The 70,586-nt window shown below is 49.3% G+C and overlaps 2 protein-coding genes across 12 annotated transcripts; both read right to left on the reverse strand.

Moving 5' to 3' along the window:
* Nucleotides 1-6,745: 6,745 nt before the first annotated feature.
* On the reverse strand, nt 6,746-29,546 carry LEMD1 (LEM domain containing 1). Its single transcript, XM_045536048.1, has 6 exons — nt 29,483-29,546; nt 27,964-28,083; nt 27,244-27,366; nt 24,643-24,707; nt 8,257-8,333; nt 6,746-7,032 (listed from the first exon to the last, which is right to left on the reverse strand). Exons 2-6 carry the CDS (start codon nt 28,043-28,045, stop codon nt 6,831-6,833), a joined length of 549 nt encoding a protein of 182 aa, XP_045392004.1. The 5' UTR covers nt 28,046-28,083; nt 29,483-29,546; the 3' UTR covers nt 6,746-6,830.
* Nucleotides 29,547-40,340: 10,794 nt separating this feature from the next.
* On the reverse strand, nt 40,341-55,396 carry BLACAT1 (BLACAT1 overlapping LEMD1 locus). Of its 11 annotated transcripts, XR_006731137.1 has the most exons (5): nt 55,106-55,396; nt 54,628-54,714; nt 48,668-48,779; nt 47,817-47,904; nt 47,207-47,523 (listed from the first exon to the last, which is right to left on the reverse strand). XR_006731137.1 is itself a non-coding variant. In XM_045536526.1 (3 exons), exon 3 carries the CDS (start codon nt 46,456-46,458, stop codon nt 46,357-46,359), a length of 102 nt encoding a protein of 33 aa, XP_045392482.1. In that variant the 5' UTR covers nt 46,459-46,495; nt 48,668-48,779; nt 55,106-55,396; the 3' UTR covers nt 40,341-46,356. The 11 variants fall into 11 exon arrangements, 3 of the variants coding, with proteins under 3 accessions (XP_045392482.1, XP_045392484.1, XP_045392483.1); XR_006731136.1 differs by lacking the exon at nt 54,628-54,714 and having other exon boundaries at nt 48,668-48,774; XR_006731131.1 differs by lacking the exon at nt 54,628-54,714.
* Between the last annotated feature and the right edge of the window lie 15,190 nt (nt 55,397-70,586).

The following is a 70,586-nucleotide window of genomic DNA, read 5'->3' on the forward strand; positions in this document are numbered from 1 at the left end:
GGTACAGTTCATCTTGGCCACAACCTGTTATTAAGGACGGTGTGTGGGGTGGGAGGCTGGCAGAGGAAGAAGAAAAGAAAACGAGATGGTACAGATTGGTCATCTCTGCAGAGGTAGAAAACACACTCTACGCTGCAGATGCATTTTGTTTGCCCACAGTTTGTTTCTTTTTAAAATTTTGAATCACTTCCCAAATTTAATGAATTGAGAGATTTCACATAAATATCCAGAATTTTCACTTCCTCTTGAAAAATCTACCCACATTCCCACGCGGCGAGTCTTGGCTGGGCTGGGAGCTCCCACCTCTTCTGTGCACTACGCAAGTCGCTGGGCTCACTCATTTATTTACACAAACTGCCAGCTCCCACGGGGGCTTGAGTTTGAGACTCCGGATACCCTGAGTGAATGTTGCGGATAATTGCTTATTTCAAAATATATATAGATATAGTGATAAAATATACATAACATAAAACTTACCATTTTAGCCATTTTTAAGTGGTACATTTCGGTGGCACTAAGCATACCCACACTGCCGCACAACCATCACCGGCATCCATCTCCAGAACTTTTCTCATCTTTCTGAAACTCTGTACCCTTTAAACAATAACTCTCCATTGCCCACTGCCCCAGCCCCCGGTGACCGCCACTCTACTTCCTGTCTCTGTGAATGTGACTGCTCTAAGGACTCATGCAAGTGGAATCACGCAGTGTTTGGCCTTTTGTGACCGGCTTATTTCACTCACATGGCTTCGAGGTTCGTCGTTGCACAGTTTCTGGCTCAGAGAATTCTAGTGCTCATTTTACAGATGAGGAAGCCGAGAGCCCCACATTCCCACAAGTAGCCGGGGGCAGAGTGAGGATTGGAACCTGGACCTTGGGGTCCCTGCTCAGGACACTCCCCGCAACGTCGCCCTTCCAGACCAGGCTTCACCCCTCGAGTGTGTGAGGAGGGGTGTCTTCACAGCAGCAAAGCTGTCCTTGTTCACACACGTTGCAAACTGGCCCTTCTCCCTGTTTGCCTGTATGAGGGGTGCCCGACATTCACCTTGGGAAAGGGAAAACAGCCGCCCTCCAATCAGAACAGTAACGGACATTAATGACCCATTTTCCCCCTAAAGGTCCCCCCCCAAAAACCAGTTGCAACCCACCCCCGAAAAAAAGACGAACTCATCCTGTCCCCTCCAGATATTTTTAGCTAATCCTTGACCTCCAAAGAGGATTTTAACAATGGCTCCTAAGAACTGTAGTTGTCACACCGTTCGTGTTTCTGTTGCCAGGAAATCAGGAGAGATGTCCTCAGTACCTAGAATAGCCCCCTCCTGGCTCTCCAGAGATTGAATCATTAGGCAGGACTGTGTTTAGGTGACGCGCACACACAAGGACGTTCCTGGGAGCCAGGAGTTCTCAGTGAATGCCGTCGATAATGCTGCAGATCTCGTAACCCGGCTGAGTAGTCAGCTACAACACCTGTCCTTCACTTACCTGGTCTGCCAAAATGACCGAGAAGGAAGCGTGACTGGGCTGGGTACCGAGGTGGCGAGGAAGCACCGGATGACCCTCTTAACAGGTCCATTTCTTCTTGAGCAAGCTTGCTGAAGCTTAGCGTCACTTGACACAAGCTAATTGGTTTCTCTTTCATTTTCTTCCATCCGAGTTTCCGTGGGGAATCTTCCTCAGAATCAAAGGCCAAGTTGGTTAGGCACTTTCTTATTCTAGTCTTGAGATAAGTTCTTGCTTCAGGAAAGAGCAAAGTGTAATTTTACTTCAAAAGTCAGCCCCTTCTCATCACTCTAATCAACAAGACTTTTCTTGGCTGATTGAGGGGAGGTTGGTGGTGGAGGGAGGCAGAAGGGGGGGAAAAAAAAGCAAGAAAAGACAACCTCCCTAACATCAATAATTCTTTTTCTTGCGTGTAAGATTATCAGCTACTATAGATATGAATAATGTAGTCTAGCACTTCTTTATTTATGACTGCAGCAATGAAAATAACTTGGTACTTAACCAATTATTTTTAAGAGGTGGTAGCACAGAATTTCTTTGAATGTTGAAGAACAGAATTAGAGCCTTTAAGAATTCCTTCCATCTGCCAGCGTGAATACTGGCTGGGTAGAGATTCAAACAGCATGCCTGCAACAGAATAGGCCTCGCTGCCTCATGAGTAGAACACAAGCCGGTGACATCCAACATGCCCGTGTGACAAGCAATGAGCTGAATCCTGTCTCTTCAGCCAGGGCTCACCAGGCTGTTGGAGAGCACCCTGCTGGGCCGCAGGTCTGACCCTGAAGCAGATAGCGACATTTACAGGACTGAGCATTACTGGTACCCCGGGACTGACAGCCTTTTAGACATTACATAATAAAGTTGATCGGGACCGCCTTTCAACAGCAGTTTTCTCATTTTAGGGACTTCTCTAAAGGGAGGCAAAATCTGGGGTACTGGTTTTGTGGTTTCAAATGTCCGTTTCGGCTGAAAACTGCCCCAAATGGAAATGGGCTCTTTCTGGAGGGAGTGCAGACTTGACTTTGAGAGGAGACCCAGAGATGATTAAGACACAGTCCTCGACCCAAGGACCTCCAAGATTTGTAGGGGAGGCAGACAAGTCACTGAAATTGGAAAAATAAAACACCTCGCTGGCTGGGAGTTGGCTCCTGACAAGAAGAGAATAAATCTTTATACTGATTCTCTTCCTATTACCGAGACTAGTGGGGGAGAGAGAGCCCTGCCTTGGAATTTGATTTGGCCCAAGGTCAAGAAAATCTCAATGTCATGGCCTTCTGCTGGGTCCTTGGATACAGCTGGGGGTGGGACGGGGGTGGGTTGATGACTGCCGTTGGGAAGGGCACTGAAGAAAGCCCAGTTTCTTATGTACCAGGTCCCTAGGTATGCTTTAGAAGCAGCAGAAACACACACAGAAAAGCATATTTAAAATCAAACAAATATACTATCCCCATTGGGAGCCAGAGGACTCTTGGCACATTACGTTGGTTTGGAGTGAGGGACATGATTCTCTTCCTTAATACAGACCCAGGTGGCATTTTGTCTGAGACCAGTACTATGTCTGACCCACCGTGTGTCTTTGGGAGGGATGTGACCGTGTCCTGTAGAGGGTCTCAGCGTAGCAAGTCACCCTGGAGGACTAAAGGTGGGGCTTGGGAAAGGAGGACAGAACCTGAAGCCTGGAAGCAAGGCCAGCGACCTCCATGCAGCTGTCAAGGGGGCCCCTTTTACGGGGTGAGCATTTTCCTCTTTCCTAGGGTTCTGCGAATGATTCATTTAGCATCCGGTGTTAATGTTCTCTTCTCCCCACATTTTAATCTGCTCTAAATTTCCTCTTCCATCTAAAATGTCAGAAAAGCCCGTGACACACACAGCTTGTGTTACTGTATTGTGGAGAGTCTCGGGACAGGGCAGCAAGAGGAGAAGCGTCCTTCCCTGCAGCAGCCTCTGCCCGGGGGCAGCGTGGTGGCAGTGACCCTGGGTTGTCAGTCAGCCCCAAATTACCAGGGAAAGGCGAGCCTTAAAAAGAGGATCAGGAAGTACTTGGGTCACATGAAAAATACTCACAAAACAGGGCAAGTGCTTTCTTAGAGCTTCCTAAGCAGAGGTGTTAAGTGTTCTTCCCCCCTGCCCTGCTTGCACCTGGCAGTCGCAGCAGCTCTCCCTACTCTCCCTGGGAGTCCGGGTGAAGCTGTCTCAGCCACCAATCGATCTCCCAGTTTCCTCTCTCCTGTGCTTGCTCCCAAAGCTTCGAAGCTTCGCTGCACTTGCTGCCCACCTCAAAGTGTGCCGCCTCCCACGAGGGCTGGGCTTCCCGCTCCTGCTGCTGCCAGCGCTGGCGACCGCCCGGCCCCCCGAAGTCTCTTTGGCCTTTCAGCAAACAGCTCCCGGTTTGCCCTTCCCGGGAAGCCTTCCCGTCCAGCCCGCCGGCAGGAGGCCTGGGAACCGGCGTGGAGACCGTCTGGGAGGTGATACTGTTGCTTCTCAGCAGAGCTCCTTGTCTTGTGCGTTGGCCTCTGTTAAAGTTCAAACTTTTCCTTAGTCTGGAGCACATTTTCCTTCCTGTGGTCCCCAAGACCCTCCGTGATCTGCATCCTGCCTTCTTTTCCAGCCGCACCGCTCAGCACCCCCTTCCCTCTCTCAGGGTTCCCCAGAGTTGCCACGTGCTTTCTCATGTACCGGTCTTTGTAAACACCACCCCTCTGCCCGGCTGGCTTTCCCTTTAGGCTCACTCACTTTTCTCCCCCTGCTTTGGACTGAATCCTACTCACCCTTGTGGTTTCAGCTGTGACAACACTCTTTCTAGCAAGCTGCCTGTGTTCCTCCCCCCACCAGACTGTGTGTTCCCGCGAACAGGGACTGTATCTTATATTGATTTTATTTGTCATTTTATTTCAAGTGCACAAGAGGTGCTAAGTCAATCACTGACTGAATGAATAGTGACACACTGCCTGGGACCAAACTTATATGCCTCGAGTGTCTTCCTTCGTGTTTCCCCAAGGGGGAACGAGTCCCCATCGCACGTGGACTCCAGGGAGACTCACCTCTCTGGTCCTCCGGCCTGAGTCTCAGTGTCCGAGACGGGAGGAACCGGGTGTTTTCCCTCCTCTCACCCCAACACTCCTGACTCCAGATGCCTGGTGTTGGGGTGGGACCCACGTTGGCGGATGAGAATTCTCCACACAAAGATCAGAATAGTTTTAAAGAAAGAAAGTTTATTTTACTTCCCAAAGCTGAAGGGTGGGACACAAGAGAAAGAACGAAGTGTCAGCAGGGAGTGTGGGGGATTCGGGGGTTTTATTAGAGGCCAAAGAGAAAGGAAAACAGTGACTGTTGCCAACTGATAGCAAAAATGGCCTGGAAACTGCTTTTCCCTTTTCCCCCTTCTCTGGGAGGCTGGTTTCTCAAAGGTCCTTGGAATCTGGTCTGGTGAGGGCAGAGCGGGAGCTCAGAGCTCGCCCTTAGGGCCCTGCAAGGCTGTGAAAATGAACTCTCGGAGATCAAGAGGCTTAAAGACCCAGGAGTTTAATCAAACAAAACAAAGGGGGCGAATGTGCTGTGAGTTTTCTCTTCAAAGGGGAAATTACCTGCGGTGAGTTTATTCCTCTCACTTTCCCTTAGATAGTTATTTTTCTCGGTTTGTTAACCAGGTCATCCTGTCATGTGGGTTTCCCACCCCCGCACACACCCAGCAATTCTGACACCACATTCTCCAGTAGACACCAACAGGGTGTCCTACGGTTTCAGTTCACTTCTGACACTGTCTACCTGGACCACAGGATGAGGGCTCAGGCCCAGGAGACTGCCCCCCACTTCCAAGGCCATTCACAAGCCCCACATTGCGACCTGTGCTTCTGACCGGCCGGCTATAAATCAGGATTCCCAGGGCCACCTCCTTGGGTTAGATGAATTTGCCAGGGCAGCTCACAGAACGAAGGGAAACACGTGACCTACATAAAGGATTTAGTAAAATATCCAGATGAGCAGCCCGATGAAGAGATACCCGGGCAAGGCCTGCGGGAAGGAGCACAGGCTTCCACGCCCTCTCTGGGATGCCACCCTCCCGGCCCTCCACGTGCTCAGCTCTCTGGAAGCTCCTGCACCTGTCCTGTGGGTTTTGATGGAGGCTTCATTGCACAGGCATGACTAATCAAATCATCGCCATTGATGAGCCACTCAATCTTCACCTCTCTCCCCTCCCTGGAGGCTGGGGAGTGGGTTGAAAGTTCCAGCCCTCTAGTTCTGCTGTGATCTTTCTGGTGACCAGACCCCATCTGAAGCTATCTAGGGACCACCAGTCATCTCGAGTATTAGCATACAAAAGACACTCTCATTACGTGGGAGATTCCTAAGGTTTTAGCAGCTGTGTGCCAGGAACCAGGGGCAGAGACCAAGTATGTATTTGTTATTATATCACAATAGCACAGCATATGACAGGGGGGACCGTGGCAGTGCTTCTCGAACTTTAACACATGTAATAACGACCTGGGACCCTGTTAAAATGCAGATTCTGGCTCAGTGGGTGGGGTGGGGCCTGAGATGGTGTGGTCAGGGACTCAGGGACCTTCAGTGACATGAAGCTAGTCGTTTGTGCAATCTCTAAACTGATTTCAGGATTTTGATGTATAAGAACTAATGGGGGGCCAGGCGTGGTGGCTCACGCCTGTAATCCTAGCACTCTGGGAGGCCAAGGTGGGAGGATTGCTCAAGGTCAGGAGTTTGAGACCAGCCTGAGCAAGAGTAAGACCCCTGTCTCTACTAAAAATAGAAAGAAATTAGCTGGCGAACTAAAAATATATAGAAAAAAATTAGCTGGGCATGGTGGCGCATGCCTGTAGTCCCAGCTACTCGGGAGGCTGAGGCAGGAGGATTGCTTAAGCCCAGGAGTCTGAGGTTGCTGTGAGCTAGGCTGATGCCACAGCACTCTAGCCTGGGCAGAGCGAGACTCTGACTCAAACAAAAAAAGAAAGAAAGAAAGAAAAGAAAGAAAGAAAAGGAAGGAAGGAAGGAGGGAGGGAGGGGAAGGAAGGAAGGAAGGAAGGAAAGAAAGAAAGAAAGAAATCTGCTGGAATGGTGGCCGTATCTTTAATGATAGCTGACCTGGCTCGAGGGCGTTCCTCACTGTTAAACTCTTAACACAGGTGCCTGGTTCCCGCTCGCTCTTCCCTGATGAGCCCAGGCACAGGTATGCGCGCAGCACGGAGCAGGGGAAGGCTGCCCTGCTGTCCCCTAGGTCTGCCCCTTCACAGCAGTTCTGCGGTTCTTTCCTGAAGCAGGAGGGCTCGCTCAGAGCAGTACTCAAGCACACACTCACTGCTTTGCTCCGAAAGTACCTAACCAAACAGTGGCTTCTTTTCAACAGTTATGTAGATAAACACCACAATGATGAAGATGCCGAGCACAGCAAGCTTCAAGCCCACTGGGAACCCTTCTTCTCTGCTGCTCCCAAAGCTCTGGTTCATCGTGCAGTAGTAGTCTTTCTTTTCGTTGACAGCCCCATCTTGGATTCTGATGCTTGGTGCTCTTGCAGCACACCTGTGAACACATTAGCGGTGCTTAGGATGGTGCACAGGTACAACCTGAGCACCCCCTTAAAGTGAGTGGGTCTTGAGGCCCAAGGGAACAGCCATGGTGGGGCTTTAGAGGCAGCCCCTCCACTCACTTAAAACCTAGGTTAATTTCAACAGTGAGATCAACAGGGTACCAGGGCAGTGTGAGATCTCTAAAATCCCACCAAGCATTTATTCATCATTATCACCCATTGGGGTGACATATCTTGATGCTGGCATGAAGCCTGACTCGGGACCTTGTGGATCCCCAGGTCCCCTGGGAAATTGCACAAGAGAATGGGAAGCGTCACTACCCAGTCCTCTCCTCTCTCTCCCCACGGGTATAAACACTGCCTCTCAGGGTGGAGATGGTATGTGCTCTTGTAATCCGCTTATTTTGCATTTGAAAGGGCAAGAGGGTACTTTCTGACGTTTTTTCAGTGGGAGCCTTACAGTTTCCACTAGTCTAATCCTGCAAAACCTGCTAAAGTATATCCAGAAGTTAGGAAACTTTCCAGAAAGCTTTACTTTCTGATTAACAAAGTGGCCTGTCTTGAGCCTTTATATCAAATAGCTGCTCTTATTTTTCCTTTTTAAAAAAATGATACATAATAGATGTACATATTTTCAGGGTAAGTGTGATATTTTGATACTTTTGTATAATGTGTAAAGATCAAATCAGGGTAAATAGCACCTTAAATATTTATCTTTTCTTTATGCTAGGAACATTCGAATTATTCTCTTCTAGCTATTTTGAAATGTACAGTGGATTATTGTTAACTCTAGTTGCCCTACTGACCTATTGGACACTAGGTCTTATTTCTTCTACTTAACTGTACATTTGTATGCTTTTTTTTTCCTTTTTTGCCTCTTGCCCATCTTCCAAGACACAAATAGGACCAAATGTTCCCACATGATGACACATCAGGAAACTTGGACTCTGGTCTCAGTTCATTGTGACTTTTGGCACCACCCCCCTGATTCTCCCTGGCCTATTTCTTCATCTCTAAATATTAGCAATGAACTAGAGACTATATAAGGCCCTTTGCTTTGAAATTATTCAATATAATGAATCTTTCTCCTGTCTCAACAGATTCTTTTCGGGCTCAACCCTTCATAGAAATCTGAATAGTAATTTTTTTTTCAGAGTTACAGAATACAATAATATAAAATTCCTATAAAATGGTAAAAAAAAAAAAAAAAGCATCACCTTATTGCCCCGGAAGGCTTATACTCCAGGCAGTACATATCTACAGGTTTTGGTTTAGTGGTGGAAGACTCGACTCTCTGGGAAGCAGAAAGAAAATGTCAAGAGGAATTTGTTTCCAAGTCTTATACAAAGAACCTATTTCTTTTCCTAGAAAAAGTCACATAATCTGAGGACTGACAAAAGTTTTTGGTACATCAGGTAGTTTAGTAGTTTATAATATAAATGTCAAGTTTGGCTTTATTCAATAATTAGCAAAAATATCCAAGTTCCACGGAGTAATATTTTACTTCAGTGACTCATACAAGAACAATAGACACATAAGCAACTAGGGTCACATGACGAAAACAGCATTCTGTTCTTAAATATCAATGCTCTATTTTGCTCTCTTATTTGCACTTTTTATTGCTGGGAGCTGTTTTTTATATGAGCATGCATTGTTTTTATACAAAGAATAAAGTTATTTAAAAAACAAGTTGAGGGCAGGTGCGGTGGCTCATGTCTGTAATCCCAGCCCTTCTGGAGGCTGAGGTGGGAGGATCACTTGAGGCCAGGAGTTCAAGACCATTCTGGGCAACATAGCAAAACCCCATCTCTACAAAAAATTTAAAAACTTAGCCCAGCATGGTGGCACACACCAGCTACTTGGAAGGCTGAGGCAGGAGGATCACTTGAGCCCAGGTGTTTGAGGCTGCAGTGAGCTATGATTGTGCCACTGCACTCCAGCCTGGGTGACAGAGTGAGATCCTGTCTCTGAAAAAAACAAAAAAAAACAAAAAAAAAACCAACAACCAAAAAACAAGTTGACTATGTACAAGGACTAGAAAATAATTTAGGAAAATGAAATGGTGCTTTGTAAGAGGAACAGAAGTAGGGACAATTGTGTTTTCTTTTTTTATCTTTCAAGAAATTTCTTTCATGTTATTTTCTCAATAAAGTGAAAAGGTGTAGCTCTTTGTTTCTTCCCTGTGAGAGAGAGTTGTAAAGATTAAGAGACTTAATACATACAAGATGACTAAAACATCTCCCGACACATGGTAAGCATTCAATAAATATTAGTAATGATGATTATGATAATTATTATTAATTTCATGTTGCTGTTTTTCCTTATGTGTCTGGTTTTTCTTTTCTTTCTCTTTGAGACAGAGTCTCACTCTGTCACCCCGGATAGAATGCAGTGGTGTCATCATAGCTCACTGCAGCCTATAACTCTTGGGCTCAAGTGATCCTCCTGCCTCAGCCTCCAGAGTAGCTGGGACTACAGGTGTCCAACACCACATCTGGCTAACTTTTTTTTTTTTTGGTAGAGATGGGGTCTTGCTATGTTGCTCAGGCTGATCTAGAACTGGTCTCAAGTGATCTTCCTGCCTTGACCTCCCACCGATGTTCTCAGTAGTGGTTTAGTGATATCCAAGCAGTGCTTCTGCATGTGGTGAGAGTTGTGCATGGCACGAGAACCCCATGCCCAAGGTAGCACCCTTCCTGGCATAGCCACCATGGATTTACATACCATTACAACAATTCCTGGAACAGAAAAGTAAAGGCTCTTGAGGCAGAGGTACTTAAAAACATTCCCACAAAGCTGCCACATGGGCTAGTGGTGGCCTGCTCACAAACAGATATTTCAAACTATTTCCAAGCATATTGGAAAAATCATTTATAAGCAAATTCTTTTTTTTTTTAACATTTATGCTTATGGAAAATTTTAAACATATACAAAAGTAGACAATAGTATAATGAACCTCCACATACCTATCATGTGCAACTTCATTTTAATTCTCTTAAATTTAAAAATAGATATATTTAATAAGCATTTGGGGTAGAAGTCTGTTGCAAAATCAAATTATAGGATTTCACAACTCTTAGACAATCAAATACCTCCCTCCTGGCATAAGGAGGTTTAAGTCTTTTATTCATTTTCTTTTAGAAGTTGTTTTCTTTGTTATTATTCATGTGTAGAGTTCTCCTACAATACGTAGAAGGTGGACATTTTGATTTCTAAAAATGGAGTAATTATGTCCTATTCACTAGACTGTGTAGCCGTCAATAATAATAGTTACAGAGACTATATGACAGGGAAGAGGGTTATCGATTAACATTAAACAGGAAGCAGAGTATAAAACTGCATGTACACAGTGATGTCTGCTGTGTAAACATACACTAGATAATGCACATAAACAAAAACTAGAGGTAAATTGAAAAAAATAAAATGAGTTTTTGCCTCAAGTGGTGTGTTTGTAGTTGATTTATATTTCATTTTTTAAAAAATTCCCTTAATGCTGTTATAATATAAATTTTGCTATAAATAACATTTACAACGGAACTAAAAAATATTGGTCTTCATTAAAGCAATGGCTCAGTGAGGGCAAATGGCACCCAGGAGACATGTCTAATAATACTGTTGCTCCTTTTTCCCAATGCCCAGAGCTAGAATTCACAAAGATGGCTATTTTTGCAAAGCATTCAGAGCCCGAGCTGGAGAATGCATGGCCTCCTCTGCTTCTTCACTCTCTTCACTATACCTTTGGCATTAAAGGCAGAAAATTCCAACAATCCACACTTCCAAGAGCTGAAGCATATTACTGGCCACAGCTGTAGTTATTAATACAAATGTAGTAAGTCAGAAATATGCCAATACAACAAACCATGAGTGTCTCACTATGATACTAGCTAACGCTTATGTAGCATTTCTTGTGTGCCAGGCACCATTATAAGCATTTTGCATAAATAAACTCATTTCACTCTCAAAACCACCCTAGGAAGGAGGTGCTTTTATTATGCCCATTTTACAGCTGAGAAAACTGAGGCATAGAGTGTGTAAGCAGCTTGCCCATGGTCACACGGCTGGGGAGATGGTGGAGCCAGGAGCCAACCCAGGCAATGAAGCCTCCCAGTCCCTGCTCGTAATCACCACACTGTACTGCAGTACAATAGCGCTGCTTTACTGGAAAGAAATTAGAAGTACCATGTTCTGAATGTCTAGTATCTTGAGCATTCAACATACCTCGATTCACTTTATCTTTGTAAAAACTCTAGGAGGTAATCATTACAGTCACCATTTTATAGATGAGGGAATAGAGACTTATGGAGCTAAATTATTTGCTCTGGGCAACACAATAAAAAGAATGGCTATAATTTAAACCCAGATATTTTGGCTCCAATGCCTTTTTAAAAACTATTTCTATTGGGAACTCATCATTGAAAATATGTCAAAACATATTTCTAAAATCTGTTTTCATTAATTATCAAACCATGAATTTCCTGTGGAAGTAACATTTGGAGCCAATAGTTCTATTCTTAAATATTTCAGATGAACTGACCTTTCCATAAGATTTTCTAGGTGGACTATTTAGTGCTAATTGTAGCCTACTTTTGTATATCATATTAAATCTGAAAGTGGATTGTGTCTGAGATAGTATGTCATACTGTATTATAGCGTGGCTAGCTACAAAACACTGGGCCAATGTCCAGAGCCAGAAAGAACAATAACCATTTTGTTTTCTCTTTAAATCATTACACATCAAAACTTATATCTGGCTTTGAAAAATTATCAACCTGGACTAAAGCAATTACTAACTGTTCATAAAGATGTATAAGTTTGTTTGCATTTCCACAAGACATATATTTTACAGTGTAGGGCCAAAGCTAGCAAAAATACGAGCTGACATCTACAATTATGAGCCGTCAAGGAGGGGTTACTGAGTGCTGAGTTCCCTTCCCCTCCTTTCTCTTATTAACTTCTTACCATTGGACTTGGGGTAGGGACGGTTCAATGACGTCCAGTGATGACCCTGGGGCTTGGGGATGGCATTCTCTCCAAACGGAAATATAGTACATTTTCTAATCACTCTGATTGATTAATACATTTTTTTTAAAAGGCCTATATTTAGAATCATTTTTACAAAGGACATAGCAAACTGGCAGTTGTGATCTCGTTGTAGGCAGAGAAAAAACCTTTTGATTTAGAGCTCTTTAAAATTAAGTTAACCCAGAGTCTCTTTATTGACTAAAAACGATTAAGTTAATAAAAGATCTTATAATCATAGCAGACTTTTACTTAATTGTTTTACCTCTATCTTGACTTAATAAAGCTTTCATTTAAAACATTGTGTTCTTTTAACCTAATGAATGATTTTGAATTAATTAAAAAGCTTTTAAAATTATCTGTACCACATTCACAAAAGATTAAAAACCTTATGATCATCTCTATCCCCAATTAAAAAATAAAATCTTCTAGTAAACCAGGAAGAGAATAAAAACTTCCTTCACTTGGTAAAAGGTGTCTTCCAAAACCTGCACCAAAAGTCATACGCAAAGTCAAAATATTAAAAGTTTTCCTTTAAAGTCAGGACCAAGGATAATGCCCAGTGTTATCACTCTTATCCAATACTGTAATAAATATATCTTACCCAGCACAATAAAACAAAAAGAAATTAAAGATGTACAAACCGGGCTACAAAAGAATCTACAGAAAAATTATTAAAATTGCAAAGAGGTTATTGTTATGGCATCAACATACAAACGTCAACTTCATTTCTATACAGCAGTAACAATTCAAAATATGCTTTAGAAAAAGATACTAATCCCAATAGCAACAGAAATTAAAAGCTTACCTAGATATAAAACTAACAAAAGATTAGCATGATCTTTCCTGAGAAAATTATAAAATCTCACTGAAAGACATTAACGAAAATTTCAATAAACGTAAAGACATTAAAATACCCATTTAAAAATATCCATGTATATGTGGAAACTTGATATATGACAAGCTAAAATGGCTAAATATATACTGCGAAAATTACTTTCTTTTAACAAAAGATCATATCCTTCCTTCAGCTTTGCAAAGTTTTAAATAAAATCTTATTGAACTTAAAAAAAAAAACCACAATGAGATTCCACTTTACACTCGCTGTGATGGCTTTTTTTATTACAGGAAAATAACAAGTGTTGGTGAGGATATGGAGAAATTAGAAGCTTCATACGATGCTGGTGGGAATATGAAAGGGTGCAGAGACTGTGGAAAACAATTTGACAACTCCTCAAAAAGTTTAACATAAATTACCATATGACCCAGCAATTCCACTCCTAGGCACGTATCCAAAAGAATTGAAATCAGGTCCCTCAAATACGTGAATACAAATGTTCAAAACAGCACTATTGACAATAGGCAAAAGATGGAAACAACTCAAATGTCCATCAACGAATGGATGCACAAACAAACTGTGGTGTATATATACAATAGTGTATATATACAATTACTCAGCCATTAAACAATGAAGTACTAGCCGGGTGTGGTGACGCATGCCTACGGTCCCAGCTACTAGGGAGGCTGAGGCAGGAGGATCACTTGAGCCCAGGAGTTTGCAGTGAGCTAGGATGATGCCACTGCACTCCAGCCTGGGCAACAGAGAGAGAACCTGTCTCTGAAAAAAAGAAAAGCAAACAAAAACAAAACAAAACAAAAACCACAAATGAAGTACTGATACAAATACATTAGTAATAAGCAAAAGAAAATAAACACAAAATGTCACATATTGAATGTTTCCATTTATATAAAATATCCAGAAGAGGTTAATCCTTTTTTTTTTTTTTTTGAGACAGAGTCTCACTCTGTTGCCCGAGCTAGAGTGCTGTGGCGTTAGCCTAGCTCACAGCAACCTCAAACTCCTGGGCTCAAGCAATCCTTCTGCCTCAGCCTCCTGAGTAGCTGGGACTACAGGCATGCACCACCATACCCAGCTAATTTTTTCTATATATATATTTAGTTGTCCAGCTAATTTCTTCTTCCTTTCTTTCTTCCTTCCTTCCTTCCTTCCTTCCTTCCTTCCTTCCTTCCTTCCTTCCTTCCTTCCTTCCTTCCTTCCTTCCTTCCATTCTTTCTTTCTTTTTTTTTTTTTAGCAGAGATGGAGGTCTGGCTCTTGCTCAGGCTGGTCTCGGACTCCTGGGCTCAAACGATCTGCCCACCTTGGCCTCCCAGAGTGCTAGGATTACAGGTGTGAGCCACTGTGCCCAGTCAGGTTAATCCTTTGAAACAGAAAGCAGATTGGTAGTTGCTGCAGGGGTGGTGTTGCAGGGAGATTGGGGAGTAACTGCTTAATGAGTACTGGGCTTTATTTTAGGATGATAAAAATATTTTAGAACTAAGATAGAGGCTGGGTGCGGTGGCTCACACCTGTAATCCTAGCACTCTGGGAGGCTGAGGCAAGATATCACTTGAGTCCAGGAGTTTGACATTGCAGTGAGCTATGATGATGACACCACTGCACTCTAGCCAGGGTGACAGAATGAGACTCTGTCTCAAAATAAATAAATAAATAAATGAACAAACTAAGATAGAGGTGGTGGTTTCAAAGCATTTTGAATGTACTGAATGCCACTGAATTATGCCCTTTAAAATAGTTAATTTTACGTTGCGTGAATTTCATCTGAATTTTTAAAAATCCTGATTCTTGTCATTGTACTGGGATTATATAAATGAATATCCTTATGTCTTTATTCCAAGGAAATATATACTGAAATTTTGGGGAGGGGATAAAAAATCATGATGTTTGGAGTTTGATTGCAAATAGTTCAAGAAAAAAGACAAATAAAATTATAAAACAAATGCGGAAAAATGTTAATCACTGGTGAATTTGGGTGAAGGCCATATAGGAATTCTTTGCTGGAAACTTCCTGTAAGTTTGAATTTATTTCAAAAGAAAACTACAAAAAATAACCACATTTTTTTAAAAAAGGCACCAAGAAGAGAGTAAAAAGACAAGCCTAAACTACTAGAAGATATATATATATGCTACATATATAGCTAACAAAAGATTAGTATCCACAATATGTAAAGAGTTCCTATAAATTAATAAGAAAAAAATAAATGACCTAATAAAAATGGGCAAAAGACATGAACAGGCATTTCACAGATAAGAAAATACAAATGACCAATAAATGTATGAAAATATGTCCAACCTTATTACTAACAAGAGAAATACAGATTATAATCATGAAATACCATCTTACACCCACCACACTGGCAAAAATAAATCTGGCAATACTAAAATTTAAAGATTTAGAAAATGGAGCTCAGTATATTGCTGGTAGAGGTATAAAATGGTGCAACCACTTTGTAGAGCAATTTAGTATGATCTCTTAAGTTGAAGATGTGTATGCCCTTCACTTCAGCAGTCCTCCTCCTAGGTACATTCATGCAATCAGAAAAAAATTCTTGCACATGTACACACAGGATCATATACCATAAAGCATGTAATAGCAATGTTTGCATTAGAAAAACTTGAAAACAATCCAAACGCCCAATAAATAGGGAGTGAATAATATGCTTCCACAATAATTCTATATAGCAGTGACAATGAATGAACTAGAGCTACCAATATTGGGTGAGGCTCCCAACATAATGCTGACTGATAAACGGAAGTTGCAGAAGAAAACTTACACTATAATGTCATTTAAATAAAGTCCAAAGTCATGAAACACTAAAGTTTGTGGCTACTATAAAGAAAAGGGAAAGAACAAGTAAAAAATTCAGAATAGTGGTGACCATGGGAGCAAGGAAGGAAGGGGAGGATGATCCAGGAGGGAGACACTGGTGTCTTCAACTGATTTAGCAATGATTTATGTTTTAATCTCTGGGGTGGGAACCGAACTGCTCATTATATAATTCTTTATTCCTTTTCAGATGCATAAGATATTTTATAATAAAATGTCAAAAAGATTTTCAGACTCAAATTTTTTTCCTCCATGTTGGGCGAATTGCAACTACCTATCTGCAAATGTCTGCTAATTTCTAACTGGACTGATTTCTGTACCATGGCTTTAATGTATGTTTGGAAGTGTCACCAGAAAGTGCCTCGTACAGTCTTCTACAAAACAATCATCAGAAAGACAGCCTTTGCTTCTTCCTTGGGTAAAGAGATGGCCTGAGTCCTTCTGCAATATCATGGAAAGGACACTGGGGGGAGCTATTTAATCACTCAGGTGCCTGGTTGGTTTTCCTCGCTCTCAGCCACTTGACAGAACGGAGAGGGCAACAGAATGGAAATTAGGAGACTGGAATCCTATTTCCAGTTTTCCTCTAACCCTCTATGTGGTCTTGGGCAAGTCACATTCTCTCCTTGCCCATTTCCTCATCTGTAAGATGAAACATAGCCTCCTTTGAGAAGCCTTTCAGATAGGAAATTCCATGATCAATAATTATGTATAATAAGTCATTCCTGGATTTATGAAATGCAACGAATAGTGCCTGGCACTCAGTGAAGCCCTGTCAAGCCCCAAGAGATTAAAATAACTGAGGGGTGCTCATATGGAGGGTGTCACGGAGATGTATATCTATACTCATAAAGCAAATTTTAATAGCTAAGGAATGGGCATATTCTTAGATGACAAAGAAAGGAAAACTGACTTTTCAAAACAAATTCCTACTTTTCCTACAGAAGGAGAACACCACTGCTCATAATTCAGTCTTATGAAAATGAGTAAGTTTACCTTTATTTTTATCTTGGAATCATAATCGGAGTTTGGTTTCATTTTTTCTTCCCGTTGCACTTGAATTTCGAAAACTGGGTTCTATTACACAGAAAGACATCAACATGTAATCAGGGAGATCAAGGCACATTGATGATTAAGCATATCTAAAGCGTATGTATCAGGAGGTCAATATTTTTACAGGAAGAATGTTAAATTACATTCCTGGTGAAGATGGCATTTAGCCCCCCTGAGCACACGTCAGAGGTAAGAAGAAAGGGCTTATTAAGTCGTTATAGAATATGTAATTTACTCTTCACTTTAACCCAGCTGGAATATATAACTACTATTGGGAATAAGAATGTTTTTCAATTAATTAAGAAACTATTATAGAGATGTTTAACATCAGGTCTTCAGAAACCTTTATATGCCACTTGAACCACCACTTAATTGTATCCTTTAACATACATTCCCTTGATACGTGGGGGCTTCCGATGGCAGCATTTGGGGCAGGCTCCGCACATGCTAACTGGGGGCCTACAGGTATCTTGGAAGCAACAGCAGAAACTGAGACACAGAGAGTAAAAATCCTATTAAAGTTTGGCACAGAGACATTGAAACAAACTTAAGAATTAGAAGCAAAAAGAGACATGAAGCTTTCCCTGCCTTCCTTTTCCTCCCCTGCCATGTCAGTGTGCCCTGCACACTAAGGAGGGGACAAGGACACAGAAGTGGCAGCACGCCTGGAGGCCGAAGTAGACCGGTGAGGCTGTGCAGGGTTCTGTGGGCCTGGTGGCTGAAGGCTTGAGGGATGGGGCTGGTGGCTTCAGTGTCCTGGGGCCAGGGAAGAGGGACAGTGAGGGGAGGGCTGCAAAGAGCTGTTGGGATGTTCAGTGGTCAAGGAAGCAGCGACAGAGTGAGGTACAGGAAGAGATGGCTATCAGGACTGAGTGATTGGTTACATTGAGAAACTAGAAACTTGAGCAAAAATGTAAATATATTGAAGTTTGTGGAATCCACAACCAGGGGATAACCAAACCACTGTCAGAGAGGTGATTTCACAAAAGTGAATGATTACTTGCCATTGACATGATGTAAAAGAAAAAAGGTTAAAGGTGAATGGTTAGAAAGAAAATGGAAATGTTAGCTTGCAATTGGAGAAACATATGAACCCATGGTTCTTGATTTTTATATATATGTATATAAAAACAGAGATGCACATAGAGAAATAGTTATTTCTTAGCTCTGTCCACTGAAAGGGCCCAGAAGTGATGACACCCAGTACAAGGAGCTCGCTGAATAGACCTTGGTTTCTAAAGGCCATCCTGCAGTGAAAGGAACCAGGGCTCCCGGGGCAGGAAAAGTACAAAGTGAGTCTGAAACATCTTTTTGTGCCAGGAACTAGGAAAGTGCTCAAAAAATGCTGAGGGCATGTCAAAAGGACACAGTATCCATCCTGAAGGGGCTCCCACTGGCTAAATCTGGGACAATTTGAACATTAAAATAAATAATGATGTCAATGGATACAACTCACTGAACAACAACAAAAAAAATCAATGAGTTCATGCTAATATGAATGAATGAGTTATTGAATAAAGGAATGAATAAACGGGAGAAAGGAAAGGCCTTCCTTATAGTAGAACACCAGCTAATAAACGTAGGCCTGATGGAAACAGAAAATCCCAACACGCCATCACCATCATGGCGGAAGTGGATTTAGGCAGAGTGGTCTATAGATGCTGCAGCTAACGGGTGAGGTTTGATGAGTAAAAATATGTTGGTGTCAGTTCAATTACAAAGGGAAAAATAATGGTTTTATGGTGGAAAACCCTGACAGACACCAACTTTTCCAGGTGAACACGGTTAACATCACCAGCAGTGGGATAGGATGACATTGTTTGCCCCCTGATGTGATGGGACCAGCACAGTGTCATTTCGGAGAAATTCCTGCCGAGAACGCACAGCCTCTAAGACTGGTCAAAAGGAAAAATCAGATTCAGTTTGAGGTTGCCTGCCCTTGTGATGCTGCGGTATAATCAGACATGCATATTTCATCTTCATCCCCGGTTCCTGGCACAGAGCTCCTAGAACCCTTGCAGTTTCCTAAGTGACAGGTATGACAGAAGCATCTTTTGTTATAATGTGTGGTCTTAGTCCCAGGTTTCTGACACAAGAGCTTCTAAGATCCTTGGAATCTCCGGAGTGATGAGGGTGTCTTTTGTATGCCCCCAGAGAGCTTCAGGATGCGGGCTGGTCACCAGAAAGACCAACCCCGTGATCAGAGGATGGGAACTTTGAGCCTCACCCCTAGACCTCCAGGGAGGGGAGAGGAGCTGAAGATTGAATCAATCACCAATGATCGATGATTTAATCAATCATGCCCATGTAATGGGGCCTCCATAGAACCCCTAAACGATGGGGTTCAGAGAGCTTTTGGCCTGGCGAACACACCAAGGTACTGGGAGGGTGGCATGCCCAGAGAAGGCACGGAAGCTCTGCACCTCTTCCCCATGCCTTGCCCTATGCATCTCTTCCATTTGGCTGTTCCTGAATTGTATCTTTATAATAAACTATTATCAATATAAATGTTTAATGTAAATGTAAGTAAAGAACATCCCTGAGTTCCATGAGCTCTTCTAGCAAATTATCAAATCCAGGAGGGGGTTGTGAGAACTTCTGATTTATAGCTAGTCCATCAGAAGCACAGGAGACCCAGGACTTGCGATTGGCATCTTCAGTGGGGAGCAGTCTTGTGGGACGGAGCCCCTTAACCTGTGGGATCTGGTGCTAACTCTGGGTAGACAGTGTCAGAATTGAATTGACTTGCTGGACACGCAGTTGGTGTCTGGACAATTGGAGAACTGGTTGGCGTGAGAAAAAAACCCACACATAGGTGTCAAAAGTGTTCTGTAAGTAGAGACAGATCATAGTAACCCTACAGGACGAAAGGTCTATACTCTTGAAAACTGTCAAGGGACAGGGAAACGACAGGGAAAGACTGGGACACTGTATTCCAGACTGAAGGGGAATGAAGAGACTTGACAACTGAAGGGAACATGTGTTCCTGGAGTGGTTGTGGACCAGAAAGCTAGAAGACATTGCTGGGACAGTTGGCGAAACTTGAATGGCATCTGAGTACTGGATCGTAGCATCGAATCAGTGTGGATTTTATCTGGGGTTTATATGGAGGTTGTGTAAGAAAGTGTCCTTTGTGGGTTAGCAGAATACTTGCAGGACAGCTATGGTTTGCTCCCCAATGGTTCAGAAAGAGGCAATGGTAGGACACACACACACACACACACACACCCCCAAATGTGGTGCAACATACTGATTGAGGAATCTGGGTAAAAGGAATATGGGGGCTCTTTGTCCTATTCTTGCAACTTTCTGTAAGTTTGAAACCATTTCAAAAGAAATTATTTTTAAAATGTTCAAAGAGGCAAGAAGAAGAATTTAAATAGAAGATTAAGAAGGAGGAATCCTAAATACTGGGAGGGCACACAGGACTATTTTTAAAGCTCAGTATCATTTGACACACGGTGCCTACAGAAAGCAATCTTTAATAATCGTATCTGCATATTTACCTATATAAATACATCTATAGGCACTCTGGCAGATCACATTGTAGCACTTAGGACTTCAATACTAAAGATTCAGTTTCCATTATATTATTTTTCACTAAATACATGGATTTGTACTGCAGATAATTAAATATTATGCTTTTTATAGAACAATAATGTTAATGATAATAATAGTTCTTATTTGTACTTAAATAGCTCTTACATTTTTGGACTTTTTTTTTCCTTTAAAGACTGGGTCTCACTCTGTCACCCGGGCTGGAGTGTAGTGGTGGGATCATTGCTCACAGCAGCCTCGAACTCCTGGGCTCAAGCGATCTTCCTGCCTCAGCCTCCCAAGTAGCTAGAACTGCAAGTGCACACCACCACACCCAGCTAATAAATAGCTCTTATTATGTGCTGTCACTTGATGTATCTTAACTCGATCTTCACAGCACTCTATAAGCTGGAGACTATTATTATCCTTATTTATAGATGAGGAAGCTGAGACTTAGAGAGGTTGAGTGTCTTGCCCAGGTTAGTGGCAGAGCAAGGATTTGAACCCAGGCAGTCTGGCTCAAGAGTCCATATTTTTCATACACATATTTTTTGTTTCCAGAGCTCATTTTTTAAGTTTCTTCAAGACAGGAACTATGTCTCTGTCTGCACCTATTTTCTTCCTCAAGAAGGTGCTATATGTATGTGCTATTCAGTAAATATTAATAGTTGTTGACTCATGGGCTGAGATCCAGGGGTGGAGGCTCTGTTGCAACCTCTCCCTAGACGGTCATCAATTCACTATGACCTGGTCTCTCAAGAGAATACATTAAGGTATGTTTAAAAGACAAAATATATAGCACAGAATATGAAGTCAGAGAAAGAGGGTTCAGCAACATCAATGTAGGACAAAGCCCCTTTCAGTTCAGCCAACAGGGTCTGAGTAACCCCCCACCCCTGCCCCCACATGCCTGGCATTGAATTAAATGTAGAGAAGTCAAAGACATGGGTGGACCTTCAACGTTTGACAACCTAGAGCGAAAGCTCCCGGGCAGAGGGCGGGGTGAAGGCTGATTGGAAAGGCAGGTTCCCAGGCCGAGACCTGCAGAGCGTGTAGGAGGGGTGGGGAGATGAGAAGAGAGCATCCAGGCTGGGAGGACAGAGCGAAATGAGATCCTAGCAGGGAAGAGCGAGCTGTGTCTGGGAAAGGTAAGGAAACGCCCGGATGGCCCAGGAGGGCTCAGGAGTACACACTTCCCAGGGTCAGGTGCCCCCGGGGCATGGGGTGCAGCAGCCCTCTGAAATGGGGTGTGCACATACAAACACTTCGACCCTTGGAACTGCCCCCAAACCCACAGTGACCCTGCATCCCCGTTTGCCCAGGACAGTCCCAGTGACCTCCTATTGTTCCAGAATTCCTTCTGGTTAGTGTCTCCTGTCTTAACTCCTGTTCCATCACTGGCAGCGTAAGCTGTGACTGGTGTCCTGATGACTAAAGAGTCCCCAATAAAAAAAATGGCCCTGGCTTACTGAGTGGTTTTAATGACCAAATCCAAAGGGCTGCATATGCGATTTGACAAAACACACACATACAGTGTTAAACAGAATCCTGAAATTGGCATGCTCTAAATCTCAACGTGGCTTGGATTCCACCAGAAACCTACTAAAATGAGAGGAAAATATGGCGTTTCAAAGAAATGCAAATACTACCTTTCTAGACACTCAGAGGTCTGTCAGGCACAAACAACTGCTCTTAAGTAATTAAAGTCTATAGTGTTAAACAAGTGTCTCAATAAACACACCTTCTACCACATTTTACATGGAAATTTAAATGCTTATTTACATTTACTTTCAGATTTAAAGTTGAACAGATGTCTTGAGGCCCTTCTGGGAATCAAAATGGCTTATATAAATCCTTCAGCTCAAAAGATTTTATGTCATCGCAAACTTTTTATTTAATTCTATCACCAGTTCAAAATATCGGTATAGTTTTATTTCAGGTTTGTGGAAAGCAAAGACCGAAGGGCACTGGTCCCATCTAATACATTTCAAATACTCAGATTGCTTTTCCTACTATCAATGTCTTTGCAGGAACTACACAAAAGAGTTTTCTGCAGAACCGAGCTTTACTGAATGGAAAGGATTCCTTTAATGAGCTATTTTGAAGATTTAAAAAAAATTTTTAGAAATTTTGATGTGATATCAGCATTACTTCATCAAAGTTGAATTATGTTTAAATGGAAAGTTGAAGCTACAACATATTGCAGCAATGTTTACTAGGAGTTTTCTTTTCATTTATTTAAACTCAGCAAGTACTTTAAATACTAGACTATATTTGCAGACTAACTATTTGTCACTGGAGTTGTTGGTAGATTTGGTGAGGTGAGTTGTGGGTTCCTACTACATGTAAGACCCTGCGACAGTTACTGAATAGGGATAAAATGCCATTTTATTTTATTTTATTTTATTTTATTTTATTTTATTTTGAGACAGGGTCTCACTGTTATGCCCAGGCTAGAGTGCAGTGGTGTCATCATAGCTCACTGCAACCTCAAACTCCTGGGCCCAAGTAATCCTCCCACCTTAGCCTCCCAAGTAGCTGCGCCAGTATGCCCAGCTAATTTTTAAAATTTTTTGTAGAGAATGAGGTCTCACTTTGTTGCCCAGTCTGGTCTCAAAATCCTGGCCTCAAGCAATCTTCCTACCTCTGCCTCCCAAAGGATTACAGGTGTGAGCCACCTCACCCAGCTTTAAAACACCATTTTAAAGGGGTTCCCAGGAGTGGCCTTTGAGACATTCCTTAATAGATCGCAGGATTTTAGCAGGAAGAAAAATGGATTGGGGATGGGAGCGGTAGAAGGAATTCCAGGCATAAGGAACAGATGGGGCAAAGGAGGAGAGTGTGAGAGGTGCAGAAAAAGGCAAGCATCACTGGGCTGGATGATGAGGGAGACTGGGTTACAGGCGATACTGGAGTCTCTTCATGCCGTATGCTAAGTCTGCATTTAGTGTTGGAAGTCTCTGGACAAACGAGTGACATGATTAAATCTCTGCTTATCGATCTGAACTGGAATTGGGAAGAGGCGGAGGTGCACACCAGCTAGGAGGATTTCTGCAATTGTTCAAATCTTTAAAGAAGTAATATGGGTGCAGGCTGGGATAGCAGCAGTGGGAAGAGAGAAGCAGGGTGGATTCTTAAAAATCCCTAGGACTTGGCAACTGTTTACACGTGAGGAGCTGCAGCGAGTGGGTGTTCCGAGATAAGCTGAGGCTTTGAGCCTAGACAGTGGGGAGGTGGTGAAACCATCAAGATAAACAGAGGCCACAAACGCAGTTTTGGGGTGAATGAAAACATGCTTGCTCCTGGATCTCCTGACACTGACGTCAAGGGGTGTAACGACGGGTAGAAGTACACATGCATCTGTGTAATCCACAAAGTGTTCATGATGATAAGTGACTGTTGTCTAGTGAATGCAGGATGAAGGGAAGGAAGGAAGGGAAAGAGAAGGAAAAGGGAGCGAGGTGGCGAGAGGCTGAGACGCCAAGGACAAGATGCAGAGCAGGAGTGGAAACGGCCGAGGGCAGAGAGCGGGGACACAGCGCAGGAGGGGCTCAGAGAAAGACGGGGGCAGAGTGGAAACAGCTGGAGGAGCAGGACCCAGAACCAGGAGAGCATGGAGCTGCCGAAACCTAAGGAGGCAGGTGTCTCACAATAAAGGGAGACAGAGGCCAGAAGCCTGAGAAGCAGCCTCTGGAGTTGGTGTCGTAGAGTTCATGGCCGAGCACTGGTGAGGTGCCGCGTTTCACGGTAAGGGCTGGGCCGGCCTTTCCCTTCCCGCCCGCCGGTGGGGCAGGCGCTGCTGTTAGACTGCAGCGGGCGGTTTAGATCCCTGAACCGACTTCCCCGAAGTCACACAGCGGGTAAGTGGAGGGCGGGGTCTCTAAAGCAGCTAGATCGCCCCAGACCTGTAACCCTCACACACTTGGCCATGTGCTTCCACTGGGTGGTAGGGGAGAAGGGGACAGAAACGCACATTTGTTCTATGTTTACTGTAAGCCTGGAACCGAGCTCAGTGTCGTATGCCAATGCAGACTACAGGTGCTGGAAGTGGCGGGTGGTGATAGCTGGGGAAGCAGGGTGGCCACTCTTTCGTGGAGGGGCAGGAGGGACCCTGCTACCCTGGGTCCTCTGCGAGAACATGGAAATCGCTTCACAAAACAGAAACCTGCATGGAAACGATCCTCTTTAAACTAGGATTTTACCACCATGACAGAACGTAGTGACTTGCTTCTCAAGACCTATGAAAAGTGCTATTTCCTACTTTTAATACATGGGTAAAAGGATTCATGCATTAGAAGTGTACATACCTTTTTGAGTTCCTTGCCTTTTTCTGTTGAGAGTATGATATTTCCTTTCAACATGATATTAATCTCTGGATCATAGGAAACAAAAGGAAAATAGGCCATGAGAACACGTGAACTAGCAAAGGGACAAACACCAATCGCTGGGGTGAATTCTCTCAATCAGAGGGCGGTTTTGTGAGGGGAGGAAAATTCATGTTGCCCTTTTGAGGGAAAAGATCATCCTCCCGAGCTGCAGTAGCCTTTGTGAAACACGCCTGGGCCCTCCCCGGGGAATGCAGGGAGGCTGCTGCATTTGTACGCTCGGGGAGAAATACGCAGCTGTCTGCTCATCTGGGCAGCTGTTTTCAGCCTTTGTCCCTTTGAACCAGCTGGAAGCCTCGTGCATCCCTGAATGTCAAGATTGGGCAGGAGGATTTTCTCCATCTGAATCCAAAAAGGCACCCAGGGAAGGGAAGGCCAGACCTGTGCTAAAAGGCTTTCAAATCCGGCTGTCGCTAATCAGCCTGTGGAGCAGCATTTTGATAAACTCGGAGGAATCATGTGCTGCTGCACGTTCAGGACGGCTTTTAATGGAGAGGATTTTAAATGATCTCTCCAGGTCAACAGTGTTTGGGAAATTTCAAAGGAGGTTAGATAATTAAAGCTATGTCCACCCAGTGCTGAAGCAACGAGTGAAATTGAGAAAAATCAAACCCACTGATTGTTTGGATGACCCAATGCTCAGCCAAGGCCTCGAACTCCCTGTACCCCACCCCCACCCCCACACAACCCCATCCCAGGACTAGGTGTCTCTGTGAAATGCCCAAGGCTGAATCCACAGGACCCCTTCCCTCAACCCCATCAGTTCCATTTTATCCTCTCCATTCTAATGGCACCAGGGGCTATGAGACTCTTCCAATGAGCAAATTCAAATGTCTGCTTCAAACCTGACCTAGAGAACCGGTTCTCTACTTGTTGCAATCGCCAGCCGTCGATAACACAGAATTGTATTACAAGGCTAGGAGTGAATCAGAGCTTCCACCTCTGGCCTGATATAGGTCATAGTAGGAGTCTAAAGCTCGCACAGTCTAAAGCAGTGGCAAAGCTTACAAACTGAGGGACCAGTTTTCTTCTAGGGCTGCATGCTGGGAACCGGCGCAGCTTGGCCTGAGACCACAACAGCTTGGCTTTGCAGCTTCGACCTGTGGTCCTGGGCAGTCATGAGCAGTTCTGGAATCTTCAGCCTAGCACTGCTTTTCACCAGAGGCTAGTCTAGTCCCTCGAGCTCCTTCCCAGGATGGGAAACAGAGATGGGCCCAGGTCTGAGATAGGACTTGGAACACATTATTCATCCAGGAGGGGTCTGGGCTAGCCACATCCCTGAGACACCTGTGCGCTAACTGTCCTGCCTTGCTGTCCTTTTCAAACGAGACCAGCCATGCCAAACCCTTGGAAAGCTCTCAGCACCGCACCTGTGCCACCTCCAATACCAGGGTTACAGGATTCTTTTAGAAAGCCCAGGTATTTGTATTGACTGTCGAACTGTATGAAATTGTCCTTTTTTTGTAGATTGAATATGGTCTAAAATGTAATGTGTTCATCCTCACGATAGAAATTACGAGAAAAGTGTAGGGTATGTGGCGAAAAGAGTACAACTCTGAGAGCCAGACTGGGCCCAAATCTCAGTTCTGTCACTTTCATTCAACAAACATATGCTGAATTCCTGCCGTGTGCCTGGTGGTGTTCTAGGAGTTGGCCGTAGAGTGGTGACGAAGCCAGATGGGCCCTGCTCTACGTGGCACGTCCTCATGTTTGCTTATCTTCTGGGGCCACTTCCAAGCTAAATGATGCTGGCCCAGTCACTGGGCCTCTCTGTGCTAAGTGGAGTGAGGGTTAAATGCAATAATGCACATTAGGCCCAGCATGCATGGGTGGCCTTCAGCAAGTGGCAGTTTCTGTTATTTCACTGCGCCTCATGGGGGACTCCTAATAGATATCTGGTGACTGGATAAGCCTTGAAATGTACTATGGGAACCTCCAAGGCCACCTTCTAGGAGCCCTGAAGCTAGAACCACTGCAGGAGAATGGTGGGGCAGGGGCCACTGCAAGCACAGCCCAGGGATCCCAGAGACCACTGCTCCCCACCCACTCTGCCACCGAAAGCGCCCAGCTGCTGTCAGCTCCCATGTCAATCAGAGGGCAGTTGGCATAAGAGGGGTTCAGGGAGGTATGATCTGGTTCGTCGTTCTGAATAGGCATGATATTTAATCTGAAGAAGATAATAGTCTAATTTATTGATTGAGACAAACCAGAGGTTGAGACCACCAAGGAGGCCTAGAATTTACCCCTAGGAAGCTCTGGTTTTAAGGAATCAGCGCGTATTTGGCTCTAGTTAATAAAAGAACATGCAAATTGAGCAGTTTTTCCTCCAACTTTAAACCCAGTTGAGTCACTAGTGTGAATACAGACACAGAGTTACAGATTCTTTTCATAGCCAGGCCATGACCAGGGCACATGGCCATCACGCAGGTAAGCCTGCACCCCATTTAAAGCTGCATAAATCACGTCGGACAAGCTGCCGTTAAGTGCGAAGTTGCCATCTAGCAATACGGCTTATGACAGTACCTTCGCTGTCATCACAGTCCTGAGGTCCATCCTGCTCCCTGGGTCCATTCGTCACAGGTGGTGCACAGGGAGGTGAGACCAGCAATTGCACTAACTTTTTTTCATACAACTTTCTGGTGGAAGCTGGGGAAGAATGTGGAGGACAAATGAAATTGTTCTGTTTTTGTACGTGATCCTACGGGATCCAAGGTATTTCAGACCTTTATTCTTGTCCCTTACATTACTGGCTAATTATGGCTTTTAAAATGAAGCAGAATCACAGCTATTCAACTTACCCCTTCCCCTCCACAAACACTCAGGTGATGCCTCTATGGATGGACCACAGAGGCAGCATGGGATACGTCTGAGAACAAAACGGACAGGTTGTGTGCCCTATGTGTGAGCAATATAGACAATAAATATACCAATTGTTAATATAGTGCACATACTAAAAACAACACAAAAACCAGGGTAATATAATAAAGAAGTAGCTGGTTTTTCACTGCTGAAAAAAACTAATCCCTTTTCTCTGGAACTGTACTTACTGATCTGTAAGTAGGATCTGGGCATATTTATTGCCTCTTCCCTCTTTATCGTTTTCTGTTCTCTCTATTTTCCTATTTCTATCTTAATGGTCTTTATTGCCTATGTTCTTTCTACTGTATGTTGTTTTAAATCTTCAGAGGGAGTTTGTAAACAATAAAGGACTAGTCTCTGATATCTGCTGTCGACTCCACATACGTAGTATTGGGCCAGGTGAAAATCCAAGCTTCTCAAGGTGGCTCTGCAATTCGCAGTCATTCAGACACTTCACATCCACCATGGTGACAGAAGTTTGGCCTCTTTTCTGACAGCGGAATCCTTGAAATAGCAAAACATTAAATTCACTAAGGCAGCCTTGCAAATAAGTACTAACTCATTACCATCCACAAAAATGTTTACAACCCCATCTCCCCGTTCTCACAGCTGCACAGGCAATAGAGCAAAAGTCAACACTTTCTTCTGTTTTCTGCCATAAATTCCTGACAGGATAAGATGTTTTGATGCATAGATGGGTGTCACTTTCCCTGGTGTCCTTGGGGTTCAATTATTTCTAACTTCTCTACTCAACTAATGGGAGAAAAATCTTCTGGATAAAATGAACAAATATTTCCATGACTGCTCAGGAACTCTGAGTAAGACTCACGCTCCGAGAAGATAAGAAGGTAATTAAATATGAAAGAGCTGAGAGAGATTTTTTTTTAGTGAGTTAAATAAAAGTTATTTATCCCTGCCCTCCTTCTGATGGGAGAACAGAGAGTACAGAGCATTCGGTTATTGCAAACGGTAGTAGTTTTCACACGTGTAATTTAACTCCGAACATAACGAGATGGTAGTTTTTAATTAACCGCCAGCAGACTTTGTAATTGTTGAATTGGCATTTGAAAAAAGTCAGCTATTCATTCTCTGGTACATAAACTGATTTATAGAGATTATGCAAGTCTTGCTATGGGTCTCCAAACCTGCTCAGCCTCAAGTTCAATCGGTTTTATTCAGTTGATTCCTTGATCCCCCCAAATCGGCACTTATACCTATTTAACAAAATCCTGAAAAGAACAGACCTATTCATCAAACCTTTTAATAGAGATTTTTAATTTTGGAGTTTGTTTATTGTACCTCATTTCTATGATGTTTCAAGGCTTTTTAATATTACAGTGAAAACAACTGCAAGATAATTACTCACCCTAGGATGATCTAAACCAATTTTAAGTAATGACTTTGCTTTTATTGGTGATCAATCAATGTCCAATTAGGAAGAACATTGTATACAAGCTAGAAAAAGTGGTGAATTGTTACATGTAATGGGTTTTTTTTTTTCAGAAAAGCCTTGTTTGACAGTTCTCGACTTTAAAACTATGTTTTAAGGACAGTCACATTCTAGCACATAGTAGGTACTTAGTAAATGTTAGTTCTCGCCTTTTCTATGTGTTTGGGAACTGAATTAACACTTTTAGGTCAGTAGGAAACAACCTAATGCTAGCAGGAAAAAGGACACTGTGCCTCAGCACCTCAGATTCTTTTTTTTGATGGAATCTAGTTTAGGCAGATCCAGTGACATTTGTTCCTGAGAACAGCTGTCTGTTGTTTCACCAGCTTCCCAAAAATAATCTCCCAAAGAGCCTCATCAATTTCAAGTGACACTAGACAATTGCCTAGAGGGAACACACATATGGAAGAAAAATATTCAAATGGAATCCAACCGGATGATTAATCCACTTACCCCTTCACATGGTGATCTAAAGTCTATGCAATTGAGTTGGTTACTAAAGCTGGGTGAGTTTCACCCTAGGGTTTCCACTAGCAACCAGTCCCTTTTTGCCTGTTAGATAGTATGGTAATCATAATACTGACAGTGTGACATCAGTAACCCCCATAGCAACAGATTGATGTGCAAATCGGATGATTAATTTAACCCAAGTTCAAACAGAAGGAGGTACTGGTTGACTTCACAGGCAGACTGCCATGATAAAATGTCAAGAGATGCAGGGAAGTTATCGTTATGCACAGGAAGTAAGGAGCTGCTACCAAAGCACATGGTGCAAAGAAACTGGGAAGGGAAAGGAGAAATCAAACAACCACAAGTGTCTAGACCACCCATCAAAAGCCCCACACTAGTAGATGGGTAATGTGGCCATATACTCCAGGGAAAATAGAAAAGTGGAAGAAACCTATATTAATTTATTAAGGATTGCTCATTTAAGAAAATAAGAATCAGGATGGAGTGCAGATAAATATTAATAATGATACATTACAGGAGTTTGATGGTTTTGGCCTTTTCAAAGCATTTTCATATCATCTTATTTCATCCTCTGGACTCCCCTGGAAGACAGCTGAGACAGATATTATCATCTACATTGCAAAAGGCTACTTGGTTGTTGCTTTATTTTGTTTAAGGAAAGATCTGTCAGACCATTAGCTTGCATCTTTTAAGAAAGACTGCTCAGATTTTAGAAACATTTATGCAAGACAAAATGTAACTGTGAGAAAACACAATGCCTTGATTAAATACCAGGGACACAGGGGTGACGAGGACAGTGGAGCCAGCCTGCCTTGAGTCAAATCCCAGCTCCATCATCTACCAGTTGGGTGATGTCAGACTGAGTAATTTACTCACTTCTCTGTGTCTCCTCTTCTTCCTCTGTAATGGGGATGACAGTGGTACCCACCCCAAAGGGCTGTTACGTTATTCACTGAGTTACAACACACCAAAAGTGCCTGGCACATAGTAAGCGTTATATAAACATCTTCCATTATTCTATTCATGAGCCCTAGCCTCAGAGAGTTTCCACATCCAGTCTCTTCCTCAGGAGGTTCCAACCTATTTACACTTGCCCATGGAAGTCTATAATTTCAGCTCTTTCCAGATTCTGGGAGAGAGCTGAGCACCTTTGGGTGGGTGGTTAAAAATCTCATCAACTGCTCCCAGGCTGTGGCTCCCAGGGCTATGGCTTCAGAGTTTCTGAATAGAGCATTAGTTTCCAAATAAACATGTAATGCAAACATTCACCAACATCCAAACATTGGATTCACCAAACAAAAGTCCTTGAAAATTGACACATTTGTTTCAATCAAAGCACATAAATGATAGGCTTGGGTTATTAGATGCACAAGCATTTTGTTTACATTTCCCAGAATTGCTTTCGACAAAACAGCAGCCAGCAGGTGGAACTGCTTCCATTTCAACAGACTAGTGGCATGAAACAGGCATTTCTCAAATATCTTCTTGGTTAAATCTCTGGAGTTTAAAACAAGCTTGGTTGAGAGGGATTAAATCAGAGGATCTTAACCAAAAATCTATGGGTTGAGCCCCCTATGATGTGCAAACTATTCTGTCTGAAGATATTCTCTTGAATACATTCATGATTCTATTGTCAGCATTATTCCATTTAAGAATTCCTGTACTCCACGGTATCCTGAAATATTCAGTTTCAGTGTTTGCAGCACCCCATTTCCTTCAGTTTTATCTGTGTAGTCCTGGGTATTAGCTTGTTTTTGTTTTTTATTCTCTCCCTGGCTGCAAAGATATTTCATTTCTTGAGGGAAGCAAGTTTTAATTGCCAATCGACTAGGTATTCAACATGATAAGGTATCTAAACCCTGAGAGCTTCCTTCTTTCATTAAAATGTAGATCCAATTTCTCTTCCCTTAATGCCACATGCTGTTATTAAACCGAAATAACGGAAATAGTAAAAGCCAGATGTCACTTCAGTCTCAGGTTTGACGTGGGGCACAATTTCCTCTCCTCAAATTTAATCTGCCAGTTATTTACTAACCCCATTCTTTGGAAGAATGCACAATTTAAATGTAAATGCAATTTACATAGGGGAGCAGATAGTAGATTTGCAGTTTCAATTGCCAATAACCATTTGCAAAGGGGGAAATCAACTAAAGCAAAGATCAGCAGCTGTCAGTCTGAAGTCTGCATCACTCACAATTTTCAGATGACTTTCCTCCTGAAGCCACCTGCCCCTGAGCCTCAGCTCAGCAGGCAAAAGGAAATGGAGAACTGAGGCATTTCCCCAGATATTTCAAGCTGAATTTACTACCGACTGGGGGTGGGAGGCGGGGAAGTGTGGGGAGGGGAAGTTTGGGTTTTAATGAGCGGATCTGGTTGGCACCATTGTTGAAATCATTAGCTGACCAATTTCTTTCAACAATTATTTACTGATCATCTCCTATGGGACAGGCATTATGTTTGGCCTAAATCAGGAAGAGGGAGAGGAGAATACAAAAACCTAAAAGCTACAGTACTTCTTTTAAGGAGTTCACTGTCTCCTTAAAGAGAAAAGAAAGCAAATAATTACAAGAAAATAAGATAAGGTGTTAACATAGTGCTGCAAGAGCCCAGAATTGAGAGCCCCTAAGAGCCAAAAATTTCATTTAGGCTGAGATTTCCGGGATGAGCAATAGTTTGCCCTATAAACAAGGGGCCGGGGACAGATGTTCTAGGAGTACGGTGAGTGAGAAGGGAAATGAGTCAAGTTGGATAGGCTGGGGCCAATTTGTGAAGGACCTGGTGGGGCATGCTAAGGAGCTCGGCTTGCACCCCTGGGCACATTTGGAAGTTTCTGAGTGGGAGATGGCATGATTAAATTTAGCTTGATACTGATTGGAGGATGAATTCATTGGTAGGGCAGAGTCTGGAGGCTGCAGGACTACTTGTGGGTTATTAGAACAGCCTAGGAAAGAGATGATTCAGTTCAGGGATGGACTAGAGAGGAAGGCACGTGATTCATGAATGATTTAGGAGGTAGAATGGCCACAACAGGATGTTTGATTATGTGTTTCCCCTTCGCTGCACTTGCACAGGCACCACCTCCATGACAAATCTTTTGTCTCCGCCATGAGCTGCTTACATAAGGAACCATATGGAGTTTGGTCTACACAGCACCGACACTTAAAAAATTATTCTGCACTTGTCTAGTCAACCCTTGATTATCCACACTACTTGAAGGCAGCAGCAGCACTGATAATCCATAACTCTCTGCTATTTGGCTTTAGAATTAATTACACCTTTTAGAGCACATTTGCCTTCCTAATTAATCTTTCTTAGGCTAATATTAAAATTAACTAATATTCTCTGAGCCCACGCCAGCTGGGCAGGGAAGCGGGGAAATGGGAGGGTAGGGCAGGGAACCGGCTGGGGCCCAGGCTGAGCAGCAGGAGGAAGCCAGCTCCACATTGAAATTCACCAGGGATCATCCACAGCACAGAGCTCAAGAAGCTAGGTCTAGCTCACTGAGACGTGGCTGTATAACTAGAGACTCAAACCCTTGGGAGCTCAGTTAACCAAGCACCTACTACGCGCCAGGTCCCTTGCTAAGGCTGAAGATGAGGAGGAGAAGCACAGTCTCTGCCCCCATGGAGCCACCAGTTTAATGGGGGAGATGGAAGAGTAAGTGGATTGTTTCATCAAACGCAGCAAGGGTTCTGGCGGAAGCATCTTCCCTTCTAGAGAATAAGGCACGAACAAGGGTAACGGAGAAAAAAGAAAAACCAGCAAACTTGCATGTAACAAAGGGGAAAGTGTTGCTTAATTGCCATTTTATAAACACAGCAGCAAATATGCTTTTAATAAAATGAGTGTATAGAATTTCTCCTTCCAGTAACCTAAATTAGCAAATTCTTCTAATGTGAAGTAAGATGTCATCTTCCCTCGCAGTTTTCCAACCATGATGCTCCAGTCCCAAGGTTTCCACAGAAGTGCTTGGAGCTGCCATGGAGGGGTGGGGGGCACAGGGCAGCCCCACTCCAGGGCAGGCAGAACAACTCCCCCCTTACCTACATTGCAGATTGGATTCCTATGAAGATTACATTTAAAGGAAAAATTCACTGCTACACAAAGTTAGGTAACTACCCATCTACCCTGTTTTCTGAGGTTCTTCTTAAAACCAAAACAAGTCTTGCCATGAGGACAAACCAAACCTTTGATATTAAGTAATTATGATTTTGAGGGCTCCCTTCCTAATATCCTGCAAGTCCTGCATATGGAGATTCATGGTGCATAAACCACATGCAAAAAATTTTGGATAACCAGTGGGGGATACAAGGCCATCTAAGATACAGTTCTTGTCCTCAAAGGCATTACATTCTAGACAGAGAAACAAACCAAAAACACACATGGGAGCCTAGGAGTTCGAGGCTGCTCCAGTCAGCAGAGAGCTATGAGTGTGCCACTGCAATCCAGCCTGGGTGACAGAGAGAGACCCTGTCTCTAAAACGAAAACACATGGGTAAGGGTAAGAGGTCCAGGTTCATAATCTCATACCACTACAGTGGTACCCGTAAGTGCCACGAAGTTCAGAAGCAGAGAAAAATCACCCCTGGTTGGAAGGAGCAGGAGGTATTCAGGCAAAGCTTCCTGGAGGAGGTGAAATTCAGAGTGGGACCTAGAGAACAGGTCTGCTCTGGACTGGCAGGAAGTAAAAGGATGGACATTGCAGGCAAAGGCACATCATGGACAAAGGCTTGGGAGTAGGAATGGGGCAAGACCAGGCCATACCTGGCTTCAGCAAAGTATTTGCTTTAGATGAATGGATGGATATGGTTGAACCAGTTTGCAGAGAGCTCTGGGATTTCTGGTGAAGGTGTTTAGGCTCCGGGTTCCTTTTGGTTCCAGGATCCTTCCAGTGTGGGGCTCTCTGCTGCCAGTGATAGATTGTCCCCCTTGTGGCCTCGGAAGGAGGGCACTCAGCGATGACAGCAGGAACAGTGTAGGGCAGGATGGAAAAGACAGAGGACAAGGAGAGAGACACAGCGGGTCCTTCAGCCCATCTCCATGTAAAGCGGTAACGACTGTAGCAGTGGAGGAAATGCAGGGACACTTTGGAGCACCAGCCTCCGACCACGAGCTTGGACAGCACCAAAGGGCCTGGAGAGGCAATTTCCGAGTGGTGAGGAACGCAGGCTCCGGGGCCAGACTGCTTCCATTTGTACCCTGGATTTTGTCTCACTGCCTTCGTTTATATCACTAACTCTGTTACCCCGGGCCCTGGCTTTCACATCTGTGAAATGAAAATACAGTAATAACAGTACACGCCTGGCAGAATTACAGAGGATTGAGCTAATGCATCTCAGGTGCTTAAAACACTGTTTACAATAAATGCTAAGTGGTAAGTGCTCAGTGGCAAGTGCTCAAGGGCGTGAGCTGTGAGTAAAGCCCCAGTACTGCGCCATGGTACCGGGTCCTGTGCTGGGACTCTTGCCGGGGAGGGGACACCGCTGGTGACAGGGGCATCTCCTCACCTTGTTGGGATGGCAGCCCACCCCTTTACCTGGGAACTCAGGGAACTGAAAGTAGCTTCTCCTCGTAATAAAGGCCAGTCAGGCATCTGCTTTTTCTCAAAAGAATGTGTGTGAGAGAGAGCACTCGCCCGAGGCAATGGGCTTACCTTGCAGGAAGAGGAGAGCGTTGTTCAGCATAAAGAAGCACGCGGCAGACAGCAACATCACGTAGTAAGACTCCAGACAACCCAAGATGGAGAGGGCATCCTGAGACATCCATTCTTGTCCCTAAAGCCCAGGACAGTTGAATTCCCACGGCACAAAGGGGACTCTGCACCAGCAAGGATCTGAAGACAGCCACAGAAAGAGAGTAAAAGCGGAAGCAAAAGAAGACAGAAAAAGTAACAGCATGACATGAAGAAAGAATGAGGCAGAGAGAGATGGAAACCCGAATGGCCCAACATTCACCAGACCTGCAGGAGCCTCTGCGGTGTGACCCAGCTTTCTAGCAGCTGCACAAAACCCCCAGTAAATCCCACACTCATAAAATGAAAACAAAACAACGGTTCCAGGGAATTATAACTGTTTCTGGTACTAAGAGGCAGTGGAGATGTTTCCTGAGCATCCCGAGTGTGGGAGGCGAGGCTGGAAGAAGGACAAGGCCGGGACAGCCAAGGGCCTAGGAAGCAGCATAAGTAGATTTTAGGCTTTGTCGTGAGGCCAGTGGGAGCCACTGAGGGTTTTATGGTGGTTTTTGTCTCCATAATTTTTAAACTTAATTTAAACATTTTCAAACAGAAGTAAATTACAAGTGAAAGCATAATGAAACCCACACATACCCCTCACTCTGCTTCAACAGTTGTCAACATTTTGCCAATCCTGTCACCAAAGGGCTCTGCGCAGGGGAGTGATGCGATGACAGTTGCATTTGGGAAAGATGCCTCCAGCTGCTGGAGAGGATGATAGGAATGGTGCAGCAAACCATTCACTCATTCTTTCGACAAATATTTCCTGACGCCTGCTATGTGCCTGGCCCTGTCCTTGGTGCTGTGCATTCCAGGGTATTTAATAAATAAAGCAAATGAGGTTCCTGCCCTCCAGGCACTTATGTCCTAGGAGGGAAAAGCAGACAAACAAGACAATGGAGTGAACAAGAAAATTTCAGCGTGATAACAAGAGAGATTGATGTGATAGAGAAGGACTTTGGAGGAAGGGGTCTGATTTAGTTTGGGTGGGCAGGGAAGGCTGTGTGTGTACGTTCCTAGAACAGCAAGAAAGTCAGGATGGCTGGAGTAGCACAAGAGAGAGCGTGGTAGGAGGTGAAAATGGAGAGGCAAGGTAAGAAGGGGTGACGGCTGGACCAAGGTGGGAGCAGTGGGGTTGGAGAGAAGTAGATGTAAGGGAGACTTAGGAGGGAGAAGGTGGGGTGGAGATTGGGGGGTGTAGAGGATGACTGAGATTTCCGGCTTGCATATCTTGGGGGACAGAGGTGCCCTTCCCTGAGACAGGGAAGAGGTCTCACAGGCAAAGTCCAGACCCCCACGTGGTTCCCTCACAGCCTTTCAAAGTGAGGGTCTGGCAGTGGAAAACCACTTCCATCACCTGTGCCAGTCAAGACACCAGCTATCCGTGCAGCTTCTGGATCAGACAGTTGCCTCGGGCAGTTCCAAGTGATCACTGTCACTGCTCCTAACCCTCCACGGCTGGCACCAACCCACCTCCACCTCCAGTCACCTGGAGGATATGGAAGGACACTTCTGATCCAGTTTAATCTGCTCGGGCAGTGGAGGAGATGAAGGAAATGCTACAACTCTGTAACACAGCTTTGGAGGGAGGGTGGGTACATTGAACTGCACCGGAGGAACATGGTCTCTATGACGGTGTTTTTCGAAGATTGATCTTGTCCTGGTGGGGTCCTCTGAAACCACGTCAACATCTCACAACATTTTGTGGCTCGGCTCATCTCGATGCCCTTGTCTCAGGTGGATATGAGGGCTGAGATTTAAAGAGATCAGGATTTTGCTGGAAGGCCTAGGGTAGAGGGAAGTCTGGAATTAGAACATCCGTTACAGCCTCATCCTGTGACTTTCGCACGGTGGACAGATTTATTAGGAGAGACATAAAAGGTGGCCTGTGGAGACAGCTGGGGTAGGGGGAAAGAAGAGACCCCAAAATGCAATCTAAACCGGAGATCACAGTGGCTAGGGAAGGTGTCTGTTTCTAGAAATGACTCCTCCACTCTCCTTAGCCTGGTTTTTAGCTGTTACCTGTCCTTGCTGCACTTCGCCCCAGAAGGGCATTTTTCTCAGGTGTCTATTTTGGTGTTGTGGGGCCAGAGCAGGGACAGGCATTCAGGGTCATTGTCTGGGAATGAATCCTGGACAGCAGGAGGCTGCTGCTCTCAGTCCTCATCCCTGTCATCTGTCACCCAGCGAGGGCGGCCGGCAGCCAGGCCTAATGAAGACAGAGAGGTGGCTCCGGCTGTGCACAGGTGCCGCTTCCCCATTAACAGAGGTGACATTCCGGAACACTGCTCATTACAGAGCAGACACTGGACAGGGCTGGGACACATATTGATGGCAGCAGAGCCAGCCAGCGTCTGCCTCAAATCCCACTGCCCCTGAGAGAAAGAAGCATCCTGAGTGTCCAACCAGCAGGCCCCTCATTTTGCAGAGAAAAATGAATTCTTCCAACCCCTGACACACAAGGCAAGTCCTTGTCATTCCCACCCCGTAGCTAGGAGGTGTCGGAGGTGGGCTGTGGAGAAGAACTTCCAGACGGAGGGTTACAGGGACGGGGGTGGGGGGGCAGGTGGACAACCAAAGTCGTGCAGAGAAGGTAAGGACAGGACAGAGCTCCCTCCTGTCCTGGGACGGGGTGAGCGGTTCCCTTGGGACAGCGGGAACCTGCCCAGCACCTTGGAGAGCCAGGATGGGCAGCCCACGCCGACGCCAAGTTCCCGCAGCCCCCGAGGCGGGGTGCGAAGTGGCCGGGGGAGGAGCCGGCACTCCCGCCTCGCGAGCCCACGCGGCCCGCGCGCGCCCCCGCGGCCGGGAGCCCCGCGCGGCCCGCCAGGCGCCCTGCGCACGCGCACTCGCGCCGCCCCCCTCCCCGCCTCCCTCCGCGGCGAGGCGCCCCCGCCCCCGCGCCGCTCGATTCGAAGCCGGCAGCAGACGGAACTCGACTTAAAAATAACTATTTTGACAGTTCAGATGTAAATATGCGAGGGACGCGTGGGGCTGTTTTTCCTCCACACTTCCCCTCACCCCTCGCTCCCTCCCGCGGCCCCCAGTCGGCTGAGGCTGCGACGAGGGGAAAGCGCCGCCTGCAGGATGCTCCCCGAATTGCAGCGGGAGGAAGGGCCGGCCCGGAGCGCTCCGCCGGTTTGCGGGCCGGGCTGGGGGACGCCCGGGTCGCCTGCGCTGCGCCGCGTCACGCTCCGTTTGGGGAGAAGCATGTTTGTGCACTATTCCTTGTCTACTCCCTGACGCTATCTAGCCCACAGGTGAGCCATTTAGTCCTCCCTGACCTCTCCGTGCCCGTGTCCTCACGTGCAATCCGACCTGTATTGACTGAATTTCTACTCTGTAGCTAACAGTGTGCTAGATGCGGTGGAGTATGTGAGATATGCAACACGCACGCTTGCCATTTGTAATTCTTTCAACTAACCCTGTCAGTTCACTCGTGTCGGACGCCTGCTTTGTGCCAGGGGGGGAGGTAGGTGAGCACTTGAGCACAGGCCATCTGACCTGACCCTTGCAAAACCTTCTGCGGTGGGTATTTTTACCTGCATTTTGCATATAGAAAATGGAGTTTGGGGGAGATTAGGCGACTTCTCTAGGCTGCCACAGCTAGTAAAGAGAATTGAGATTGGAACCTAAGTCTTGTGTTCTTCCTCCCGTGGCCGGTTGAGGGGAAGGGAGGTGGAGGCAGAGTTCCACCCCACTGTACACCAATGCTCTCATGCTCTTTCCCCCATCCTAACAAAATCTGCTCCAGGAGGGAATAGGATGTAGTCACTGATGGTGTGGGACAAATGCCTGATAACCACCCAGTGTTTGCCTCCCTCCTGGACTACAAACCCCAGGGGATCAAAGCCTAAAGTCAAAGAGAGGAAGCACTGATGCAATTTCAGGAATCAGACTCCTGGAGAGGAAAGGCATTTGGGGGCAATATGGCTCACCTGTGACAGAACAGGCTCCCCGTCCAACCTGCTGGCAAGGTCATTGCTGGCTCTGTCTGTGCATACATACAGCCATGGGCAGAAGTCTGTAGATGCTGGCAAAGAGGAAAGAAGGATCCCTGGGATCTGTGCCCTGAACATGCTTTCCTCTCCATCCTCCTGAAAGGGGGCCACCTTCTCAGGAGGATCAATCCACTGCTCCAAACTTGAGCTGCCTGTGTAATGCTTATGTCTTATCCTGCCCCAAACCACCCTTTGCCTTGCAAGAAACTGCCTTTGAGTTAGCCCTGATGGCTCAAGATCTCTGCCCTCTCCCAGGGTTCCCTGCTTCAGAGATCATTGGAATCTCTGTCCCTCCAATCCAAGTAGAGTTATGATATAAAAATTCATTTTTAAAAAACAGCTTTATGTATATGTAAACACACACCGCATGATATAATAATTCTTGCTCATAATGTTATACCATCTTATAGCATTTTTCTCTCTGTAATTCTCTTCTGAAAATTCCTATATGTTCTGTGAATACACAGCCTTTAGTTCTGAGAAGCCCAGCTGAGGTCTTTATCTTTTTTTTTTTTTTTTTGAGACAGAGTCTCACTCTGTTGCCCAGGCTAGAGTGCCATGGTGTAGCCTAGTTCACAGCAACCTCAAACTCCTGGGTTCAAGCAATCCTCCTGCCTCAGCCTCCTGAGTAGCTGGGACTACAGGCATGCGCCACCATGCCCAGCTAAATTTTTTCTATATTTAGTTGCCCAGCTAATTTTTTCTATTTTTAGTAGAGATGGGGGGGTCTTGCTCTTGCGAGAGCTGGTCTCAAACTCCTGACCTCAAGTGATCCTCCCGCCTCAGCCTCCCAGAGGGCTAGGATTACAGGTGTGAGCCACCACACCCAACTGGCCTTTATCTTTCTTAAAAGCACCTCAATCTATAGATAGCACAACTGAGGTTCACAGAGTTCTGGGGGCTCAGGGTGTCTCCCAAAGCCTCTTCCTTGGCCCGTCACCTCACTTTATGTCCACACTCCTGGCTCTTCGTCCCAGTTTCTATTCTGTCTCGTCTCAGCAGAATTGGTGGAAACAAATGTTTAGCTTCTGCTGCAGTGTATTACAGTGTGAAATAAACACGGATGCCCCATCTACCCTGACAACATAATTCACTTACTGCAAAGGGATATAATAAAGTCTGTTTATTACAGCAATTAACAGAGCAGCGTATGCCGACATGCTTTTCAGTGGCAACCAGAAAAGTGCTTACTCCAGGTGCATAGATTCAGGAAACCATGCAACCTGAGCCAAAATGAAACCAATTAGAAGCTTAGTAAATGGGCCCCAGCCACCCCAGGAAAATTAACCATCCAAGAGTCAGTTCATCTGAGGCAGAACCTCAATGCAGGAGTTTAGCATGATACAGATTGCTACTTTACAGCGTTTAGACCTGGACCTGTCTCCAGGGTCGTGGTCTGGAGGATGTGAAATGCACCACCCCCAACCCAACCACCCCAGCTGCTGGGTTCAAATCTCACTAACCTACATAGGAGCATGTAGGTGGGGAACATTAGCACCATTGACTCTCAGGGGTCTCCTGCCACTGCAATGGAGGTGGGGACATAAGGAGAGGACCAGAGGCTGAGCCAGGAAGAAGAGACAGAGAACAAACAGCTCTGACAAAGCTTTTCATGAAACCCTGCCTTCAAGAGCCTAGAAAGAAATGTGGCTGCCCAACTGGGGGTGGGGAGGAGCCTGCTTTCCAGCTTGGAGAATATGTGCTATTTTGCTTTGGACAGAAAGACTGGACAAAGGCAGGGAGCCATTTGTCCTAGTTCTTTGGTGGAGAGACAGCAGAAAGGGAAGTGTTGGTTTAGATTCCCCAGTGACAGTGAGTGTATTTGATTGCTAATTAACCAAACTTAGCTCTTTATCCCCTTTCAGGAGGCCAAGGGTTGGCTTACACCAACAGGACATTCCTCAGAACCAGGTCTGATTTTCCCAAGAAAATCAGAGCCCCTGAGCAGCGGCTCTTCCTTTTTTTCTCTGGAGCAGCCTCTCAGGGAGCCCATGGGGAGCTTTGATCTCCTAGAAAATGTAAAACTGGGTGCCAAGCAAGGTAGGAAACCAAAGGCTAAAAAATGCAGAGGCAAATTCTTGTTGAACAGTTCCCCCTCATTGAGGGGTGACCTAGTGGGTTCCCCTCTCCTCCATCACTTTTTTTCCCCTCCTTGCACCTCTGGGAGAAGGTGCTGTGTTGAAGGATGAGGGCAGAAGCCAGCCTGGCCTCTATGGAACAGAGAAAGTCAGAGCTTTGAGCATCATGAACAACAGGATAAAAATAGCAGTGTTGCCATGGCAACAGAGGCTGGGAGAGTCCTGAGGATCTGTCTGGGTCCTGCCATCTCCCCCTCCTGCCTTCCTCCCGCCCCTCAGATGGAGCACGGCAATGCGCTGAAGGAGAGATGGCTGCCCCAGAAGGGAAGGGAGAGAGACCAGTAGCCCACCAGGAAAACCCTTGAACTCCAGACCCTGGGGGTTTCTGCCAGAGCCCGGGCTGCCCAGGTTTGGGGGCTCCTGGCTTTTGGAATTTCTTCCTCAGCATAAGGAGTTCCTCCAAGGATGCCCTGGACAGCCACCACTCACCCTCCAGTGGACGGTCCTGGCCTCCTGGGCTCCCTGAGAAGAGCCAAGGTTTCTGTTTCCTCTTCATGGTCTGTCGTTGATCCCACGGGAATTTAGAGAAGGGAGCCCAGGCAGGACTGGCTACAACAACCCCAACACAGGGGGCACTGGCCACTCCAGGGATGGCATGGGGTCTGGAGGACTCACTCCGATAAGCCAGACATCCTGGTCCTCGACTGTTTAGCAACACAGACTTCAGGAGCTGTGTTTGCATTGGGAGCAGGGTGACGTGGTGACAGCTATCTCTTGCTCTTGCTTTTGTGTCAGAGGGATAGAGCGTTCATTCTTTGGGAATAGGTTCTGGTCCTTGGTTCTTGCGGTATTGTCAGCCCATCACCTGCTGGGCACAGCAGCCACCTTCAGGACGAACATGACTTCCTGGACCAGCCTGCAGCTCACTGACCACAGGAGCCTCGAGATTTCCTTCTCTGGCAAAAGCCCATCTTCACAGTTGTGAAGTCTCCAAAAGTTCCAGCCATATCTAGGCACATCTGATACCATGTGCCCTTACACTGGCACCTTCCTTTGAGGTAGGGAGGGGATAGGACTCATCGCCACCTCATATGGAGGGAGCTGGGAGAGAGGAAGCGATTTGCGGAGGAACTCGGGGGAGCTGGGGCCTGCGGCTCTCCATCCAGTCACCAGCCCACCCCACTACCAGCATGTCCCAAACCACCAGGCAAAACGCACATTCACATTCGGTCTAGGGACAGGGAGATTCCAGCCAGAGGTACTTCCCCTTGCAGAAGGCAAGGCAGGAGGTGGGCGGTTTGATCAGCTTGGAGACGGCACAGGAGCAGCTGTGCAAAGGGAAGTCCACAGGTTACAGAACTGGGGCAGGGCACCGGCCTTTGACATCTCTTCTAGAATCCCTCGAGTATCTGCAGGGAATGGGTGGTGACATGTGTGTGGCAGAGAGGAGTGTGCACAAGAGTGGCACCCGTGATGGCCCAGAGTCAGAGTCCAGACCAACTGACTTACTCCCCTTGGGCCTGGCGGGAGGAGCCAGGAGAGGCAGCGCTGCAGAGTCCTGGGCCCTGGCTGAGGAGGGACTCTGGCAGAAGCTCCGGGTGACTCGGCTTTCCCTCTCACTCCACCACCACTTCTCAGAGCCACCATATCACTTCCACCCGCCCGCCCCATGCACGTTTGCTGTCTGCACAGAACGCGTCCGCTAGGGCACGGGAAACCCGCGACCCCTCTGGTTCCACAGCCCTGAGCCCCATTGCGGTTCAACTTCCCAGACTCATGGAGCCCCGAACAACAAAAAGAACTTAGAGGACATGAGTGTGATCCCCTCTTTATAGTTGAGGAAACTGAGCCCCAGAAATAAGACACGATTAGCCTAAGACCACATAGTCATTAGTTTCCAAGCAGGGCTAGAACCCAGGAGACCCAGTTCCTGGCTCAGAGCTCCCATTGTACTACCTCATGCATATTACAGTTAGTTAAATTATTGCTCTTTTTTTTTTTTTTTGGCAAAAATAACAATTCTCCCTATATATTTCTATGGACTCATATGCTACATTCAAAAAGCCCTTCCCTGGGAGTGGAGAAGGAAATGACATTCTAATAAAGAGGTTTCAACCTGAGACAAGAAGCCCCTTGCGTCCCACGGGCCAGGGTCCCGGGCAGCACTCAAGTCACAAGGCCCCCAAGCAGCCTTCACACTTCTTGCTCCTCTGTTCAGTGGCCTGAAGCCCGAGAGGGGAAATGGGCATGGGAAGTCCCTTTATAGATGGGGACACTGGAGCCCAGGGAGGTGGGACCCCCACCCATCTACCAGGAGCGCTCAGTGCTGTGCAGCAAGAACAAGAGGCCTGGCCTCCTCCGCAGAATCATCTACCCACGCAGCCCTGCCTCAGCCCAAGAGCTCAGGGCCCCCACCTCAAGGTGAAGCCTTTGGGAGAAACCCTGGAGTGGCCTTTACTCAGGCAGGGAGCGGAGGGAATTTGAAATAGGGCAACATTATCCGGCCAGACATCTGGGAAGGCATGAGACTCAGGCCCGGCCCAGAAGGAACAGAAGCCTGGACCAAAGTCAGAGGCCCAGGGTGCATGGTCTGTGGATGCTGGGGCTGCTTCGGCCTTTTTGGATTGAACCTGTCCCCTGGGCTCACCCAAGGACATAGAGATGGGAACAGGAATCCAGATCACTTCCCAAGATGGTAAGAGGAGCAAAGTCCCATTTTTCTGAGAAGGAAACTGAGGGACAGTAGAAAGTGGGGTATGTCTGGCTAGAAGCTGCTGTTCCTGCTGCTGCCTCCTACTCAGGCCATTTTAGCTGCAGTGTTGGCCCCAGCCTTAGCCCTGGGTGAGGAGGAGTCTACCAGCTTGGAGGCTAAGGACAGCTGTCTGCAGGCACCAGCTGGACCTCCACTCAGAATGCCTTGACCTTGGGCCCCTACCCATGTTCCCATAGCAAGGACTCAAGATATCCAGTATTGTTCTGGAGCCAAGAGAGTTCTCCCAGGGGAAGAGAGCTCTAAAAGGGCTCGCCGCCAAACCCTGCAGCTGCGATCCCTGCCAAGCTCTGAGATGCGCACATGGGGAAAGCTCTCCCTGGTCACCCCCTCCCCGGAGTGTCTGTTCTCCACTTTCCTGACCTTCCCTCCAGGTGAGCCCATGTGGTCAGGACACAACACCCAACACCTCTGAGTCTCTGGGGGTCCAATTTCATCCGCCACCACAGGAGTGACTTCTCCAGGACTGCAGCCTTGCAGGCCACCTCTAGGGACACACGCGCCCCCAAGGCCAGCTGTCTGGCCCCTGTATCAAGGTAGCCCCTGAATGCTTTTCTGCCCATCTCCGTCTCACCCAAGCCCTCTACTGTCCAAGGGGACAAAGAACCAGGGAGTTTCTCTCCTGTCCCTGTGACCCCGCTGAACTCTATTGCTGAATCTTGCTCTTTCCTTGAGGGAAGGACTTCTGTTTATAATTCTTTGGATATAAAAGGAAATAACAGATTGTAGAAGGCGGGGCGGGGAGGAGGGGGCCAAGGAGGGGTTGGAGGATGGGAGGAGGGCACTCTGGCTGTGCTCAGGCCTCACAAAGACAGCCTGGATGCCACCAAATCTGCCCAAAGTCCAGGAAACGCCCCTGGGCGTGGGCATGAGCTGGACAGGCAAAGGCTGCCAGCGCAGAGTGTGCCCTTGCCTCTCCCAGGTTCTGGGCAAAGCTGCCAAGGAGGCCTCTTGCCCGCCCTAGTTGCCCAGAGATGCCCACATGCCATGGATGCGGAGCGCGGCTCTCCTGTCCTGCACCCCGACCTCCTCTGCCTGGGTCGCCAGCTAGTCGGCCGAGGGTTACTCCGTCCCTGGGTGCTGGCCGGATCTGATTGCGCTGGGGCTGGGCAGTTCCCTGGAGTGACAGGCTGGGCCTGAGCGTCTCTACCACCGGCATTCCTGTCTGCGGTGTGTCCCCCAGCCCCAAAGACAGAGGCTAAGTTGTACCAAAATGGGGCAGGGAGGAAAGAGGAGGGAAAGAGGGAAATGTTTTTTCATTTGCCTCCTACCTCCTGGAAGTGGGCTGGGGGCGAGGGCAGGGGAAGGCTGTTGGGGGTGGGATTACAGGGAAAGTCAAGGGAAGTCCTAGAGGTCCCCCCACCCCAAGAGTTCCCCCTGAAGGCACCACATGCACGCACAGCCCCTCTGTGGCTTCCGAGGAGAGGAGGAAGAGGCAGGGGTGAGGCAAGGGGACAGGAGAACAAAGGGAGGACACAGCTTAGTCCGGGAGACGGGTCCCTCGGTCCGGCCGCTCACAGACAGTCCCTGAGGAGGGGAGTCGGGGCCTGGGGACCAGGCCTCCCCACATCTGTGCTGCTGCCAGGGAGGCACAGACGTCATGGAAGTGGGTGGGTCAGGGCCAGGGCTGGGGGAGAGAGAGCTTTCTGGTGTGCGGGGGCGAGCAGGGGCCCCCGCCCTGCTACTCATGACTGGCTGGCCACCTCTGCCCTGGCGCACCTGGCCCAGGAGGACGCTGCTGTGAAGCTGTTCTGCAGAGGCTCCTGCCCCAGGTCCTGGGGTCCCAGGACAGCCTCCATCCTGGGTTTGGGGGTGGTTGTCTCACACCTCTGCCCTGCCAACCTGCCAACCTGCCCGAGGCCTCCCCAGGGTCCGGGCTGCTGGAGTCTCCCTGCTAGAGCAGCCAGTTTCCCATTTAGCAACAGCTCTCCTAGCCCCGGGAGGCACAGCGCAGGGAGGGGTCACCCTGAGAACAGTCCCCAGAGCACACCCTGGCCTCCCTGGGGCCTCTCAGTCTCTGGCAGGTCCTGGGATTCCCCTTGTGCAGCCAGGGCCTTTCTCCAGGGAGGTCTCAGGGCTGCAAGCTCATGGGTGTGGGCAGGAGGCTGGGAGGCACAGGGGAGGCCGATGCCCTCGGGGTAGAGTCAGGCTGAGAAGAGCACCAGCTAAATCAAGACTTCAGACGCCCACATGGCTCTCTGCTCTGAGCCCCAGCCAGAAGCCGCCACCATCAGGCTGGGACCTGCTGGGGGCTGACGAGGAGGCCCTGGTTCTGCTCACACTGCCGTTTCCCGCTGTCTGTGAACTTCTTCCTTCTTCCTCTTCATCTTGCAGAAGCCGTGGAGGCCACAGAAGCAGGCGAAAGTGAACTGGGGCATGCCCTGGGCCAGGCTGGGGGCGCTCACCAGAGAAGACCTGTAGGGAAAGGCAGGGGAGGAAGCGGGGCAGGAGGAAGGCAGGAAGAGAGAAGCAAGCTGGGGTTAATGCTCCCAGAGCACTCCAGGTCTAGAGAGAGCCACTGCCACTCCCTGAGGCTGCCCAGGTCCCGCCAGGTCTCTCACACGGGCTGGGGGAGGAGTCAGCCACCAAACAAGAGCCTCTTTGAAACCTCAGTGTTTCCCGATCTGTGTGGAGCTGATGTCATCCCTCAAACTGGAGCCTGGGGGAGTCCAGAGCAGGACGGAGAAAGTTGCTGCTTCCTTTGACCCCCTCCCACCCGAGGCCTCACCTGTCACCATGCACCTGTGGATGGGGAACAGGAAGCGAGCTGGCTCAAAATAAGCTCTGCCTGTGCCACCTTACATAGGTTCGAGGGAGAGGTTCCACTCCCTCCTGTAGGTCCCACATCCCACGATCCAAGTGTGGGATTTTGTGAAGCTCGAAGAAACTCCTTCATCCAGCACAGCCTCTACTTTGACACCTGGAAGTGAGCCACAGATTCCTGCGAGCTTCCTTAACAACCCCAAGTTGCCTGACACCCTCAGGGAAACCTACAGGGAGAGCATAACGCTCTTCCTTTGACTGCTCAGAGCAACACAAACCCCGGTCCTCACCATGTAGAGAACAGACAGCAAAGAGAGCTCTTTTAGCCAGCAGGCTATTTTATTTAGCATCTATGCTGGGCAAAGGGCCTGTGAGGTAGGTGCAAAAGGGTAAAGATACAGTTTCTTCCCTGGCATATAAGTAAGTCTGCAGTGGAGGCTGAGGCTGGATTTGCCGCAGCTGGGCACGTGGGCCCCTCTACCCCTGGCTGACCCCGCCCGCAGCGCAGGAGCCAAGGGCGGCCTGGCATCTGTGGCAGTCTGGCTGCGGGTGGGAGGGGCGAGGAGAGCAGCTTCAGTGCGCGAGAGTATCTTTCTCCAAATGCTCATTTAGGTTTCCCTAGCCGTAGCCACCTGCAGATTCTTCCAGTTCACCTCTCTGCCCTTCCTCTGCCCCTGGGCCTGTTGTTGAAGGGAGCAGAAGTGCATTCAAGTGAGCTCAAGCGGAGAAACTGAGAACAAAAGACAGCACCCCGCGAGGAGGTCAGGCCTGCCTCCTGGGCCTGGTCTGAGCCATTCTCTCTCAGGAGGACGCTGGGGCAAGCAGGTGAGTGAGGCCCAAATGCCAGGGAGAAGGAGGCAGGCAGGAGGCTGTGTCTGAGGGGCTTAGGATAAGGAGGCTGAGGGGCCTCCCTTCCCCAGCCCTCATGCAACGGAGATTGCACAGGGCGTCCCGGCCCCCCCAGAAGGCACACCTGCAAAGCGCTCCACTGTTTTTGAGGAACCCGGCCTGTCCAGATGGTGGCTCTCTAGGCAGTTCCACGGGTCTGGCCAATCCTGCCCCTGTGAGCAAACTTCCTTCGTGTTTCTCCAGGCAGAGCTGAGCCCCCACCAGGCAGAGTGCCCACCGTGGGGCCAGCTCCTGTCGGGATTCTCCCCTCCCACCCTCTCCACGTCTTGGTCACGTAGCTAATAGCTGTAATTAATAGGTGCGACGCTTTGCCACTGGCCAGCCGGATGGGCAGGAGGCCCAGCTTGAGTCAGCATGGGTAGGCAGGCTGGTTATTTAATAACCCACTTTCCTGCACCATTTACACACCCACTCCGGTGGAGTATATATAGTGAGCAGAGAGCAATCTCCGGGATATATATAGACAGAGCAGAGACACAACTACTATATTTCTAGATCTATCTACTGCAGCTCTCTCTGGATCCCTCCTCTGACAAACCTAGAGAGAGACAGGAATCCACACTGGGGCTTAGGTGGCCTGGGTTCTATTCTTGGCTTGGATGCCAACATGCTTCGTCATCCTGGGCAACTGGCTCTCTTTCTGGGCCTCCACTTCCTCATTTCAGTGTACCAGGTTGGTCAACACTAAGACCCCAAACCTGAGGGGCTGGAAGGCCTACCCTGATCAGGAAGAAGGGAGGGAGAGCAGGTAGGGTCCCTTGTGATCAGTAACTGCAGTGCATGGGCTTCCCTTGCTGCGGGTGTAAGCCAAGGGTACCAGCAACAAAGCATCCCACGGTTATAGAAAAGTATATGGGGAGAAATCGAAGGCGTAGCAAAGCTCATCTGGGGAAGGAGCACACGACTCAAACGCACCGGGCAAGTAGCTCTGAGCATCACAGCTCCGCTCCAGGTCTAGGTGCAGCTCTGGTCCCGGGGTGCATGGATCCTCTTCCCTCTTCACCCCACTGCCCCTCCAGTGCCTGTTCTTTTTGAAAAGAGCAAAATACACCCCCTTAAGTGAGCATTCTTCCCTGGGGTGCTTTGGGGAGGATGAGAAAATCCTGGCTTTTTTTGCTCAGCTTGTCACTGAGCAAGGGTGTGGGCAGGCGTAGGAGGAACCGGAACCTGCACGTCAGAGGAAGGGAGAGTTGAATGAAGCTGGTCAGGAGCTGGGCCAGGGGCTGTCCTGGCTCTTGCATCTAAGGGCAGAAAGTATAACGAAGGGGGCCTGGTTATTCTGCCGAGCTCTTGGATCTAAGTACTCAGGTGTCCTTCTGCGTCTCTACCGGGGCCTGATGGGGTCCTCGCTGCAAGGAGCAGCGCCAAGCAGTGGAGGCAGCGTAGGCTCTGTCTGCAGCAAGCAGATCACAGGGCCAGCCCTTGAAGTGGGTGACATGGGACAGAGGATCCCATCCCATTGCAGTGTCCCTGCCCACTGTGGGCCCACTCCTCCTCCCTCAGAATCCCCCCCCCAGCAGGTACCTGGGGAGCCCCTTTGCCAGGGCTGTGGTCTCCGCTCCCCTCTGCTTTCCCTGGGCAGGAGTCCTGTGGACCCTCCTCCCTGTCCTTACCCCTTCACACTTGGCAGGTGCTCCAGCACCAACTGAACGCTCCCCTGGGAAGTCAGGTCCTGATGACTCTGCTCTCAGCGTGTCTACTTGTGGGGGTGGGGTCTGGTCTAGCGCCTGGGTCCACTCCTCCTAGTCTGTGCTCATGGTGGGGACTCCCCTCCCACCCACCACCTCCATTCTCAGGCCCACAGTCCGGGAGGGACTAAGGAATGGAAAAACAGCCCCCAGAAACCCAAAATAGGCAGGAGAGGGGGGTGGACACTGGACAAGCCTCCTGCTATCGCACAGTTGGCTGCATCTGACTGCAAGCTGTTGGCCCTGGCTTCTTCCCCATCCTCCTCGCGGGCTTTTCTCCAGCTCAGGTCCAAGATGGTCAGGGGTCTGGGGGCCCAGGAGATCCTCTGCCCAGCCAGCTTTGTGGGAGCCACGCACAAGAGATGCCAGTCCACAGGGCATCCATCCTCCCGTGCCTCCTGCAGACCCCTTCCCTTGGCCCCGACCCCACATCTTCTCCCTATGCCAGATGCCCTCCCCGGGTCCTCCCACCCTAGCAGCTCAGGCAAAAATGGGGCAGTGGGTCAGAGGCAGCTTGAACATGTGGAAGAACCAAGAAGAGGGGACTCGGAGCACACTAGAGACTAAGATGAAGAGAAAGCCATGGCCCCAGGCTTGCAGCCCACAGACTCCTAGGTGTCTTGAATTTTGGCAAGGTCCTCCATCCAAGTGGGCGGCAGTGGGGGTGGAAGGGAGGAAGATATTTACAAGTGTTGGGACATGCCAGGAATCCTCTGACAAACAAAAAAGGGATATTGTCCTTGTGCCCCCCACCCCAGTCCCTTCCCAAGGCAGAAGCAGAGGAGCTTCCAGCAAGACACCTCCCACCTTCACTCCCCGCCACCCCCCACCCCAGGTAAAGGGCAAAAGAGAAGTGACCCAGTGAGGAGGGTGTGCCCTCGGCGCCTCTAGAACAAAGCTGAGCCCTCCGCCCCCTCCCCTGCTCCCTTAGCACCGCGCCTCAGTAATTAAAATATGAATTCACCTTCCCTCCCAGAGCCATTCATCACTGCGAAGGGAAGCAGCTGCGGCTTAGGAGACCGGATTTGGGGGATTAGCTCGGGCGGTGGAGCAGACACACCAGGAGAAAGAATTAAAAAGGAAGGGGGTGAATTGAGTTTTCTCTCCCCACCTCCTCCCTCTCCCTCTCCCTCTGGCCGCCACGGAGGCTCCTACCCCACCCCTTCCCCCAAAGCCTAGTCTCTGCAGGTTTCTGGGAACTGTAGTCTACAAGACTGTGTTGATAAACAGGCAGGCCAGGGGTGGGTGGTGGCAAAACTACAGATCCCAGGATTTCTTCCCGGAGTTGGCAGCAGCAAAGCTGGGCACAGGCCTCCAGTCTGGGAGAAGCCTGTGTTCTCCTTGAAGGTTAACTCCTTCTTGGCCTGCCTGAGACTGACCTCCAGCCTCCGGCTTATTGAGGCCCTGGAATCATAAGCCAAGGCCCTCTCTGCCTTTGATGGCCTTGGAAGCCACAGACGCTAGCTTGCCAAGGCCAGCCCCCCTTGTTTCTTGCTTGCCCACCTATGGAGAAAGAGCAAAAGCTCCCTCCACTTCCCTAGACTACAAGGGCAGTGAGCATTATCAGTGGTTCCGAGCTACTGGGGGGCCATGGGCTCTGGCGAGATGGGAACAGCAATAGTCTTGACATGTCCTTATGCCCTGCGTCCAGGGTTTCCTGGTCCTGCCTGGCAGAGGCTGGCCCACCCTAAGAGTCATCACAAGCAAGATTGGGGTCATCAACTTGACATGTAGCAGCAGCTAGGAAGCTGGGGGCCCAGACTGTCAGTGCCAGAATAGACCCCAAATGTCAGACTTGAGTGCTGTCCCCTTCTAAAGATGGCGATGGAGATTTTCTCCCAATAATCTTTATATTTTGAAGGCAGTGTGGCTTAGCAGTCAAACTCCATTTCCACTAAAAATGGAACAAGTATAACAAGAGAGAGTCACCTGAATCTCAGTGTTGTTATACAGGGGCCCACTCTCCCAAGGGAGGCCTGTGCTGGGTATATCTGAGGACTGTCAAAAAGCCTTAGACTGCTGGGAATATTTTAAGTTTCAGCCGTCTGCAGGCAGGGGACAGGACAGACACAGCCCTCTGATCTGTGAATCCTCCAGGGAGAGAGGGCAGGAGGCCAGCTTGCCTTTTCAATGCAGTTCAACAATTATGTAAAATATATAATTGTATATCTTCTCCAGGCCTGCCCCACTGGCAGTGGCTAAGAGACAAAGAATGGAAAAGAGCTCCAACTCTGTAACCCCAGAAGCACCCCAGGCCCAGCCCCAGGAAGGCAGGACTGTCTCAGGTGAGTTGCTGAGTCCTGGGCTAGCTCTGTGTCCCTGCTGGAGGCAACTTAGCTCTTTTACCCCAACTCCCTTTCCTCCTAGTTCCTAATTCATTCAACAGACTTCCACTCTGCAGTCCCTGCAGAGTGCCTTGCCTTGCTGGGGCTTTACCGAGGTACAGTCTCTGGAACGGTTCATCTGTCTGCTTCTTCCCAGGCCCAGCCTGGTGCCGGGACCTTCCCCTGCAAACTGTACAGCAGGATTCCTGGGAGGGGCCCGGTTGCAGGGGGCAGGAAGAGGGCACTGCTCCAACCTGACTACCCAATTAGGAGGTCGGGAGTGCCTGGACGTCCTCAGGGCAGGGTAGGGAATAGGATAGGCTCATTCTGAGCCTGGGGCAGCTGGACAGCGAGGGAAGTGGAGGAAGGTGCCAGCCATCCCTGATCTCTGGGCGAGAGAACCCAGAGGGCAAGCGAGAAACCCTGGCAGATTCTCCTCCCTGTTCTTTTCACCATCTAAGCTGGGGCAGGGGGGAAATAGCCTGGATCGGCCCCAGCAAAACCCCAGCTGGCCTGGGCTTTCTCTTCGCTTCCCCTATTGTTCTGATCCTAGCCCCCCTGCTCCTGCTGGAAAAGGAAAGCCATTGACAGACAAAGGGTGACTGGAGTTGGGCCATGGGGCCAATTCATGGACACACACCCAACAGAGACCTTGTGCGAGGAGCCCCCCATGTGAGTATGGCACTGCCCAGTTTCCCCATGCATTGGTGTTGGCGCTGCCAACATCCAGCACCATGTGCTAAGAGCACGGGTTCTGGCACCAGACCACCTGGGTTCAAATCCCAGCTTTCCCCCTTACTAGCCATGTGAACTTTGGCCAGTTTCTTAGCTCCCCTGTGCCTCAGATCTCCCATAAGCAAAAAGGGCTGATAATATATAGGACTGTCTTGAGGAGTAAATGAGTTATGCAGATAAGATGGTTAGAATCATGCCTGGCACATAGTAGACACTCTGTAAATGTTGGTTGGGGAAATTAAGGGCTCTGAGATATTGTAAGTAACTTGCTTTCTGATTCTCAATACCAAATGTTGTCCTCTCTCTGATTCCTCAGTGGTCTGTCTTAGACAGACTGGGGCCTGGAAGTGCAGAGGAGGAACGGGACTGGGGGGCGAGAATGCTGCCTCTGTTACTCCAGCCGGACTGCCTGCTTTACTGCCACTTGTTGGAGTCTTCCAGGGTGGCAGGGATGGAGTCAGGCAGGTTTGAAAGGGGCAGGGGGAGGAAATGCAGGAATAGAAATAAGCACAGGGGAGGCAGCCAGGCAAGCTGAGTGACAGGCAGGAGCGGAGTAAGGAGGGCAGGTGCCATTCACACAAGGCAGCAGGGAGGCAAACTGCTGGAGCGGGTGGTGCACCAGGAGCCAGGGACCCTGGGCGCCAACCTGGTGTCCATGGGGAGCTGCTGCCTTCCTAGTTTCACTGCAGAACTTCTCCCCCGTGGCCAGCCCGAGTGCTCCCATTTCAGCGACTGAAGAGCTGGGGGATCTCCTTACAGAGAGAAAGGCTGAGGATTCCAAGCTGACCACAGAGAAAGGAGGAGTGCAGGGAGGGAGGCAGAGAAGCGGGGGCTGCCCTGGGGGCACTGAGCAAAGGCCCAAGTAAGTCTTCATAGCCCATTGCTCCTGTCTCCAGCCCCCAAATCTCTGGCCCTGAGCCAGGCCTCCGTCACTTAGCAAGGGGGAAGGAACCGACTCAGGGACATCAGCACAGCCTGAATGTCTCCTTCCTTCCTCCGAGGGGAATCTCCCTCTGGAATTACCAGCCCAGTCTTCATTTCAGGGTGAGGGAACAGGTCCAGAGGGGAAGTGACTTGGGCAAGGCAAACAACCCAGCCCCAGATTCAGGGGTACCAGATCCCCCCCTTCTGGTGCCCCCTTGGTGGCTGGCTCTGAACCCGGTCCTGTGAGGAGGTGCAGCTGCTGCAGGAGAAGGAGCACGCCCCTCACTGTAGCCCATGGCTTTTAGCCCTACATGAGTTTGGAACAGCAATCACATAGGAATGAAAAGCCATAGGCCACAGCAGAGTTGAGGGGGTCCAGCGGCAGGAATCTCAAAAGGAAGCGAGAAGCTGGGGGCACCTCGGGAGCCCTCCCTCCCCTTCTCACCACCCCCCTACTGCCTCCCTGGAAGTCCTGGGCCCCCCAGGTTCCATTCTCTCACCATCCCCCACCACCTGCCGGCCCCAGGAGCACTAAAGCCATCTGAGTAATGAGCTTCCAGTTCTTGCCCTACAAAGGCACACACAATGGCCCTCACTCCAGGGTACGAGGAGGGGCAGCATCCTGGCCAGGAAGGACCTCCTCAAATTCCCTTAATTAGCTTCCAGCCCCCCAGCCCCGGGTCCTTAACTACCCCTTCCCCAGGAGAATAGGCCAGATGTTTTCAAGGCTGCTGCTGCCAGTGCCGGACTGGCCCGATGTTAGGCTCCCTCCTTACACAGCTTAACCCTTTCTAGTCCAGCCGCAGGAAGCAGAGAGGGCACAGGAGGCCAGAGACAAGGGCCTGCCTCCTCTTTACAGGGGCAAACAAGTTTCTAGGGGTGGGGGCTGCTCCACGCTTCCCAGGCCGGTTCAGGGGTTACCAGCTGTACTCATTCCTGCCTGGTTTGGAGGAGAGTGAGATCTCCATCTCCAGACCTGGTTGTGGGCAGGAAAAGAGCTAGAGCTGAACTCCCCGCCAGCCAGCTCTGAAGCCCTGCCTGGGTGACGCCAAGGGAGGGTGCTGGGTGCTCTGCCACCCTCATTGGCAGGGTCGGTGCTCAGCGCAGGCATCTCCAGCGCTGGGCTGAAGAGCTGGGCTGAGGGGAACAAAGGTCTCAGGACCCTGGAAGAGGTGTGGTCTAAGCACACACACCATTTCCTCACCTCCTCTGCTGCGATGGGTCCGCTGTGGGCATCAGCCTCAGGGGAGTGGGCCTCCAGGGGACTCAGACCTCCAGGCACAGCCTTGACCTTTCTCAGGGACCCCCAGTAGCATGGTAAGAAGCCCCAGGCCCTGTCTCTGCCAGGGAGTAGCTGCCACCCCAACCCCAGCCACCCAGCCTCAGGGGCAGGCTCTTTGGCCCTCTGCAGGACCCTGGCTGGAGCAGCCCTCCTTAAACTGGACGTCCTGCCCTCCCCAACAACAGCACCCCGCCCCCAAGGCTTGCCCAGCCTTTAGGTCTAAACAACTGGGCATGCCCCAGCTTCCCGCCTGAACTCCGGGCCATTGGCAGCCTCTGGTTCCTCTCTCATGGGCCCCGAATCCCAGCCCCAGGACCTTCGCAAAGCTCCAGGCAGAATGCCCTCAGCTCCCTCTCGGGGGATATTGGGCCAGGGGCCGGGGGTCCCAGGGGCTGCTCACCTGGCAGTCCTCTCCCTCGAAGTGTCCCGCAGAGCTACTTCCTGCCTTCCGGGCCGCCACTTACTCCTCCACTCATCCCAGAAGCTCCCCGCCCGGCAAGGGCAGGCCTGCTCCCTCCTCTGCCCGCCCAGCGCCGGCCAGGCCTGAGCCGTGCCCGACTCAACTTGACTCACTGTGACCCGCCCCTCCCCCACCCGAGGACAGCGGTCGTGGGGGTGGGCCGGGCAGCGGGGCAGTCAGGTATTCCTTCAACCCTGACTTGGGCCCGGGTAACAAAGGTCTCATTGAGCCTCTGGCTGTCTGGTCGGTGAAGCACAAACCTCTTGTATCTACGCGCTTTTGATCTCCCTCCCTCTGAACCAGCCGTGTATTACTCACGTCCCCTGCCGGGCTATTGGTGCGGAGGGGCTGTGCCGTCCTCCCTCCCTCCCCGTATCCTTTCTCTCCTTCCTTCCCCTACCGCTCCCCTCAGGCTTTTTTATGGTTTAAATTTTGGCAGGAGACCTGAGGCGGCTCCCCGCAGCCCCCTCTGCTGCCCGCCCCCTCCCCTTCTCTGCAGCCCCACTGCGCTCCGCCACTCCCCTGCCCTGGGAGGACCAGGTCAGCACTTGTCTGTCTTTTTATTTCCTTCCTCAGGCCCACTCGGGGCTGGGCCCTCCACCCACCTTCACCTTGTCCTTCCCTGGGATTCCCGGCCTCCCGTCCCGGGGCACAATGAAGGCTCAGCCCTTGGCCCACCTGCCAGGCCCGGCCCATCTGGCAAGCCCCAAGTAGCTCTGGAAGGGAGGAGTCTCTCTCTAAGGTGTTTCTTAGAGAGAAGGGCTGGGTGGGGGACAAGCATCAAGTCTCAGGCCTGGACAGACCTCCCGTGGAATGTGGAGGAAGAGGAGGCAGGTCAGCCAGGCCTCACCTCCTTTCCCAAGGAGGACTCTGCTTCCCCCAACCCCGAGAAGCTGCTTTCTCTGCATCCTGGGCAGGGCAAGGTGCCACTTGGTGAGAACTCCAAGGACTCACCCTTCTCAAGCTGGGCCACCCCCACTCTTCCTGTCTCCTCTGTGTTGGTGGTGAGAGCTGGGGCCCAGGCAGCTCGGGAGCCTGAGGGGCACCCACCTCACAGGGCCACTGTGACATTCTCTCTCTGGCTTCCCTGGCCCTGTCCCTGGGATCACTTTCGTCCTTGTCCACTCGAGGGAGAAAGACAGTTGCCTTTGAGGTCTGAGCTCACCCCAGAAATGCCAACAGGTGCTAAGAATTTCCATGGCGGCCCACTCCAGAGACCTGCTCATCCCCCCCAACCTACAAGCTGTGGCCACCTCTCCACCTCACCCCTCCCCGGCCCTCGGGCACTCCCATTCAGCTGAGTGGTGGATTTAGGAAACTTCTCCTGTCCCAACAGAGGCCCCATTCTTCCTGCCACTGGCTTGCATTGTCCCTCATGACTCCACACATTCTTGGGCCTCTAACAAGCAGAGGAGACAGCCCCCCCCACTCTTGCTGTCAGCATAGGCCTGGGCCCTGCCACCTGTGGCAGGCGTTGGGGGTGGGTGGGTGGGGGCAACCAGGATGGAATGAGAGAAGGTGGGAGTCGAAACAGGAGTGAGGGAGACAGCACTGGGGGAGACAGAACAGAGATGCCGAGAGAAACTGAGAAAGAAGAGGAAGGAGGTGATAGCAGACAGAAAACTAGAAGTTCTACAGGAGAAAAGGGAAGGGGAGAAGGGGAAAGGAACTTGGATTTTTTTGAGTGAAAACTGTGTCAGGTATGTGCTAGGCCCCTATTAATTGTAATTATTCAGTAACATAAACACTATTTTTATTCCCATTTGGCAGATGAGAAAACCGAGGCTTACAGAGGCTATGACTTGCCTGGGTGGGCATTTTCACTTAGAGGAGAGGGCAGGAGAAGCCTGAGAGAGAGAGAAAGGAAGGAGAGAGCCTGAAAAGGAAGAATGCTGGCAGAGAGAGCGTGGAGGCTGAGGTGGAACAGGGGCAAAACTGGGGGAAGCAGGGAGATAGGAGGGAGCTCAGGGGACAGGCGGAGGGAAGGCGCTGGAAGGCTGGCACTCAGGGCTGGTGAGCATCCCCGCCCCTCTCTAGCAACAAGTCCCTTAATCTCAGCAGAGCTGGAGAACCCAGGTCCAGCCTGTCTCCCTGGGGAGCAGGCTGCAGCAGCTCCCTTTTTAGGGAGCCCCCAGTCCCACTGCTCCCTTCAAGGGCACACAGTCACCCTGAACCTACATCTGGACACTGGACACTGGCGTTGGAGATGGTTCCAGGGGAGGGAAGCCAGGGGGAGCATCCCTTTGGGAGGAGAGAAGTGGGAATGCGGCTGATGCTCCATGAGCCGCCATAGCACAGAAAGCCACAGAGGGAAGGGCTGGGGGGCAGACCAGGCTCGGCCCACGAAAGGACAGGAGAAGCACTAGGACTGCTCCAACAGGAGCCCATGGGCTCCCTGCCACCAGAGGTAATCAAAAACAGGATGCACAACCACTTCTCAGACCCACCACCTGGCACACAGTAGGTGCCAAATAAATGGTATGCTAATATAGAAGGGGTTCTTGTACCTGGAAGGAAGTTAGGTAAGGTCCCAACAACTCTTGAGATTTCATGAGTCTACACTGGAGCTGACTTCTCTCAAAGCTTTTCATAGACTTATATACCTTTCTGGAGCCCAGCAGACCTGCCTTGGCCCCTGGTGGCAGGGAACTGGGACATTAGGAGGATGCTGAGCAGGAGGCACTTGCCACCACCACCTGCCATACTCCAACCCAGGGGAGACTAAACTGGAAGCATATGACATAGTCCTAAGGATGCTGGCTGAATGATACAGGTACCCATTGGTCGAAGGAATGAATGAATGGCTGATGAAGCTTGGCAAACGAGTGCAAGAGATCTAGGTCCTCCCGTATTTCAGGCTTGGTGTGTGCTTGGAACTCCCTCCCACCTATACCCTCAGGGAGGTGGGTCCCTGAGCTGAAATAGGTTGTGGGGTGCGGGTGGGGAGCAGAGCCTGGCAACCTGATTCCACCCACCATGGTGGTGGTGGCGGGGGCATTGCTGAAACTTCAGAGGAGCCCCAAGAGATTTGGGCTGCTGCCTCTGCCCCAAACAGGCCTCCAGATTTAGAGACGTGTTTGAGATGGGCCTGTGGGTACAGTCTCTGACCCAGGAGAAGACTAGTTCCAGAAGGACCCGGCAGGATCCCATACACATTGTTCTCCAGGCCTGCACCAGGCCAGCAATGTTCGTGCTACCAAAAACAGGATGACCTCCCTTTCTGCAGGCCACCAGGTAGCCTTCCCCATGGCTCAAGTCCCCATTGCCCCGCAGATCCATCTCAACTCCACAGTATGAGCAGCTCAGGTTCCCTGTCACTTAACAGCCTGGGAGCTCCCCCACCAAGAGTGAAGTGGGGTGGGTGCTGCGCTGTTGAGCAGGAAGGCATGAATTTTCTTTTTCCTAAGGGCTTTCTCCAGTTGTGAGCCTTCCCAGGCAAACAGAGGGGGCTCTCAGCCTGGTAGCCCTGGGCTGTCGGGGAAGGGGAGAGAAGAGAGACCCAGTGATGGCCTCAGCAGTCAAGGTAGAGAGAGGTCTAGGGGAAGGAGAGCAAACAAAGGCAGAAGCTGGGGTGGGGGTGGGGGTCTCTATAGCCTGGACAGCTCCAGCCCCTGCATCTGATCTCTACTAAGCTCCAAAGCTGGTCTGTGGGAGGGAGGACACAAGGAGGTGCTTGTGTCACCAGAATCTAGCCTCCCCAAGCACAGGACCCAGGCCACAGTTTTGCCTCTCAGCCAATCAAGCTGTTAAAGAAAAATAAAATCACCGTCATTGGCAAACTCACATGCATTTCAACCTGAGCAATTCATGAATAGCAAAATGTTCCAACATCTGCCCATACCCTATTCCTGCCCCTATCCCTTTCCTCCCTTGCCCCCCTCAACCCACATGGGGCGATGGTGGCCCAGCCTAAAGAAGTAAGGAGCCGGCATTTCCCAAGCCCCTGTGGAGCACCTCTCAGAGGAGCAGGCAGAGAGGGATGAAGGGTGGGGAGAAGGGCTGCAGGGACAGCCACTCATCTGGCAAACATGCACTGAGCACATACAATGGGACGGGCACTGTGCTAGGCACCGGGAGACAGCACTCAGTAAGGGACAGCCACCGAGCAGGCAGACCAGCGGAAGACAGGCCACTTGCATATGATCACAACTCAGAGCGGTTGGGCCAGACGGATCGTGGTCCCCCACCACCACCCAGAGTCTCCACGATGCCTTTCTGGGGGTTAAACTGCACTTGGTTCTCCCTAGTTCAGGGTGTCTCCTTCCTCTTCATTCCTTTAGGGGACTGGTCCCCAGCTGAGGCCTCCTGGATATTCTCTTCTTTGTATAGTTGGGGGGTGGGTGGGTCAGGAGAGGGACCCTGAGTCTAGGAGGGTGCCCAAGACCCCTTGAAGGAAGTGTCATCTGGGAGGGGGTGTTTGTGTGTAAAAGAGAGATCCTCTTTCCCCTGCCTCGGTGACAGCCCCAGTGGGGCAATGGGGAGCTAGAATAGAGTGACTGTTCCCAGCCCCCGGGACTCAGCTGTGTCCTCCTGGAGGATGTAAGCCACCGAAACTGCTCCCTGCCTTTTTGGAGGACAATCCCTTTTCCCTCATTTCAGAGCTCACTAACCTGGAGCTCCTTTACCAGTCTCAAAAGAGCCGAATTTTCCTCCCAAGTTAGCCCTTCTTAAGGCTGAAGTTGAGCTGAGTCGTACACTGGCAGAGGAAGGTACATTGAAAAATGACCAGGAAAGATGAAATCAGACCAGGAGAACCATTTGTTAATGAAGGCTGTGGGGAGGAGGGCAATCCACTAGTGCTTCCAAAGCGAGGCTGTGGAATGTTGGTCAGGAAGGCAGGGCTCTCCCTTGGGCCCCCAGGCGCCCTCTCCTGACAGGCCCAGTAGAGGCAGGGCTGGCGAGCCCTTGTTCCCTAGGGACACCCTGTCAGGGACCCTTTCTCAGGAAAAGGAGCAGCCATCCTCTCCAAAGCTGCCTCCTGCACCCCTACCCTCCAGTGCTCTGGGTGGGTCCCCAGTCCTAGCCCTTGTTAGCTATGCAAGGGCCACAAGGATGGGAGGCAGGCGCAGGGCCAGGAGGTCCCGCCAGACCTGGACCCATAGACACAATGACTAGGAAGGACTGGGGGAGGGGCGGGACTAGCTGTGTCCCTCCTAAGCCCGGGACCACGTTTGCCACCGCATACACTGGAGTTGGTGGTTTCGCCCAAGGAAATGGCTTCTCCCAGCCTCCCAAGCTGGGGTCTCCTGAGGAGCTCTGCTCCGGGGGTACTGGACACCTCTCCTTTTCCCTTCTTAGCGCCAAACAAATTCACAAGTGTCACAAAGTCCTGATCCCTACCCCTTTACAGCCCCCTCCTCATCCCACGCCGCACCGAGGGGTGAAGGAGAAAGGAGGCGCTCGAAGCAGGGTTCCCTCAGTCGGCACAGAGACTCGGCTACCTCCAGAGCCAGGGCTCCCTCGCACACCCCCCACCCCTGAATCCCACCAGCGGCAAAATCCTTCCAAAGGAACAAAGGCAATGGGGGCGGGGTGGGGGCTTCCTATTTGGTCGACCTGGGGCGGCAGCTGACGCAGCCCGCGGCCGGCCAGCGCGGGCTTTCAGGTGAGTGCGTGAACCCGCATCCTGGAGCCCGCCCATGCCTCGGGGACCCCCCCTTCGCCCGGCCGAACCCGGAGTGCAGAGGCGAGTCGTCCTCAGCGTCTCCCGGCCCCCGACCCGTCACAGGGGTCGCCAACTCGCAGCACTTTCTGCCTATTTGTTTTCGCTCAGTACTCACAGTTCGGATGCTAAGCCGGCTCCTCTCTTGCACTCACTTCCTTTGTCTCTCTCTCTTTCTCTCTCTCTCCCCCTTTCCAATCTCTCTCTTCCCTCCTTGTCTGATTCTCTGCTGTAGCTTCCAGTGGAGAAAAATAATTATTCTTCTCAATGGGTTCGCACGGGGCGCACGCACACGCGCGCACACACACACACACACCCCGCCGTGGTACCCAATCAATGCACAAATCTTCGGGGTCCCTTTAGCCTCTGCGGATGACTCCGGGAGTTAATTATGAAGCCTATTTCGGCGCGGCATAAATATGCATTAAGGTATGAAATGACAACCGATGCGCTGAACTTCAGGGAATTGGCATTTAGACAGACTTCGTCTCGCCACCCCCGACTCCCTCGGCGGCCCCACAAGCCCCCTCCACAGCCTCGCGCCTTCCCGGGCTCTCAGCGGCCATCGCAAGCTCCTACCCGGGATTCGGGGGAGGGGGGCCCCCGCAGCGGCGTAGGGGGCCCCCTCGTGCGCCCTCTGCGGTCAGGGCACACCCTCAGCCGGCAGTTCCTCCTCCTCAGTCCCCGCAGGCCCGGCCCAGGCCACGGTGCCCCAGGGCCGGCCCGGGCTCGGTCCGTGAACTAACTCCGGGCTCAGCGCTTGGAGAAGCGGGCGAGAGCGGGACGGCTACCTGCCCGCACGCCCGAGTTCTGGGCAGAGCCGGAAAGACCGGGACGCGATTCAACTCCCATTCAGGCAAAGCCGCCACACGCCTCCGGGTCCCGCCGCCCCCGGCCGGTCCTGACCTGCACACACACGCGCGCACTTGCACACACACGCGCGCACATGCACACACGTATGTGCACACCCTCGCGCACAGAGACACTCCCGCGCGCGCTCACGCCCGCACACACTCAGGGTTACAACAAAGGAAGAGGGGCCAGCGCTGCCTTACTTTTCTTCCTCTTCTCTCTTTTGCAGCCCCCCAGCCCCGGGGCCGGCGTGCCGGGCCCACCCCGCCCTCCGCGCCCCCCGACGGCAGCGGGCGGCCGGCATTCCGGAGCAGGCGCCGCAGCGGCAACTTCGCGCCCGGCCGCCCGCACCGCGCAGCCCGGCGGGCGGGAGACAAAAGCTGCGGCGCCGCCGCCGGAGGCCGCGCGGCCAAGGTGTGCTCGCTAATTGTCAGGAAATGTGTGTGTGCGCGGCCGGGAGCCCGCAGGGGCGGGGGAGAGGGAGCGAGGAAGAGGAGACCACCTCCCGCACACACCCCCGCCGCTCGCCAGCGCCCGGCACCCGAACCGGGATTAGAGAATAAATTATCTGCTCTCTTCTCATTGGGCTGTGCCTGAGGACGCCGTCGGCGGCGCCGGGCTGGGAGCTGGCCCGGCTCTTTGCATTCTCCGCACAGCTCCGGCTCGCCTCGCTTCGCGGGGGCCCAGAGCCCGGGGCCTCGGCTGCAGACACCAGGGGACACCAGCCGGCTGGCCGCGCCGCCCCTCCCCTCCCCTCCCCCACACCACCCTATCCCCGCCCGGCTCAGCCCGACCCCCTCCCCTCCCAATTCTGGCTGGTGTCTTGGGGACCAAGAGACCGGGAGAAAGAGGCCCGGAGGATGGAGATCTCAGTGTCCTTCCCCCTCCCCCGCCACACCCCCTAATCAAGAAGGAGGAAGGTGGGGGCAGTAGGGGGCAGTCACCTGAGCCAAGCCCATCTCAGCCAGAGACGGCCTTGGAGAGGATCCCTTCATTGACCAAGGCCCATCCCTTGGGGCCATCTCCTGCCCGCCACATCGCAACGATGACAAAGACATGGCACTAAGGATCTTTGCTTTTCTCCTCTCTGCAGCCCCCTCAACTCCAGCCCAGTCTTGTTCCCCGTTTCCTGCTCATTAACTGCCTGCAAAGGAAGTGCCCTCTGGTTCGAAGCAGCTTCCTGCAACGAATTCATTCATGCATTCCGCAAGCTGTATGCAGGACCACTCCTGTGCCATGACGTGGGCTGGACAGCAGAAATATAAAGGGGAAAGATTCAGGTGAGACAGTCACACAGAAAACCACACCAAAACAAAACAAATCAACCCAACATCAGTGCCAGAGGTGGTGCACCCATGTGACGGTTGCTAAACCAAGGTGCAAGCAAGGTTTGAGCCCAAGAGGCCGGAATGACTAACTTCAGCCATTCATTCAGTAAATAATCTAGCATGTCTTTTGTGCCGGGCTCTGTGCTAGGCATTGGGGATACACAGGTGAACTGGTGGGCATGGTGCCCACTCCCCTGGAGTGTACAGTCTGGTGCACAAGATGGACACTGACTGGTGGGATATGAGCTGATCAGGAGACATTTGGGGGCTGTGAATAATGGGTGCTTCTTACTCTACTTTGGGGAGCCCAGAAAGGCTATCTGAGGAAATGAGGTCTAAAGGATGAGAGATAGCTAGGTGAGGATGGTATGGGGAGGGGCAAAGGGAAAGGCCTTGGAGCTGCTGGTAACTGGCTCATGAGACATCTAACACAAACAGAGGGAGCACACAGAGGGAGGTGGGCGGGGGAAGGCCGTCAGGGGAACTAGGAGAGCTATCCAGGGTAGTATTTACAGGTATAACCAAGGCAGATTTTCCAGGTTCTACAGACTAATGTTTTGGAAGAGACTCGCTTGTGTGTTACTCTCTCTCGGGCCAACCCCACATCCTGCCCCCGTTTTGCTTCTATTCACTGTCTGTTGCAACTGGGCCAACTTTGTGCCCGCTGAAGACAGCCCAGAAATAAAGAACATAGATGATGACATCCCTGCTTCAACTTCTCACTCCCCAGCAGCTCACGTCACTGTTTACCTCGTCATTCAGTGACCACTGGCCCTCACATGGGATAAGCTGTCCACAGCACTGGCCCAGACTCCTTCGCACATGCTGGGATTGTCTGCTTTCCCAGTGCTTCTGCATTTAGTATTCCTAGATTCTCACAAGAGTCCTGTGAGTTAAGTTTATTTCCATTGGACAGATGGGGAAACTGAGAGCCTTGGTGCCACATACAAATTCAGTAGCCAAGCAGAGTTTGTGACTTCCTGACTTCTTTCTACTAGACTTTCGGGCATTCGCCAGCCTCCCAGATCATCACTGAGCCCCGTAAGGGTAGGGGCTGAGTAATCCCCTGTCTCTACAAGAGCCTTCAGCACCTAGGACAGGGCCCTGCACACCCAGGCTCTGAAGCTAACCCTGCTGACCGAGTGGCTGTGGTGGAAATGATTAAACAGGAGCTTTAGGAACATGTTATAGCAGAAACTGTATGGGGTTTGACCTAACCTATCCTTCAATGGGAATTGCCACCGTTACTAGCACACGCTACGCACCTTTCTTAGCCTTTCTGAGCCATAGTTCCCTAATTTGCCAAATGGGATTCATGCTATCCATTTGAGAAGGCTGTTATGAGACTAAGAGGAATCATATATGTATGGAATACATAGAGAGAAATACACAAGACATTGGTAATGGTAGTTACTTCTGGGAAGGGGATCTGGGTGGATGGGGCACCTGCTTTTCATGCTTCCCACTCTGGTAGTTGTGATGTTGTACCATGGGCATGTATTGTCTGTACAAGATGAATAATGAAGTATTTTAATGAGAAAATATGCAAAGCAACATAACAACAATATTAAAATAACATTTCTTGAGCTGAATGAAATTTTGTAGTTTGGAACACTGGAATGCGTTATCGAGAAAAATCACGGAGTCTCCTTCAGAAAGCACTGCTCAGACTGGGCGCTGTGGCTCACACCTGCAATCCCAGCACTTTGGGAGGCCGAGGTGGGAGAACTGCTTGAGATCAGACTTTGAGACCAGCCTGGGCAATATAGTGAGACCCTGTCTCTACAAAAAAAATTTTTTTTTAAATTACCTGGGCATGGTGGTGCACAACTGTAGTCCCAGCTACTCTGGAGGCTGAGGCAGGAGGATTGCTTGAGCCCAGGAGTTCAAGGCTTCAGTGAGCTATGATCATGCCACTGCACTCTAGCCTGGGCAAAAGAGCAAGACCCTGTCTCTAAAAAAAAGTGATTCTGACCTGAAGGTTTGTCTGTAGGCAAGGATGAAGATGGCTCACCAGGTGAGATATTTTCCAGCCCAGAAATTCTGCAGTTGAGACCCTTGATCACAGAGGGAGACAGCATGCCAGCAGGCTCACTTTCTTTTGAGAGATCCAAATCCCTGCAGTAATAGGAGACGAGTGGGCACAGAGCATGGGTCGTGGGGATGACAGGCCATGGGTCTGGGCAGCCCCTCAGCAGGCCCTTTCTGGCCAGAGAGGGCAGGGCAGGAAGGACTCCTGATCTGTAACGGACTGCTGCTCTTCTCCAGCCCAGCGAGCTAGCTGCCGGCCTGGACACACCGTGGCCCAGAGGAAAGCTGAGAGCAGCAGGTGCACAGCCTAAGGAGGGAGTGGGCTTTCTCCTGTTACCCTCCGGGGACTGAGGTCCTGGGACAAGACAGGGCAGCCATTCATCAGCTAGCACAAAGAGACACTCTCTTAGCCACACGGAGAGCAGGTCACCTCAGAGACTGGGGTATAACATCAGTGGGAACTTTAGAGACCTCTTAGAAAAACCTTTGGACTCTCACATCTAGTGGTTTTGGGGAAAGGATTGAGACAAGGTAACATTTTGTGGAAAATCCCAGGGAGAGAAAAGCGGAGGTGATGGCTGAGCCTCAGTGAAACATGGGGGAGGGCAACAGGATCAGAAAGGCTAGCAAAATAGGAGTTAAAAGAAATAGAAAGAATTTATTCTGGGAAAGAAGTAGCTAAGGAGCAAAGGAAGGAGGTCCAGGGCTGGAACAGCATCTTTCAGTCTAAGGAAAGGAGGGGGCTGCTCCTTTTACTGCTCTGAGTTTCCAGAGAAAAGAAACTGTTCCCCTTCCCAGGCTGCGGGTGCAGAGTTTTAGTCTGGCGCAGGGGCTGAGGGGGACAGGGATATCTTGCAGCTCCAACTTTGGACAGATCACCTTCCTAACACACGTCTTTGCCTCCTGCCCATCTCTTCTTAGTTAATGCAAAGCAACTGCAATCCAGTCCGCGGTCAGTCTTGAAAACAGGAATGACTTTCATCAGAAGGGACAAAGTGCAAACTATTTCCACATTAAGCAATCAAAGGTACTTAGAGATTATCATCACCCAGGGATTCAGAGCATCTATTGTGTGCAGTGCACTGGGCTAGGGCAATCACCAGAGCATCAGATATGGGATATAGATATAGAGCCACAGTTTTAATCAATGAATGTGTCACGTGCCTAGCACAGCACTAGACATCTTGGGGATACAAGGATTCATTTTGTTCATCCTTTTCTTCAGTAGAGTCCTCCTCACACGTGCCAGCTACATATTCTAGATGCCATGTAGCTTTAACTGACCACCCAACTTCCTTGATGACAGTGTCAGCATGTGCCCCTTCACGCCTCATATCGCAAGCCCTAGCCTACTGCATCTTCCATCACCCCATAGACTGGAATCCCAAACCACGCCGTACAGCTGCTGATCCAATCCCATCTCTCACCTCTCCCTGCCCTCCCCGCTGTATGCCCTGGAACTCAGTCTGTCATCAGCCAACGTCCCCTCATTCTTAACACATTGACTGCCACACTAGAAAAAAAGGTTTTTCCTTGGGGCCACGGTGTTTTATTACGAAAATAGAATAAAAACTTCCAAAACAAAACAATTCTTTCTAATTTAATGAAAAATTTGTTATTTTTTATTGTTTTCTGTGTGTGAGTGATATGCAACTTGAAAAATAGTTCACATGGCTCCCCAGGTGAAGAGATGTGTGAGTTTCATATGCTTTACCAGGCCGCGGGCTCAACACTAGCGTGAGTTAAATACAACTCACATGGCAGTTAATGTGTTATACCCTTCCCTGAGCATTCCCTTCACTGTCTTGTGGCTGACTCCTGAAGATTCTGCCTCCCCAATATCCCCGCCTCCAGGCAAGGATGAAGTGTGCAGAAAACAGTGAAGACCAGTTTTTTCTCTCACACCCCACACATTTCACAGTCTGCAGAGGTGCTTCCAAACTTCTCTTCCTTCCTCCTGCAAAAACTCCAGCATCTTAGATATCAATGTGGTCAGACCCCACCACCGGCTACCTTGTTGCTGTCTTCTGCCCCACTCCCTCGGAAAGAACTAAATCTTGTTCACACCAATATCTGCTTCTCTTCTTATAAAGACATTAGTCATACTGGATTAGGGCCACTCTAATGACCTCATCTTATTACATATCCAAAGACCCTATTTCCAAATAAGGTCATATTCACAGGTATTGGGGCTTAGGATTTCAAACATCTTTCTGGGAGACACGAGTCAGTGCATAACAGATGTTTACCAGCTATTTCAAATTTAACATGTCCATAATGGAATTCTTGATTTCTATACCTATTGCCTCCAACCTGTTTCTCCTCCGGTTATTAGGACTGTCGGCTCTGTCGACAAACCCAGGGAAATCTTTGATTCCTCTCTTTTTCTCACCCTCTACAGCTAGTCTGTCAGCAAGACCCATTGCCCAAATCCAACCACTTCTCTCCGTCTCCCTTGAGACTAGTGATCTCCCCTCTTTCCCGGGCTATTGCACCAGCTTCCCAACTGGTCTCCTGCTTCCACTCATCCTTCCCACCACAGTCTACTTGCCATCAAAAAGCCAGAGTGAGTGCTTAAAGCATGAATCAGATCACATCCCACCCACTGCTAAAAACCGTCCAAAGACTTCTTACTGGAATTAGAATAAAATCCAAGCTTCTTAACTTGGCTTATGAGGCTTTACATGGTCTGACTCCTCTTCTCTCATAGCCTACAACTCTCCGGCACACTCACCTCCTCTCCAGCCGCACAAGCCTTCCTCTGGCTCCCTTAAGCATTCTGAGACTGCTCCTGCCTCAGAGCTTCGTGCTTGCTGTTCCTTCTACCTGGAACACCCTTCCCCCATCTTGGCATGAATAACTGTCAGCATTCCAGTCGTATCTCAAATATTACCTTCTGAGAAAAAGCCCCCACTGCAACAGGCACTCTCTCCCACTACTCTGTCTTACTTTATTCATACCTTTATTTCTGTCTGAGATTGATTTATTTGTGAGGTTCTGTGTTTACTCTCTGACTCTCCTATTAGAATGTAAGGGCAAGGATTTAATCTGCCTTTGTCACTACTGAGTCCCCAGCACCTACAACAGAGCCAGGTCATAGTAGCTGCTCCCTCATATTTATTAAGTGCATAAATTTCCTACTATGTGCCAGGTGCCGTACCAGGGTCTGTGGATTCAGAAAAGCAAAAAATAAGATCTATTTCTTCTCCATGAACAAGGGAGCCACCCTCCCCGCCGGAGGAGCATGTCACGGAGAAAACCAGAGGCGGAACCGCTTCTTAGCAGCATTAGCTCTGAGGATGGGTAAGCGCCAAGCTCCCCGTCCTGGACCCACAGGACCATCTCTAACCCTACACCCCTCCTGACGCTTCCCCGCCTCCCCTTCTCAGTCGGTGACCTTGCTTGCCTTCACAGAGAACATTGAATCCTGGACCAGGGACTCTTGCCCCAACCTCCTATTTCCTTCCCCCTCCTCTTTTCTGTCTGCCCTTCCTGAAAGAGTGTGGGCTTTGTGATCAGGCGGACATGAGTGCCAGCTGTGGGTCTGACAGTGACCTTGGACAAATGACTTAACCTCTGAGTCTCAGTTTCCTCGTCTGTAAAATAGTCATGATCACAATCACTAGGTTATCGCATTAGGTCGTCTCGAGGATTGAAAAGATATATCAACGTGCCTGTCTTTTCATAGATGCTAATGAATCATTCCATTCCTTTCCCTGCCCCTCTCTCTCCCCAACTACCCAATGAGGTAAGTGTTATCATTTCTGTTTTACAGCTGGAGAAACCGAAGGCAAGTCTACTGACGGTCAAGTGTTTAAGTCTATCCGTGAGTAACCAAAGCCACACTCTGCTAAGTGGCAGACCCTGTGTTAATCCCATATCTCTCAGACTGCAGGCCCAGGGCTTACACTGCTGCTGCAAAAAACAAATATAAAGACAATCTAGTGGCATTGTAATAAAGCCAAATTAATTCAATTTAAAGGATTGTCCTTTATTCTGACATTTTGTCCATTCTCTCTCTCTCCCACCCTCCTGAGTGTTAGAATGTCCTTTATATTAAGAAATAATTGTGGTTTTTTTCCTTACTTGGAAAGAAACCCGCAATACCCATCCCTATTTTCGCAAAACTGCCTCATGTGTACCAGGTAGGCTCCCCCTCATCCCCTCCCGTGGAGGGCTGGCCCCAGCACTTCTGTATTAGGAAGGGCTAAAGGTCATGGTTTGGTTGGAAGGAGGAGGTTGAGGAATTGTCTGAAAGCTGGTTGTGTAACTACTAACCTTGGCTTGGAGGAATTCATGGAAAAGTCAGAGAAGTCAGAGCTCCCACCCAGTCCCCTGCTGTCATTGCAATGCCCTGGCACATGGGCACAGCCTCCCCCGAGAAGGAACCCCAAACTGCTCGGACGTGCTGTATCCTCCCTGTAGTCCCCCTTCCCCAGTTGGTTCCAGAATGGTCTCTGCCTTTCTCTTCCGAATAGCGTGCAGCATGCCCCATGGGAAAAATTTTGGATTTCAATGAAGAGCATAAAATGTGGTCAGCATATTGGCCCTAGTATTTTATTTTCTTTTTTCCATGCAACCAGCCCCAGGAGGTGACTGACAAGTTGGGCCAAGTGCACTGAAAGGCCTGTCTCAGCTGGCCCATAACTCCTGAGCTACACAGACCCCTAAAGACCCCACAAGCCGGCAGAGAGCCATAAATCTGGCAAGCCGGAGGCTGGGAGCTCACTGATTGCGCTGGGGAAAAGCAGCCTGATCTGATTGCTGTGTGAACGGAGAGAGAAAAGGTGGTGACTGGAGTGCTGGAAATACAATGACTCTGGAACAAAATGAAGCAGCAGAGGGATGGCAGGAGGAACTAGGGTTTTCATCTGTACAACAAAGGGGCTGGATGAGACTGCATCTGAAGCCCTTTCATCGCAGAAATTCTGTGTTCCTCTAAGGTCACGTGTGATCGGGCAGACGTGGGAGGGTGTCAGAGCAGGAAAGCAGGACTGGGAGACCCAGAGATGCCGGCAGAGGCGAGGAGGAGGAGGAGGAGATATTTAATGCCCAATTACTACCACGTTTACTTCTCAAATAACAAGTAAGGTAGGTATAGTTATCCCTATTTTACAGGGAAGAACATTGAGGCACAGAAGCTAAATTAATTTCCTAAGGTCACAGAGCTAAGTGCTCAAGCCAGATTCCAACTCAGGCAGTGTGCCCCGGAGCCTGCATTCTGGGTACCAAAGCCATTTTGCCTGAGTGTGTGATGTGACCAGGTGAACCCTAGAAGAAGCATGTATACAACTCCCGTTTCCCCATTTTGAAGGAGAGGATGGTCCCAATGGAGCAATTGTCCAAAATTGCATACCTGTCTTGCGGGAGAGGGGAGCATGTGCCTGTGTGTATGTGACCGTCCAGAGGGGACGTGGCAGACAAGGAGCACATAGGTGAAAATGTTCCATAGGAATGAATGCAAATTGCTGGACTTGAGCACAGAATCTCCATTAGATGAGAATAGGATGGGGGAGTTAGGACCCAAGAGCATCAGTTTAGGGGTTTC

This window comes from Lemur catta, chromosome 23 (assembly GCF_020740605.2).
Source record: "Lemur catta isolate mLemCat1 chromosome 23, mLemCat1.pri, whole genome shotgun sequence".
NCBI classification, from domain to species: Eukaryota; Metazoa; Chordata; class Mammalia; order Primates; family Lemuridae; genus Lemur; species Lemur catta.

Excerpts from the sequence above, each read along its gene's own strand:
- BLACAT1 (XM_045536528.1), bottom strand. The coding sequence starts at position 46,458 with ATGCCCCAGTTCACTTTCGCCTGCTTCTGTGGCCTCCACGGCTTCTGC.
- LEMD1 (XM_045536048.1), bottom strand. The coding sequence starts at position 28,045 with ATGGTGGATGTGAAGTGTCTGAATGACTGCGAATTGCAGAGCCACCTT. Across the intron at positions 27,367-27,963 it reads TTCACCTGGCCCAATACTAC|CTTCCACCAGAAAGTTGTAT; the intron begins GTATGTGGAGTC and ends ATTCTTCCCCAG. Across the intron at positions 24,708-27,243 it reads GGACTGTGATGACAGCGAAG|AGATTAATATCATGTTGAAA; the intron begins GTACTGTCATAA and ends CCTATGATCCAG.